Source organism: Salmo salar, chromosome ssa09, assembly GCF_905237065.1.
Source record: "Salmo salar chromosome ssa09, Ssal_v3.1, whole genome shotgun sequence".
Classification (NCBI taxonomy): domain Eukaryota; kingdom Metazoa; phylum Chordata; class Actinopteri; order Salmoniformes; family Salmonidae; genus Salmo; species Salmo salar.
Genome location: NC_059450.1, coordinates 156,368,272 through 156,440,360, shown reverse-complemented (window position 1 = coordinate 156,440,360; position 72,089 = coordinate 156,368,272). Strand labels below are relative to the sequence as shown.

The window sequence follows — 72,089 nt, the reverse complement described above, 5'->3', positions numbered from 1 at the left end:
GGCTTGGCCACGTTCATCTACACCATCCTGTTTGGTATCCTGTCTTTCATCTACAGTGTGTGTAAGGGCTTCTTCATGCTGATCTGGAGCACCCTGTTTGGAGGAGAACTGGTAGAGGGTGCCAAGAAGATCACGGTGACTGAGCTCTTGGCCAGCATGCCGGACCCAACGCAAGATGAGGTGCATGATGAACTGCCACCTGAGCCAGGTGCCGATGAGGGTCAGGAGGGGATAGACGGAGGAGAGGAAAGAGACGTGGGAGGAGGAGAGGAAGGAGAGGAGGGAGGGGATGGTGAGGAGAAGGAGGGAGGACGTATGCCTGGGTTCGACACCCCTGGGGGGCTGGGAGACTTTGGGGAGACCACAACTGTAGAGCCCCCCACTCCAGAGGGAACCCCACTGCTCAAGAGGAAGCTGGTTAGTTTACACCCATGATGTTATTATATTATTATTATTTATTTATTTATTTATTATGTTACGGTACCCTCTGTAATTATTGGAACAGTGCAGCACGTTTTCTTCTTTTGGCTCTATACTCCAAAAGTTCAGATTTGAAATCAAATTCCAAATTGACACGATACATTATTTACCATTAATTTCTATTGAGTACAAAATAATCTGAAACACAACCAAAACAAACAGCAAATGCATCCAACACGTTTATAAAGTCATAAGCTTGATGTAGTCATTATGTACTATGAATATGGGAACAAATACTACACTTTTTAATACATTAATAAACATATAAGTGAATTTGTTTGAATACTTTTGGTCCCCTAAAGTGAGGAGACTATGTACAAAAAGTGCTGTAATTTCTAAACGGTTCCCCCGATATGAATGAAAATACCCTCAAATTAAAGCTGACAGTCTGCACCTTCACCTCATACTCATGGTTTGATTTCAAACTGTTGAAGTATACAGTCAAAAGAATAATAAAACATGTAAATATCCCAATAATTACAGAGGGCACTGTATTATATACAGTTTCTATGTTTTCCTAACCACTTAAACTGATCTGGTCCGGCCACATGGTCAGGAGAAAACTCATCGCCTTAGTTATGTTATTTGTATATCATTTATACATGATAGACTGTGAGGATGTTGTGCCAGTTGTTGACAGTGTGTTGTTGCCAGTTGTTGACAGTGTGTTGTGCCAGTTGTTGACAGTGTGTTGTTCTAGTTGTTGAAAGTGTGTTGTTGCCAGTTGTTGACAGTGTGTTGTTGCCAGTTGTTGACAGTGTGTTGTGCCAGTTGTTGACAGTGTGTTGTTCCAGTTGTTGACAGTGTATTGTGCCAGATGTTGACAGTGTGTTGTTCCAGTTGTTGACAGTGTATTGTAAATGTAAATGTAATGTAAATGTATTGTGCCAGTTGCTGACAGTGTGTTGTTCCAGTTGTTGACAGTGTGTTATTCCAGTTGTTGACAGTGTGTTGACAGTGTGTTGTTCCAGTTTTTGACAGTGTGTTGACAGTGTGTTGTGCCAGTTGTTGACAGTGTGTTGACAGTGTGTTGTTCCAGTTGTTGACAGTGTGTTGTTGTCAGTTGTTGACAGTGTGTTGTTCCAGTTATTGACAGTGTGTTGTTCTAGTTGTTGACAGTGTGTTGTTCCAGTTATTGACAGTGTGTTGTTCCAGTTGTTGACAGTGTGTTGTTCCAGTTATTGACAGTGTGTTGTTCCAGTTGTTGACAGTGTGTTGTTCCAGTTGTTGACAGTGTGTTGTTCCAGTTGTTGACAGTGTATTGTGCCAGTTGTTGACAGTGTGTTGTTCCAGTTGTTGACAGTGTGTTGTTCCAGTTGTTGACAGTGTATTGTGCCAGTTGTTGACAGTGTGTTGTTCCAGTTGTTGACAGTGTGTGGTGTGTTGTAGCTGGCAGCAACATCCGGAGGAGAGGGTGAAGAAAGAGAAGAGCCAGAACCAGAGGAAGAGACACCCCCAGAGGAGGAGAAGGCTGAGTGAGTCTTCTCTTTCTTGTTTTATTATCGTGTTTACTCACTGACTCACTGACTGACTGACTGACTGACTCACTGTCTGACTGACTGACTGACTGTCTGACTGACTGTCTGACTGACTGACTGACTGACTGACTGACTGAATGAATGATTGAATGATTGACTGATTGATTGATGAATTGTCCTGCAGCAATGAGAATGGAGAGAAGGCAGAGAAGGAGGCTGAGCCCGTGGTAAAAGAGGAAGAACAGGAAGTGAAGGAGGAAACATTGAAGACCAAGGCAAAGAAGGAGAAGAAACCTGCGGAGGAGGGCTATGAGCTTTGGAATGAGCTAGAGATCCAGAGGATCAAATTCATGGTGACTATTACCAATACATTATCGGTCATGATTAATACATTACCAATACATTATCGGTCATGATTAATACATTACCAATGCATTACTGATGCATTACCAATACATTGCCGATACATTGCCAATGCATTACCAATACATTACCGATGCATTACCAATACATTACCAATACATTGCCAATGCATTACCAATACATTACCAATACATTATCAATACATTACCAATACATTACCAATGCATTACCAATACATTACCAATACATTACCAATGCATTGCCAATACATTGTCAATGCATTACCAATACATTACCAATGCATTGCCAATGCATTACCAATACATTACCAATACATTGCCAATGCATGACCAATACATGACCAATACATTACCAATGTATTACCAATGCATTACCAATACATTACCAATACATTACCAATACATTACCAATACATTACCAATACATTACCAATGCATTACCGATACATGACCAATACATGACCAATACATTACCAATGCATTGCCAATACATTACCAATGCATTACCAATACATTGCCAATGCATTACCAATACATTACCAATACATTACTAATACATTACATTACATTACCAAATGCATTACCAATACATTACCAATGCATTACCAATGCATTGCCAATGCATTGCCAATGCATTACCAATACATTGCCAATGCATTGCCAATGCATTACCAATACATTACCAATACATTGCCAATGCATGACCAATACATGACCAATACATGACCAATACATTACCAATACATTACCAATACATTACCAATACATTACCAATGCATTGCCAATACATGACCAATACATGACCAATACATTACCAATACATTACCAATGCATTACCAATACATTACCAATTTTACTGTCTCCAAGCAGAACTATCAGACCTGTAACTTCTACAACCTGTTTCTCTGTCTCCTACCAGAACTATCTGTCTCGTAACTTCTACAACCTGCGCTTCCTGGCTCTCTTCATCGCCTTTGCCCTCAACTTCATCCTGCTCTTCTACAAGGTGAAACATAAGATAGAATCATGTATAATATAATATAGAATAAAATAATATAGAATCATATAATATAGAATCATATAATATGGGGCGGCAGGTAGCCTAGTGGTTAGAGTGTTGGACTAGTATCCGGAAGGTTGCAAGATCGAATCCCCGAGCTGACAAGGTACAAATCTGTCATTCTGCCCCTAAACAAGGCAGTTAACCCACTGTTCCTAGGCCATCATTGTAAATAAAAATTTGTTCTTAACTGACTTGCCTAGTTAAATAAAAATGTAAATATAATATAATAACGTATAGAATAATATAATAACGTATAATATAGAATTATAGAATATAATATGATGTTAAATATGTGTTGTAAATGTTTATCAGCACAGCATTATGACATCATTTTCTAAACTGCAGAGGCGGTTCTTGCTATTATATAAGATATAATAAAATAATATATAATAATATGATATAATATATAATATAATATAATGTATAATAATATAATATATAATATATAATAATATGATATAATATATAATAATAGATATAGAATACTAGAATATAGTGTATAATAATATAATATAGAATAATAGAATACAGTGTATAATAATATGATATAATATATAATAATATAATATAATGTATAATAATATAATATATAATAATATGATATAATATATAATAATATAATAATATAATAATATAATGTATAATAATATAATATATAATATAATATGATATAATATAGAATAATAGAATACAGTGTATAATAATATGATATAATATATAATAATATAATATAATGTATAATAATATAATATATAATATAATATATAATAATATGATATAATATATAATAATATAATAATATAATGTATAATAATATAATATATAATATGATATAATATAGAATAATAGATATAGAATACTAGAATATAATGTATATTAATATAATACAGAATAATAGAATATAATGTATAATAATATAGTGTATAATAATAGAATATAATGTATAATAATAGAATATAATGTATAATAATATAATATCATATATAATAATATAATAATATAATAATATAATATAATGTATAATAGTATAATAATAATAATAATCATAAGGTGAATGCACCAATTTGTAAGTCGCTCTGGATAAGAGCATCTGCTAAATGACTTAAATGTAAATGTAAATGTAAATAATATAATGTATAATAATATTATAATATAATATAATGTATAATAATATAATAGAATACAGTGTATAATAATATGATATAATATATAATAATATAATATAATGTATAATAATATAATATATAATATATACTAATATGATATAATATATAATAATATAATAATATAATAATATAATGTAAAATAATATAATAATATAATATAATATAATGTAAAATAATATAATATAAGTATAATAATATAATATATAATATATACTAATATGATATAATATATAATAATATAATAATATAATAATATAATGTAAAATAATATAATAATATAATATAATATAATGTATAATAATATAATGTAAAATAATATAATATAATGTATAATAATATAATGTATAATAATATAATATATAATATATACTAATATGATATAATATATAATAATATAATATAATATAATGTATAATAATATAATGTAAAATAATATAATATAATGTGTAATAATATAATGTAAAATAATATAATATAATGTATAATAATATAATATATAATATAATATAAAGTATAATAATATAATGTAAAATAATATAATATAATGTATAATAATATAATAATATAATATAATATAAAGTATAATAATATAATGTAAAATAATATAATAATATAATATAATATAAAGTATAATAATATAATATATAATATATACTAATATGATATAATATATAATAATATAATAATATAATAATATAATGTAAAATAATATAATAATATAATATAATATAATGTATAATAATATAATATATAATATATACTAATATGATATAATATATAATAATATAATAATATAATAATATAATATAAAGTATAATAATATAATAATATAATGTAAAATAATATAATAATATAATATAAAGTATAATAATATAATATATATTAACATGATATTATACTCACCTAATCTTCCTGTTTTACAAGGTTGGATATGATGTAGAGGAGGAGTCAGAGGACATTGAAGGCTCCGCCATGTTCGAGGGCTCCGCCCTATTCGAGGGCTCCGCCCTGTTCGAGGGCTCCGCCGCGTTCGAGGGTTCCGGGTTGTTCGAGGGTTCCGGAGCTGTGGACGAGGGTGGTTCTGGAATTGATCCATTTGACGATGGTGGTGATGATGATGGTGGTGATGATGATGATGAGGAGGAAGGACCATTTTTTTTCTACTTGGAGGAGAGTACGGGCTACATGCAGCCCTGTTTGTCCATGCTGGCCATCATACACACTGTCATCGCTTTCCTCTGTATCATCGGATACAACTGCCTCAAGGTACAGGGTTCTACACACACACACACACACACACACACACACACACACACACACACACACACACACACACACACACACACACACACACACACACACACACACACACACACACACACACACACACCTACACCCCCATGGGAGAAGCAGTCACTGATGGTGTGTGTCTTCCTTCAGGTTCCTCTGGTCATCTTTAAGAGGGAGAAGGAGCTGGCTAGGAAGCTGGAGTTTGACGGTCTCTATGTCACCGAGCAACCAGAAGACGATGACATTAAGGGACAGTGGGACCGACTGGTGCTCAACACCCCGTAAGACTCTTCTTGACCCCTGACCTTTGACCTCTAAACCCTAACCCTGAATCTGATTTAAATCCTAACCCTTGGATCAGTTATCTAGTCAGGTGAAAAACACTGAGTATGTTTACATGCACACCAATAATTCGATATTAAACTGATTATGGCAGTAGGTCGAGTATGGCATTAGTCATGTAAACACATTACTCTGCTTATCCTAATCGGTGTGTAAGGTCATAGTTGAAGTAAGCATCCGAAAAAATTCAAACACCTTGTTTTTTCTGAGAAATCTTTTGAATTATTAATAACATGTTTAATCAGGTTCATCAGAATTCCAGCAGTGTATTTGATCTACGCATTAGCAAGCATCAGCAGTGCAACCCTCCATCTTATGTGCGAATGAAGATGAGTTCAGAAAAAGTACAGTATGCATCTTAGAATTAGTTTTCACATACAAATGTTATATATCTGAACCCAGAAGCAAATAGGCTTCCCAAAAATAACATGGAACATTTTTTAATTTTTATTGCTGATTTTCTGCATTTATCAAAGTCCCATCACGTAGTGTGATTTTAGATGTATCCATGTAAACAGTATTGTTAGGGAAATCATTCTTCCTGTAAAGGATGTAAAGATTTAAATCTAACTATTATATGTCTCTGACTATTCACAATAATTGTATTATTGTGTGCATGTAACCGTACTCATTGTTACATCAGTTAGTGATTTAAGGTGGAACCAGACAGGGCTGTCCTCTAATACCTCTTTTATTTGTGATTGTAAAAAAACAAAAAACACCACCATTCTCTTTTAGATTCAATGAGAATATAAAAAGGAATAAACAGATAGCATTGATACACCCATCTTCCAACCCTGACCCTTCTCTCAAAGTATGTTTATTTTCCACACAGGTCATTCCCTAACAACTACTGGGACAAGTTTGTGAAGACAAAGGTGCTGGCTAAGTACGGCGACATATACGGTAGGGAGAGGATCGCAGAGCTGCTTGGGATGGACCTGGCCTCTCTGGACGTCAGCGCCATGACACAAGAGAAGAAACCCGAACCAGAGAGTGGCATGTTAAGCTGGTATGTAAACACACCCCCGCTGATCTGCAGAAAGCATACAGTACATTATACAAATTCACTAGTAAATAATTTGCACAACAAACAAGCAATGTACAAGCACATACAACTGGTACAACTTGTAAGATGGCACAATCTGAAGTCAACATTGAGACAGCTTTGTGAGGTAGTTATGTAGTAGTTGTGTGTTTGCTGGGAAGTAAACGTGTTGTTTTCTCCATAGGATTATCTCCATTGACATCAAATACCAGATTTGGAAGTTCGGGGTGGTCTTCACTGACAACGTAAGTCAATACTGGACCATGCTGTAGTATTCCAGTGAATGTGGAGTTTTCTAGACATTCCTGTATCTAGTGTGGTACTTGGCCATTTCTCTGTCTGTAGTATTGTTATAGTAGTATTGCTGTAGTACTGCAGTATTGCTGTAGTAGTACTGATCCTATGATACTGATTATGGTTACAAAGGGAGGGTATATTACTGGAAACATTTGAAGTTTAACAGTAAACTACCAGAATTTTGGTGGCCATTTCCGGTACTTCAGATTTGTACAGGTGTCTGTAATTATCTCTTGCCCTCTGTGTGGCCTTGTTCTCTGTGTGGCCTATGTAAAATATATGAAATAATGAAATAAGATGATTTTCAAATAAAAAATAGATTGACAAAGCTGTAAAACATTATCCTAAATTCAAACCATCAACTTAGTGAATACCATTGGTGTTTAATATGAGGGTTTCAGCATGAAATATATTTTATATGTGACCGACCGGCTTGATTCGGTCTTATGTAGCGAAATTTGAAATTGTGTTTTTTTTACATTAGATAAAAGTAGAGACTCAGAGCTAGACAATTATATATCATACACTGCATTTGAGGAACAATGGGAAAGTAATTCTGCTTTGAAAGTTGATAAACTTGTGACCTCACTTTGAGAAAATGCCCCTTGAATGTTTTGGTAAACCTACTGGATAGCTCTTCTTTGTCTAAACACATTCAGCATCGTTCACACCCTCTAAAGCCTTAGACCCACCCATCTCTTTAAGGATTCACATGTGAGGCCATGTGCTAAACAGAGTGAGTACGGTAGTGTACTAAACAACCAAAGATTTCAAGACTAAAGGCTGTTTTATACTATGGGTGTGTTCGTACATTTAATCTGGAGTGTGTGCTCAGAGTATGCTCTGGGCGTTCGTAAACTCAGAGCGTTGGCAGATTATCCATTCATAAACTCAGCATTTCGCTCTTGGAGCGTTCTGACCTAACAACAGCAGTCAAGCACTCAAGCTAACTTGCTAACGTTGGCTAGCTTGCTAGCTACTTCCAGACACAAATGAGAGAACAGCTCACTCTGACCATTTTACTCCCCCTAGCAGAGCTGGTTAGGCTGTTTTTATGTTATCCAGAGTGTTGGTGACTGCAACTGTGCTGCTCGCAACAATTTTATTACGCTTTTTTTGCCAACGTTTACCGACACCGTCCATATTCAACGGGCTTCCCTGTAGCTCAGTTGGTAGAGCATGGTGTTTGCAACACCAGGGTTGTGGGTTCAATTCCCACGGGGGGCCAGCACAGAAAAAAAAAAAAAAAAAAATGTATGATATGTATGAAATTGTATGAAATGTATGCATTCACTACTGTAAGTCGCTCTGAATAAGAGCGTCTGCTAAATGACTAAAATGTAAAATGTGTTGAGTGTTCATACATGCTTCAGTTATTCTGCGCTCTGGCACATTCAGATGAGAGTGCTCTGAAATCGGAGTAGATAGCCAAAGCGAATTTACCAGCTACGTCTATCGACAGTTGTCACAGTGACATCATGAACATTCTACTGAAATGGTTACTTGCATAGTGGAGTCTTTTTGTTTATACATGTAGCTAGCTAGCTAAACGATGAACCATAATCCCAAATCATGACGTTACTGCATGAATCAGCAGGTAGCTAACCAACCAGGTTCAATGTTAGCTAGCTAACATTAGGCTATAACTAGCAATGCAAATGGTTCTGACATACGAATAATATTACTACACAGATCATACACGTAACGTTAGCTAGCTAGCTATCAGTACACTTTAACCTCTATGGGCTAGGTGGGACGCTTGCGTCCCACCTACTCAACAGCCAGTGTAATCCCGTGGCGCGTTATTCAAATTCCTCAAAAATGCAAAAACTAAAATTTTTCAAACATATGACTATTTTACACCATTTTAAAGATAAGACTCTCATTAATCTAACCACACTGTCCGATTTCAAAAAGGCTTTACAACGAAAGCAAAACATTAGATTATGTCAGCAGAGTACCCAGCCAGAAATAATCAGACACCCATTTTTCAAGCTAGCATATAATGTCACATAAACCCAAACCACAGCTAAATGTAGCACTAACCTTTGATGATATTCATCAGATGACAACCCTAGGACATTATGTTATACAATACATGCATGTTTTGTTCAATCAAGTTCATATTTATATCAAAAACCAGCTTTTTATATTAGCATGTGACTAGCATGTGACTAGCATTCCCACCGAACACTGCCGGTGAATTTACTAAATTACTCACGATAAACGTTCACAAAAAGCATAACAATTATTTTAAGAATTATAGATACAGAACTCCTCTATGCACTCGATATATCCGATTTTAAAATAGCTTTTCGGTGAAAGCACATTTTGCAATATTCTCAGTAGATAGCCCAGCATCACAGGGCTAGCTATTTAGACACCCAGCAAGTTTAGCACTCATCAAAGTCAGATTTACTATAAGAAAAATGTTATTACCTTTGCTGTCTTCGTCAGATGTGCTCCCAGGACTTCTACTTCAATAAGAAATGTTGGTTTGATTCAAAATAATCCATAGTTATATCCAAACAGCGGCGTTTTGTTCGTGCGTTCAAGACACTATTCGAAAGGGTAAATAAGGGTGACGAGCATGGCGCAATTCGTGACAAAAAAAATCTAAATATTCCATTACCGTACTTCGAAGCATGTCAACCGCTGTTTAAAATCAATTTTTATGCCATTTTTGTCATAAAAAAGCGATAATATTCCCACCGGGAATCTGCGTTTAGGTAAACAGACGAAAGAAAATAAAGCATTCGGTCGACTCGGGCATGCGCCTAAGCCCATAGTACTCTGATCGGCCACTTGCCAAAAGCGATAATGTGTTTCAGCCAGAGCCTGCCTCGATATCGTTCAGCTTTTTCCCGGGCTCTGAGAGCCTATGGGAGCCGTAGGAAGTGTCACGTTATTGCAAAGATCCTCAGTCTTCAATAAAAAGAGCCAAGATGAAACACTACTTCTCAGACAGGCCACTTCCTGCATGGAATCTTCTCAGGTTTTTGCCTGCCATATGAGTTCTGTTATACTCACAGACACCATTCAAACAGTTTTAGAAACTTTAGGGTGTTTTCTATCCAAAGCCAATAATTATATGCATATTCTAGTTACTGGGCAGGAGTAGTAACCAGATTAAATCGGGTACGTTTTTTATCCGGCCGTGTAAATACTGCCCCCTAGCCCTAACAGGTTAACAATTGTATTTGTATTTACAGATGGCGTACATGTTTGTTACTAAGGCACATGAAAATTCACATGTTCCAGACGGCATTTCTGCCAAACAAATGCATTTTGACAAAATAAAATAGTTTACACTTATGCCGCTCCTGTGAAGTAGAGGCGTGCGACATACGCCTAGTTTTCTGAAACGAGTAACATGTAATTTTTTTACGCACTTTTATTTATTTTACTATGTAAGTATGCATTTCTTTTTGTCATTGTTTCTGCATCAAACTGGTGGCAGTTGTGAAAAAAATTCAATAGTTGGAAGAGTTGCAGAGTTAATTGAAAATATTGCCATTGTTGATTAGATGCTTTTTTCATTAATTAGCCTATTTTCTCTTGAACCATATGGTCTATCTACTAGAAACTCATGGAAAATATGAACTCTGATATAAAAAAATTAATCATTTATGAGTAATAAAAATGAGTAATTCAAGTATAATTTACCAAAGTAACTATAGATTGCCATAGATTTTCTGTTAATTACCAACATTACTGAAGATTCCAGTAACTTTGGTAAAGTACCGGTAGCTTTGCAACTCTAATACTGATATTGCCCCCCCCCTTCTAGACGTTCCTCTATCTAGTCTGGTACATGGTCATGTCTCTGCTGGGACACTTCAACAACTTCTTCTTCGCCTGTCACTTGATGGACATCGCCGTTGGTGTGAAAGATTTGCGCACCATCCTCTCCTCCGTCACACACAACGGCAAACAGGTACCGACCCAGTCAAATGTAGTTTCTCCCATCAGACCAATGAGTGTGAATAAATAAACTAGATCTAACTGTAGTGCCTCCTCTTCCCTATATCTCTCTCTCCCTCTGTAGCTTATGATGACTGTGGGTCTGCTAGCAGTGGTGGTGTATCTCTACACCGTCGTGGCTTTCAACTTCTTTAGGAAGTTCTACAACATGAGCGAGGACGAGGACGAACCGGACATGAAGTGTGACGACATGATGACCGTGAGTCAAAATCTCCTGTGGCTTAACTGATGATATTACCTGAAACTATGGTTCTCGAAAAGTGATGGGCGCCCGAGTGTGCGCAGCGGTCTAAGGCACTGTATCTCAGTGCGAGAGGCGTCACTACAGTTCCTGGTTCGAATCCAGGCTGTATCACATCCTGCAGTGATTGGGAGTTCCATAGGGGCGGCGCACAATTGGCCCAGCGTCGTCCAGGTTGTCATTGTAAATAACAATTTGTTCTTAACTGACTTGCCTAGTTAAACATATATATATTTTTTAATATGTGTGAGTTACTGACCTTCAATCACCCTCCCTCCCTACCTCTACCGCCTTCTTTCTACCTCCCACTCTCTGTCTGTCAGTGTTACCTGTTCCACATGTACGTGGGTGTGCGTGCTGGCGGGGGTATAGGAGACGAGATCGAGGACCCGGCGGGCGATGAGTACGAGCTCTACCGCGTCGTCTTTGATATCACCTTCTTCTTCTTCGTAATCGTCATCCTGCTGGCTATCATCCAAGGTATTCATCCGTTTACACTATCTCTGTCTCGAAATATAAATAAAGGGTTGCACAATTATGAAGAAAAAAAATTCCCATGGTTTTCAAGATTCCCAGTTGGAGGATTCTCAGAATAAGGAATGAGTAAACAGGGAAGGATTCTTCCAACTGGGAATCGTCTAACGGGAATTATTTTTTTTTTTAAATGTGTAACTTTGGGAAAGTATCGTACTCCGATACCGCCAGTGGACTTCATAATGTTTGGTTGCACTGTTCTGGGCTTATGTGTTTTATGTGGAGTAGTTGGGTCTGATGTGTGTGTGTGTGTGTGTGTGTGTGTGTGTGTGTGTGTGTGTGTGTGTGTGTGTGTGTGTGTGTGTGTGTGTGTTGCAGGTCTGATCATTGATGCGTTTGGCGAGCTGAGAGACCAACAGGAGCAGGTCAGAGAGAACATGGAGGTAAGATCACATGGCTGGTACTATCAGATGGCTGGTACTATCAGATGGCTGGTACTATCAGATGGCTGGTACTATCAGATGGCTGGTACTATCAGATGGCTGGTACTAACAGATGGCTGGTACTATCAGATGGCTGGTACTATCAGATGGCTGGTACTATCAGATGGCTGGTACTATCAGATGGCTGGTACTATCAGATGTTAGACCTGATGGCTGGTACTATCAGATGTTAGACAGATGGCTGGTATAATCAGATGGCTGGTACTATCAGATGGCTGGTACTATCAGATGTTAGACAGATGGCTGGTATAATCAGATGGCTGGTGCTATCAGATGGCTGGTACTATCAGATGGCTGGTACTATCAGATGGCTGGTACTATCAGATGGCTGGTACTATCAGATGTTAGACCTGATGGCTGGTACTATCAGATGGCTGGTACTATCAGATGTTAGGCCTGATGGCTGGTACTATCAGATGGCTGGTACTATCAGATGTTAGAACAGATGGCTGGTATAATCAGATGGCTGGTACTATCAGATGGCTGGTACTATCAGATGGCTGGTACTATCAGATGTTAGACCTGATGGCTGGTACTATCAGATGGCTGGTACTATCAGATGTTAGGCCTGATGGCTGGTACTATCAGATGGCTGGTACTATCAGATGTTAGAACAGATGGCTGGTACTATCAGATGGCTGGTACTATCAGATGTTAGACCTGATGGCTGGTACTATCAGATGGCTGGTACTATCAGATGGCTGGTACTATCAGATGGCTGGTACCATCAGATGGCTGGTATAATCAGATGGCTGGTACTATCAGATGTTAGACAGATGGCTGGTACTATCAGATGTTAGAACAGATGGCTGGTACTATCAGATGGCTGGTACTATCAGATGGCTGGTACTATCAGATGTTAGAACAGATGGCTGGTACTATCAGATGGCTGGTACTATCAGATGTTAGAACAGATGGCTGGTACTATCAGATGGCTGGTACTATCAGATGGCTGGTACTATCAGATGTTAGACTGATGGCTGGTACTATCAGATGGCTGGTACTATCAGATGGCTGGTACTATCAGATGGTTGGTACTATCAGATGGCTGGTACTATCAGATGGCTGGTACTATCAGATGTTAGACCTGATGGCTGGTACTATCAGATGGCTGGTACTATCAGATGGCTGGTATAATCAGATGGCTGGTACTATCAGATGGCTGGTACTATCAGATGTTAGACAGATGGCTGGTACTATCAGATGGCTGGTACTATCAGATGGCTGGTACTATCAGATGGCTGGTACTATCAGATGTTAGGCCTGATGGCTGGTACTATCAGATGGCTGGTACTATCAGATGTTAGACAGATGGCTGGTACTATCAGATGGCTGGTACTATCAGATGTTAGACAGATGGCTGGTACTATCAGATGGCTGGTACTATCAGATGTTACACCTGATGGCTGGTACTTTCAGATGGCTGGTACTATCAGATGGCTGGTACTATCAGATGTTAGACCAGATGGCTGGTACTATCAGATGGCTGGTACTATCAGATGTTAGACAGATGGCTGGTACTATCAGATGGCTGAGACTATCAGATGTTAGACCAGATGGCTGGTACTATCAGATGGTTGGTACTATCAGATGTTAGAACAGATGGCTGGTACTATCAGATGGCTGGTACTATCAGATGGCTGGTACTATCAGATGTTAGACAGATGGCTGGTACTATCAGATGGCTGAGACTATCAGATGGCTGGTGCTATCAGATGGCTGGTACTATCAGATGGCTGGTACTATCAGATGGCTGGTACTATCAGATGTTAGACAGATGGCTGGTACTATCAGATGGCTGAGACTATCAGATGGCTGGTGCTATCAGATGGCTGGTACTATCAGATGGCTGGTACTATCAGATGGCTGGTACTATCAGATGTTAGACCTGATGGCTGGTACTATCAGATGTTAGACCTGATGGCTGGACAGTGTGCTAGTACTGTAAGAGATGGGACTAATGGTTGTCAACATGAGGGGAAAACATTTAACTATTTTATTCATAATTTCTTTATTAAACCGATTCTTCCCCCCTTTTACAGACTCAGTGCTTCATCTGTGGTATCGGTAGCGACTACTTTGATACAACTCCCCATGGCTTCGAAACGCACACCTTGGAAGAGCATAACTTAGCCAACTATATGTAAGTTACAGTACCTATGTGTCGCCTATGTGTGTGTGAAGAGCCGACTCGTGTCACATTCTGACACCTCTCCTCTCCTCTCCTCTCCTCTCCTCTCCTCTCCTCTCCTCTTCTCTCCTCTCCTCTCCTCTCCTCTCCTCTCCTCTCCTCTCCTCTCCTCTCCTCTCCTCTCCTCTCCTCTCCTCTCCTCTCCTCTCCTCTCCTCTCTCTGCAGGTTCTTCCTGATGTACCTAATCAATAAAGATGAAACGGAGCACACAGGACAGGTCTGTCTGTCTGCCTGCCTGCCTGCCTGTCTGTCTGTCTGTCTGTCTGCCTGCCTGCCTGCCTGCCTGCCTGCCTGCCTTTCTGTCTGTCTGTTTATCTACAGTGTCTTCAGAAAGTGTTCATAACCCTTTGTTCCACATTTTGTTATGTGACAGCCTGAATTTAAAATTGATCAAATTAATATTTTGTGTCATTGGCCTAAACACAATAGCCCGATAATGTCAAAGTGGAATTATGTTTTTAGAAATGTGTACAAATTAATTATAAATGATGATGTCTTGAGTCAATAGGTATTCAACCCCTTTGTTGTGGTAAGGAGCCTAAATAAGTTCAGGAGTTAAAAGGTGCTTAACAAGTCACATAATAAGTTGCATGGACTCACTCTGTGTTCAATAATAGTGTTTAACATGATTTTTGAAAGACTACCTCGTCTCTGTACCCCACACATACAATTTTATCTGTAAGTTCCCTCAGTCGAGCAGTAGATTTCAAACACAGATTCAACCACAAAGACCAGGGAGGTTTTCCAATGCCTCACAAAGAAGGGCACCTATTGGTAGATGGGTAAAAAAAGCAGACATTGAACGTCGTGAAATGATTCATTGTGACCGACCGGCTCAAATCGATCTTACGTAGCAATATTTGAAATTCTGTTTTTACATTGGATAAAGTAGAGACTTGGTATATCATACACTACAGTTGAGGAACAATGAGAAAGTAATTCTGCTTTGAAAGTTCATCAACTTTTAACCCCACTTTTGAGTAAATGGCCTTTGAACATTTTGGTAGTACTGCTGGAGAGCTTTACTTTGTCTACACCCATTCTACATCGTTCACACCCTCTTAAGCTTTAGCCCCAGCCATCTCTTTAAGGTTTGAACCAGGCGTTCTGTCCTAACAGCAGTTAAGCACCCAAGCTAACTGGCTAACGTTGGCTAGCTTGCTAGCTACTTTCCAGACACATAATGAGAGAACAGCTGAACACTGACAATTTTACTCGCTCTAGCAGAGCTGGTTAGGCTGTTTTCATGTTATCCAGAGTGTTGATGATGGCAAATGTGCTGCTGGCAACAATTACATTTTTTTGCCAACGTTTTCTGACACCGGCCATATTCAACGGGTGTTGAGCGTTAGTAAATTCATCAGTTGTTTTGCGCTCTGGCACACTCAGACGAGAGCGCTCTGAAATCGGAGTAGATAGTCAGAGCGAATTTACCAGCCAAGTCTATCGACAGTGGTTACACTGACATCATTAACATTCTACTGAAATGGTTACTTGGATAGTGGAGTCTTTTTGTTTAGACATGTAGCTAGGTAGCTAGCTAACTAGCTAGCTAAACAATGAACCACAATCCCAACTCATGACGTTACTACCCTGCATGAATCTGCAGGTAGCTAATATTTTTATTTGATTTATTATTTCAGCTGGAAATGTGAAAGCTTCCAATGTTTTGAATAGAAAAGGCCATTCAAGACGGTTAAAATCCATTTTCGGCATCAACAGCCGCTATTGATAAATCTACATCATGTTTTTTTGCGTATTGTATTACACTAAAACGTGTTCTTGTATTTGTTTGTGTCTATTTGTAATAAACCTTGTTTGATTGATACACTATATATACAAAAGTATGTGGACACCCCTTCAAATTACTGGATTCGGCTATTTCAGGCACACCCATTACTGAGCACACAGCCACGCAATCTCCATAGACAAACGTTGGCAGTAGAGTGGCCTCACTGAAGAGTTCAGTGACTTTCATACAACAAGTTAGTTTCCCTGCTAAAGCTGCCCTGGTCAACTGTAAGTGCTGTTATTGTGGCTCAGCCACGAAGTGGTCAGCCACACAAGCTCACAGAACAGGACCGCCGAGTGCGGAAGCGTGTAAAAATCATCTGTCCTCGGTTGCAACACTCACTACCGAGTTCCAAACTGCCTCTGGAAGCAACGTCAGCACAAGAACTGTTAGTCGGGAGCTTCATGAAAATGGGTTTCCATGGCCGAGCAGCCGCACACAAGCCTAAGATCACCATGTGCAATGCCAAGCGTTGGCTGAAGTGGTGTAAAGCTCGCCGCCATTGGACTCTGGAGCAGTGGAAACGCGTTCTCTGGAGTGATGAATCTGGGTTTGTGGGGGGTGCCAGGAGAACGCTACCTGCCCGAATGCATAGTGCCAACTGTAAAGTTTGGTGGAGGAGGAGGAATAATGGTCTGGGCTGTTTTTCATGGTTCAGGACCCTTAGTTCAAGTGAAAGGAAATCGTAACGCTACAGCATACAATGACATTCTAGATGATTCTGTGCTTCCAACATTATGGCAACACTTTGGGAAGTGCACAAACCGAGGTCCATACAGAAATGGTTTGTCGAGATCAGTGTGGAAGAACTTGACTGGACTGCCAAGAGCCCGGACCTCAACCCCATCGAACACCTTTGGGATGAATTGGAACGCCGACTGCGAGCCAGGCCTAATCGCCCAACATCAGATACCCGACCTCACTAATGCTCTTGTGGCTGAATGAGAGCAAGTCCCCTCAGCAATGTTCCAACATCTAGTGGAAAGCCCTCCCAGAAGAGTGGAGGCTGTTATAGCAGCAAAGTGGGGACCAACTCCATATTAATGCCCATGATTTTAGAATGAGATGTTCGACGAGCAGGTGTCCACATACATTTGGTCATGTAGTGTATGTATCAAGTCTGGTAAGACTTTTACTATTCTACTAAAGTTATGGGTCTGTAGTCAGCAGGGGACTCCAGATTTTCCTGGTTTTAATATAACTTAAATAACTGTTTGATACATGGAACTAGGAAGCACTTAATTGAGTGATATTTGTGTAAATAGGGGCGCTACTTTGTCCCAGAAATGTTAAATAGAAAACCGTCCATTCCTGGTGCTTTTCTCCGCGCCCGAATGTCTTACCAGTCTCTAGTGTTGATTTCCTGTCTGTCTGTCTGTAAACACTTCCACTCTGTCTGTCTGTCTGTCTGTCTGTCTGTCTGTCTGTCTGTCTGTCTGTCTGTCTGTCTGTCTGTCTGTCTGTCTGTCTGTCTGTCTGTCTGTCTGTCTGTCTGTCTGTAAACACTTCCACTCTGTTTGTCTGGCTCTGTCTGGCTGTCTGTCTGGCTGTCTGTTTGTCTCTAAACACTTCCTGTCTCCCATTTTCATTTCTTTTCCCTCCCTGTCCTCCTCTCTCTCTCTCTCTCTCTCTCTCTCTCACTCCCTCTCTCTCCCTCTCTCCCTCACTCTCTCTCTCTCCTTTTCCCTCCCTGTCCTCCTCTCCCTCACTCCCTCTCTCTCTTTCTCTCTCTCCCTCCAACAGGAGTCGTATGTGTGGAAGATGTACCAAGAGAGATGCTGGGACTTCTTCCCTGCTGGAGACTGTTTCAGGAAGACGTATGAGGATCAGCTGGCCTAGTGATCAGCTGGCCTAGTGGGATAAATCCTGTCAGTCTGGGTGGGAGAGAGAGAGAGAGAGAGAGAGAGAGAGAGAGAGAGAGAGAGAGAGAGGGAGTGAGAGGAGGAGAAAGTTAAGAACATTTAGAAGGTAATAGGGAATAGATGTGTGTTTGAAGGTTGTTCCTGTGTCAAATTTCTCTGTGATCGCCTGTCTTGACACGCCTGCAGCAATATTCTGATAGACTGAATAAGATGCTATGATCAGAGGAGATGAAGAGTCCCAAGGGCTTTTAACCCTGTAAATACACTTCATGGCCTTTTTTTCTGTGTGAATATAGATATGCTGTCTTGACTGAATTTAAACACACACACACACACACACACACACACACACACACACACACACACACACACACACACACACACACACACACACACACACACACACACACACACACACACACACACAGCGCTGCCTCTCTGGCAGTGTGTGTTTCTGTAGAGCTGAATACAGCATAGTGCCTAACTCTCATGGTAAACAAACGTGCTTTAATGTCTTATTAAGTAGTGCTCTTTTCCTTAATATTATTATAATCGCTCTTGTTTGAGATTGTATTAATATAAATGCCATTAATGTCCTCATGTAAGAATGCCTTGATTTTTGTATGCCTTTAATTAGCTATTTCTGTAATTGTTGGTGTATTTTCCCCACTTCTTGATAATGATCAGTGGGGGAGAGCATTTCATAGCAGTGCCTCTTCTGTCCACTAGGGAGCAGTCACACACCCCAGGTCTCTCCTCTCTCTTTTTATCTCTAGAGATTTTATAACTGATGTTGATCTGGTCATTAGAACTCACTCTGGAGTAAACAGCGAGGTACATGCTGTAAGGTTAGAGGCAGGTTGTCTGATCCTACAGGACAATATGATGACTTTAGACAAACCTGTTTTTGCACTCTGAAGTCTTACGATGTGTCCCTTCCTGTCTGTGACCTGTGTGATCTGATGTAGAGATCCTATTGGCTGACACGGACGGCACAGTGTTTCTATTCGCTTCCACAGACCATAGAGTGTTCCTATTGGCTACCACAGACCACACAGTGTTCCTATTGGCTACCACAGACCACACAGTGTTCCTATTGGCTACCACAGACCACACAGTGTTCCTATTGGCTACCACAGACCACACAGTGTTCCTATTGGCTACCACAGACCACACAGTGTTCCTATTGGCTACCACAGACCACACAGGGACAATTCAACACTATGATAATGTAGACATCTCTCCTAAAGACATCTCTCCTAGACATCTCTCCTAGACATCTCTCCTAGACATCTCTCCTAGACATCTCTTCTAAAGACATCTCTCCTAGACATCTCTCCTAAAGACATCTCTCCTAAAGACATCTCTCCTAGACATCTCTCCTAAAGACATCTCTCCTAGACATCTCTCCTAGACATCTCTCCTAAAGACATCTCTCCTAAAGACATCTCTCCTAAACAACTCTCCTAGACATCTCTCCTAGACATCTCTCCTAGACATCTCTCCTAAAGACATCGCTCCTAGACATCTCTCCTAAAGACATCTCTCCTAGACATCTCTTCTAGACATCTCTCCTAAAGACATCTCTCCTAGACAACTCTCCTAGACATCTCTCCTAGACATCTCTCCTAAAGACATCTCTCCTAAAGACATCTCTCCTAGACATCTCTCCTAAAGACATCTCTCCTAAACAACTCTCCTAGACATCTCTCCTAGACATCTCTCCTAGACATCTCTCCTAAAGACATCTCTCCTAGACATCTCTCCTAAAGACATCTCTCTTAGACATCTCTCCTAAAGACATCTCTCCTAGAGACATCTCTCCTAGACATCTCTCCTAGACATCTCTCCTAAAGACATCTCTCCTAAAGACATCTCTCCTAAAGACATCTCTCCTAAAGACAACTCTCCTAAAGACATCTCTCCTAAAGACATCTCTCCTAGACATCTCTCCTAGACATCTCTCCTAAAGACATCTCTCCTAAAGACATCTCTCCTAGACATCTCTCCTAAAGACATCTATCCTAGACATCTCTCCTAAAGACATCTCTCCTAAAGACATCTCTCCTAAAGACATCTCTCCTAGACATCTCTCCTAAAGACATCTCTCCTAAAGACATCTCTCCTAGACATCTCTCCTAGACATCTCTCCTAGACATCTCTCCTAAACATCTCTCCTAGACATCTCTCCTAGACATCTCTCCTAAAGACATCTCTCCTAGACATCTCTCCTAAAGACATCTCTCCTAGACATCTCTCCTAAAGACATCTCTCCTAGACATCTCTCCTAGACATCTCTCCTAAAGACATCTCTCCTAGACATCTCTCCTAGACATCTCTCCTAGACATCTCTCCTAAATACATCTCTCCTAAAGACATCTCTCCTAAAGACATCTCTCCTAGACATCTCTCCTAGACATCTCTCCTAGACATCTCTCCTAAAGACATCTCTCCTAGACATCTCTCCTAGACATCTCTCCTAGACATCTCTCCTAAAGACATCTCTCCTAGACATCTCTCCTAGACATCTCTCCTAGACATCTCTCCTAAAGACATCTCTCCTAGACATCTCTCCTAGACATCTCTCCTAAAGACATCTCTCCTAGACATCTCTCTTAAAGACATCTCTCCTAGACATCTCTCCTAGACATCTCTCCTAGACATCTCTCCTAGACATCGCTCCTAGACATCTCTCCTAGACATCTCTCCTAAAGACATCTCTCCTAAAGACATCTCTCCTAGACATCTCTCCTAGACATCTCTCCTAAAGACATCTCTCCTAAAGACATCTCTCCTAGACATCTCTCCTAAAGACATCTCTCCTAAAGACATCTCTCCTAAAGACATCTCTCCTAAAGACATCTCTCCTAGACATCTCTCCTAGACATCTCTCCTAAAGACATCTCTCCTAGACATCTCTCCTAGACATCTCTCCTAAAGACATCTCTCCTAGACATCTCTCCTAGACATCTCTCCTAGACATCTCTCCTAAAGACATCTCTCCTAAGACATCTCTCCTAAGACATCTCTCCTAAAGACATCTCTCCTAGACATCTCTCCTAGAGACATCTCTCCTAAAGACATCTCTCCTAGACATCTCTCCTAGACATCTCTCCTAAAGACATCTCTCCTAAAGACATCTCTCCTAAGACATCTCTCCTAAAGACATCTCTCCTAAGACATCTCTCCTAGACATCTCTCCTAGACATCTCTCCTAAAGACATCTCTCCTAGACATCTCTCCTAAAGACATCTCTCCTAGACATCTCTCCTAGACATCTCTCCTAGACATCTCTCCTAGACATCTATCCTAGACATCTCTCCTAGACATCTCTCCTAAAGACATCTCTCCTAGACATCTCTCCTAAAGACATCTCTCCTAGACATCTCTCCTAAAGACATCTCTCCTAGACATCTCTCCTAGACATCTCTCCTAGACATCTCTCCTAGACATCTCTCCTAGACATCTCTCCTAGACATCTCTCCTAAAGACATCTCTCCTAGACATCTCTCCTAGACATCTCTCCTAGACATCTCTCCTAAAGACATCTCTCCTAGACATCTCTCCTAAAGACATCTCTCCTAGACATCTCTCCTAAAGACATCTCTCCTAGACATCTATCCTAGACATCTCTCCTAGACATCTCTCCTAGACATCTCTCCTAGACATCTCTCCTAGACATCTCTCCTAAAGACATCTCTCCTAGACATCTCTCCTAGACATCTCTCCTAAAGACATCTATCCTAGACATCTCTCCTAGACATCTCTCCTAGACATCTCTCCTAGACATCTCTCCTAAAGACATCTCTCCTAGACATCTCTCCTAGACATCTCTCCTAAAGACATCTCTCCTAGACATCTCTCCTAGACATCTCTCCTAGACATCTCTCCTAAAGACATCTCTCCTAAAGACATCTCTCCTAAAGACATCTCTCCTAGACATCTCTCCTAAAGACATCTCTCCTAAAGACATCTCTCCTAAAGACATCTCTCCTAAAGACATCTCTCCTAGACATCTCTCCTAGACATCTCTCCTAAAGACATCTCTCCTAGACATCTCTCCTAGACATCTCTCCTAAAGACATCTCTCCTAGACATCTCTCCTAGACATCTCTCCTAGACATCTCTCCTAAAGACATGTCTTATAGCCCCGTCGTATTGACACTGGGCGTGTGTTCTATGCCATCTTAATGCACAGGTAATAGGGCTAATACAGTGATAAGTCATTCTCGTATTTATTCATGTCTACACTACATGTTGGCCGTAGTGTGATAAGGACAACGCTACTCAGAAGGGCCGGACTAACAAATTACATATTAACATCAATAAATAACATAAATGTATGTTTTATTTAAGGCTGTCTCCGCTACTTTGTTCACAGTGAACAATATAATATTCTACGTGTACCTGTTATGATGAATAAATAAGGGTTAAAAAGATAACTGAACAGAGAAGAACAATGTAACCAGTTTGCAGTCAGAAGATAACTGAACAGAGAAGAACAATGTAACCAGTTTGCAGTCAGAAGATAACTGAACAGAGAAGAACAATGTAACCAGTTTGCAGTCAGAAGATAACTGAACAGAGAAGAACAATGTAACCAGTTTGCAGTCAGAAGATAACTGAACAGAGAAGAACAATGTAACCAGTTTGCAGTCAGAAGATAACTGAACAGCTTTCGTGTTTTTTTTTTTTTCTTCCGCAGGTTAGAATATCATAGTTATTTTTAGGAAATATGTTCATATTATTTATTTTTCTCTGGAAGAGTAAAACCTCGAGTGATGTCAGACAGGTCTAGAATAAGACACACACACACACGCAGGCTAACTCATACACACCCTCTCCATGTTGAGTAACGCCCTTACTGACTAGTACTGTGTTAGGCGTGGCTCCTGGAGTGTGTTACCACAGCGGTGTGTGTGTGTGTGTGTGTGTGTGTGTGTGTGTGTGTGTAATTCACATGCAGGTGTATAACTGTATGTGTGGTGATCCACAGAGGGCTGTGATAATGTATTAGTACTGAGATCACCTGTTGACTGATAGAATGTTGACCTGTTGACCTGTTGACAATAAGAATGTTGACCTGTTGACCTGTTGACTATAAGAATGTTGACCTGTTGACCTGTTGACTATAAGAATGTTGACCTGTTGACCTGTTGACTATAAGAATGTTGACCTGTTGACCTGTTGACTATAAGAGTGTTGACCTGTTGACCTGTTGACTATAAGAGTGTTGACCTGTTGACCTGTTGACTATAAGAGTGTTGACCTGTTGACCTGTTGACCTGTTGACTATAAGAGTGTTGACCTGTTGACTATAAGAGTGTTGACCTGTTGACCTGTTGACTATAAGAATGTTGACCTGTTGACCTGTTGACTATAAGAGTGTTGACCTGTTGACCTGTTGACTATAAGAATGTTGACCTGTTGACCTGTTGACCTGTTGACTATAAGAATGTTGACCTGTTGACCTGTTGACTATAAGAGTGTTAACCTGTTGACTATAAGAGTGTTGACCTGTTGACTGATAGAATGTTGACTATTAGAATGTTGACCTGTTGACTGTTAGAATGTTGACCTGTTGACCTGTTGACTATTAGAATGTTGACCTGTTGACTATTAGAATGTTGACCTGTTGACTATTAGAATGTTGACCTGTTGACTGCTAGAATGTTGACCTGTTGACCTGTTGACTATTAGAATGTTGACCTGTTGACTGTTAGAATGTTGACCTGTTGACTATTAGAATGTTGACCTGTTGACTATTAGAATGTTGACCTGTTGACTATTAGAATGTTGACCTGTTGACTGTTAGAATGTTGACCTGTTGACTATTAGAATGTTGACCTGTTGACTATTAGAATGTTGACATGTTGACTATTAGAATGTTGACCTGTTGACTGTTAGAATGTTGACCTGTTGACCTGTTGACTATTAGAATGTTGACCTGTTGACTGTTAGAATGTTGACCTGTTGACTATTAGAATGTTGACCTGTTGACTGTTAGAATGTTGACCTGTTGACTGTTAGAATGTTGACCTGTTGACTGATAGAATGTTGACTATTAGAATGTTGACCTGTTGACCTGTTGACTGATAGAATGTTGACCTGTTGACTGTTAGAATAGTGACTATTAGAATGTTGACCTGTTGACCTGTTGACTGTTAGAATGTTGACCTGTTGACTGTTAGAATGTTGACCTGTTGACTGTTAGAATGTTGACCTGTTGACTGATAGAATGTTGACCTGTTCACTGTTAGAATGTTGACCTGTTGACTGTTAGAATGTTGACCTGTTGACTGATAGAATGTTGACTATTAGAATGTTGACCTGTTGACCTGTTGACTGTTAGAATGTTGACCTGTTGACTGTTAGAATGTTGACCTGTTGACTGATAGAATGTTGACCTGTTGACTGATAGAATGTTGACCTGTTCACTGTTAGAATGTTGACCTGTTGACTGTTAGAATGTTGACCTGTTGACTGTTAGAATGTTGACCTGTTGACTGATAGAATGTTGACCTGTTGACTGATAGAATGTTGACTATTAGAATGTTGACCTGTTGACTGATAGAATGTTGACTATTAGAATGTTGACCTGTTGACTGTTGACATTAGAATGTTGTTGCCTGACTGAATCCTGTGTTTCAATACAAGATTAATAAATTGAACAGATTATTTTAAAATGAATTGGCTAATCCTTCCTCGTTTTGTGCGTGTGTGTTGTGTTGTGTGTGTGTGTGTGTGTGTGTGTGTGTGTGTGTGTGTGTGTGTGTGTGTGTGTGTTGTGTGCGTTGTGTGTGTGTATGAGGGGTGTGTTCTCTTTAAGAAGGGAGACATATGTTTAGGTTATATTAATGATTAACTATTATCAATCATTAATCTGTTATTCCATTCATGATTCTAATGGCTAATATCAGCACTCCCTCACCCACCCGTCTAATGAGGTTAAAGTGGAGTTTCTCCTTCTCGCTCAGAGCAGATGAGGCAGAGAAGATAAAGGAAGGGAAGATACTTACCCTGACCCAAAAGTAAATCCAATCTAGAACAGGATTGAGGTCAATTCCATTTCAATTCAGGAAGTACACTGAAATTCCAATTCTTTCCAATGTTTTTCAATGAAGAAAATGAGGAATTGGAATTTGGATACCATTCTGAATTGACGGCAACCCTGACCATGAGGCCTTGGCAATACTCCATGCTGTCACTATTACACTACACGTGACAGGGTTGAGTATTTCCTAAAATGAGGCTCAGTTAACCTCTATTATTCCTCCACCACTGTTTTGGCAGAGGTTTATCTTCATTAAATAATGCAATTACATCATGAAACAATTACAAGATCCAACAACTCATAAAACGTCAGTGCTGTAGACCACAGCCATGTTTCACTAACACAGGATAAGTACAGTATCATTATAGCCCACGCACAATACGGCAGGAAGTCTGAAATCTCTCCACAGCAGCTCTGATCCCACTGAAGTGATAGCAGGAGGTTGTGTCATTACCTTTCTATAGACCACCAGACTGTTATAGACCACCAGACTGTTGTAGACCAGACTGTTGTAGACCAGACTGTTGTAGACCAGACTGTTGTAGACCACCAGACTGTTGTAGACCAGACTGTTATAGACCACCAGACTGTTATAGACCAGACTGTTGTGGACCAGACTGTTGTAGACCAGACTGTTGTAGACCTCCAGACTGTTGTAGACCAGACTGTTGTGGACCAGACTGTTGTAGACCAGACTGTTGTAGACCAGACTGTTGTAGACCTCCAGACTGTTGTAGACCTCCAGACTGTTGTAGACCTCCAGACTGTTGTAGACCAGACTGTTGTAGACCAGACTGTTGTAGACCAGACTGTTGTAGACCAGACTGTTGTAGACCAGACTGTTGTAGACCACCAGACTGTTGTAGACCAGACTGTTATAGACCACCAGACTGTTATAGACCAGACTGTTGTAGACCAGACTGTTGTGGACCAGACTGTTGTAGACCAGACTGTTGTAGACCAGACTGTTGTAGACCTCCAGACTGTTGTAGACCTCCAGACTGTTATAGACCACCAGACTGTTATAGACCAGACTGTTGTAGACCACCAGACTGTTGTAGACCAGACTGTTGTGGACCAGACTGTTGTAGACCAGACTGTTGTAGACCAGACTGTTGTAGACCTCCAGACTGTTGTAGACCAGACTGTTGTAGACCACCAGACTGTTGTAGACCAGACTGTTGTAGACCAGACTGTTGTAGACCTCCAGACTGTTGTAGACCAGACTGTTGTAGACCAGACTGTTGTGGACCAGACTGTTATAGACCACCAGACTGTTATAGACCACCAGACTGTTGTAGACCACCAGACTGTTGTAGACCAGACTGTTGTGGACCAGACTGTTGTGGACCAGACTGTTGTGGACCAGACTGTTGTAGACCTCAAGACTGTTATAGACCACCAGACTGTTATAGACCACCAGACTGTTGTAGACCACCAGACTGTTGTAGACCCCAGACTGTTGTGGACCAGACTGTTGTGGACCAAACTGTTGTAGACCAGACTGTTGTAGACCAGACTGTTGTAGACCACCAGACTGTTATAGACCAGACTGTTGTAGACCAGACTGTTGTAGATCTCCATACTTTTGTAGACCACCAGACTGTTGTAGACCACCAGACTGTTATAGACCACCAGACTGTTATAGACCACCAGACTGTTGTAGACCAGACTGTTGTGGACCAGACTGTTGTGGACCAGACTGTTGTAGACCAGACTGTTGTGGACCAGACTGTTGTGGACCAGACTGTTGTAGACCTCAAGACTGTTGTAGACCTCCAGACTGTTATAGACCTCCAGACTGTTGTAGACCAGACTGTTGTGGACCAGACTGTTGTAGATCTCCAGACTGTTGTAGACCAGACTGTTGTAGACCAGACTGTTGTGGACCAGACTGTTGTAGATCTCCAGACTGTTGTAGACCTCAAGACTGTTGTAGACCTCCAGACTGTTGTAGATCTCCAGACTGTTGTGGACCAGACTGTTGTAGACCTCAAGACTGTTGTAGATCTCCAGACTGTTGTAGACCAGACTGTTGTAGACCTCAAGACTGTTGTAGACCAGACTGTTGTAGACCTCCAGACTGTTGTAGATCTCCAGACTGTTGTAGACCTCCAGACTGTTGTAGACCAGACTGTTGTGGACCAGACTGTTGTGGACCAGACTGTTGTGGACCAGACTGTTGTAGACCACCAGACTGTTGTAGACCAGACTGTTGTAGACCAGACTGTTGTGGACCAGACTGTTGTGGACCAGACTGTTGTAGACCTCAAGACTGTTGTAGACCAGACTGTTGTGGACCAGACTGTTGTAGACCTCAAGACTGTTGTAGACCAGACTGTTGTAGACCTCCAGACTGTTGTAGATCTCCAGACTGTTGTAGACCAGACTGTTGTGGACCAGACTGTTGTAGACCAGACTGTTGTAGACCTCCAGACTGTTGTAGACCAGACTGTTGTGGACCAGACTGTTGTAGACCAGACTGTTGTAGACCAGACTGTTGTAGACCAGACTGTTGTAGACCAGACTGTTGTAGACCAGACTGTTGTAGACCTCCAGACTGTTGTAGATCTCCAGACTGTTGTAGACCAGACTGTTGTAGACCAGACTGTTGTAGACCAGACTGTCTACAGAAAGCAAACTGTTGAGACTCCTTCGGTACACAACCGTGTCTTATCTACCATTTACTATCATTCACACACACACACACACACACACACACACACACACACACACACACACACACACACACACACACACACACACACACACACACACACACACACCATCTTTTGTCCGACTGGACCACTCCTCCTGTCCTGTGATAAGGTTGGGAAAACAATGTGAAACCGATAACACGTAGCCTGGTTTCTGGTTCCCGGCCGACATCATTAGTCAAGTAGCCTGCCCTATCTGGCCCTACCCCACTCCCAGCCCTGTCTCTAACCCTGACTCGCTCCTGGCTCCTCGCCCCTCCCCTCCCATGGTTCTGAGTCTCTATAAGACTAGCCGTCCAGCAGCGACCGTTTCCTGCTCTCTCTGACTCGCCTCTCCTCCGTCTCTCTATCTGTCTGTCTGTGGATCTCTGAGTGACAGCCATCATGTTCGTTGCTCCACCTGGCTACCAGCCCGTCTACAATCCTGTGAGTAGCATGTTTCCTTGTCTAGCGTATACAGATATCATAGATATTGTCTGAATCTACCGTTAGGGGTCAATTTCAATTTCAAGTACACTGAAATTCCAATTTCAATTCTCTTTCTGAATTGACTGAAGCCCAACCATTGGCTGTCTCTATTGCGTTTACTTCCTTTTCAAACTTTTACTCCACCTACTTAAAAAACTTCCCAGACAGCCTTGCATCTATACTTGTGTATAGTTGTTAAATGGTTATTACTTCCCAGACTGCCTTGCATCTATACTTGCGTATAGTTGTTAAATGGTTATTATTTCCCAGACTGCATTGCATCTATACTTGTGTATAGTTGTTAAATGGTTATTACTTCCCAGACTGCATTGCATCTATACTTGTGTATAGTTGTTAAACGGTTATTACTGTGTGTTCTGTGCAGAGTATCCCCTATGTGGGGCCGATCTACGGCGGGCTGAGATCAGGGATGTCTGTATACATCCAGGGAGTCATCCCTCACGAGATCACCAGGTGAGAAACACAGCCTTTGAGTAATTGGAGGTATGCTACACATGATCAGATTGTAACGTTTGGGCGACAACAAGGGAATTTGTTTACACATTCTTAAATTGTGGGATCTGTTTTCAACGACGATGTGATGGACACAAAAGACCTAGCACGACATCAATGCTTGGTGGGTTGAGTATTCCAAAACAACCAGGTGATCTTGGAGAGGAATACTTCCAGAACACTAACAGGTGCTGAGGTGTGAATCCAAGTCCAGGCACTTCCTGTGGGTTTGATAGTTAAAAAGCCTTTATTAATGTCTGGGCTACGTCACTATTAAAATGCTCCAGAACGTAACAGCTAACGCCTTCATCAGGGTGTCAGATGCAATGTGATGGAGAAACAATCATACAGCCTTGACTCACCTGTGTCAGGTGAATCACAGGTCATTAAATAGTCTTGACTCACCTGTGTCAGATGACCACAGAAAACCATTTAGGTCTGACACACCTGTGTCATGTGATCAGAGGTAATTATATAGCCTTGACACACCTGTGTCACATGATCACAGGTAATTATATAGCCTTGACACACCTGTGTCATGTGATCACAGGTAATTATATAGCCTTGACACACCTATGTCACATGATCACAGGTAATTATATAGCCTTGACACACCTGTGTCATGTGATCACAGGTAATTATATAGCCTTGACACACCTGTGTCATGTGATCACAGGTAATTATATAGCCTTGACACACCTGTGTCTCGTGATCACAGGTAATTATATAGCCTTGACACACCTGTGTCATGTGATCACAGGTAATTATATGGCCTTGACACACCTGTGTCATGTGATCACAGGTAATTATATAGCCTTGACACACCTGTGTCACGTGATTACAGGTAATTTTATAGCCTTGACACTCCTGTGTCACATGATTATAGGTAATTATATAGCCTTGACACACCTGTGTCACGTGATCACAGGTAATTATATAGCCTTGACACACCTGTGTCACATGACCACGGGGTAATTATATAGCCTTGACACACCTGTGTCACATGATCATAGGTAATTATATAGCCTTGACACACCTGTGTCACATGATCACAGGTAATTATATAGCCTTGACACACCTGTGTCATGTGATCACAGGTAATTATATAGCATTGACACACCTGTCTCACATGATCACAGGTAACTATATAGCCTTGACACACCTGTGTCATGTGATCACAGGTAATTATATAGCCTTGACACACCTGTGTCATGTGATCACAGGTAATTATATAGCCTTGACACACCTGTGTCACATGATCACAAGTAATTATATAGCCTTGACACACCTGTGTCACATGATCACAGGTAATTATATAGCCTTGACACACCTGTGTCATGTGATCACAGGTAATTATATAGCCTTGACACACCTGTCTCACATGATCACAGGTAACTATATAGCCTTGACACACCTGTGTCACATGATCACAGGTAACTATATAGCCTTGACACACCTGTGTCATGTGATCACAGGTAATTATATAGCCTTGACACACCTGTGTCATGTGATTACAGGTAATTATATAGCCTTGACACACCTGTGTCACATGATTCTAGGTAATTATATAGCTTTGACACACCTGTGTCATGTGATCACAGGTAATTATATAGCCTTGACACACCTGTGTCACATGATCACAGGTAATTATGTAGCCTTGACACACCTGTGTCACATGACCACAGGTAATTATATAGCCTTGACACACCTGTGTCATGTGATTACAGGTAATTATATAGCCTTGACACACCTGTGTCACATGATTCTAGGTAATTATATAGCTTTGACACACCTGTGTCACGTGATCACAGGTAATTATATAGCCTTGACACACCTGTGTCACATGATCACAGGTAATTATATAGCCTTGACACACCTGTGTCACATGATCACAGGTAATTATATAGCCTTGACACACCTGTGTCACATGACCACAGGTAATTATATAGCCTTGACACAACTGTGTCACATGATCACAGGTAATTATATAGCCTTGACACACCTGTGTCACATGACCACAGGTAATTATATAGCCTTGACACACCTGTGTCACATGATCACAGGTAATTATATAGCCTTGACACACCTATGTCACATGATCACAGGTAATTATATAGCCTTGACACACCTGTGTCACGTGATCACAAGTAATTATATAGCCTTGACACACCTGTGTCACATGCTCACAGGTAATTATATAGCCTTGACACACCTGTGTCACATGATTACAGGTAATTATATAGCCTTGACACACCTGTGTCACATGACCACAGGTAATTATATAGCCTTGACACACCTGTGTCACATGATCACAGGTAATTATATAGCCTTGACACACCTGTGTCACATGATCACAGGTAATTATATAGCCTTGACACACCTATGTCACATGTCCACAGGTAATTATATAGCCTTGACACACCTGTGTCACATGATCACAGGTAATTATATAGCCTTGACACACCTGTGTCATGTGATCACAGGTAATTATATAGCCTTGACACACCTGTGTCACGTGATCACAGGTAATTATATAGCCTTGACACACCTGTGTCATGTGATCACAGGTAATTATATAGCCTTGACACACCTGTGTCATGTGATTACAGGTAATTTTATAGCCTTGACACTCCTGTGTCACATGATTATAGGTAATTATATAGCCTTGACACACCTGTGTCACGTGATCACAGGTAATTATATAGCCTTGACACACCTGTGTCACATGATCACAGGTAATTATATAGCCTTGACACACCTGTGTCACATGATCATAGGTAATTATATAGCCTTGACACACCTGTGTCACATGATCACAAGTAATTATATAGCCTTGACACACCTGTGTCACATGATCACAGGTAACTATATAGCCTTGACACACCTGTGTCATGTGATCACAGGTAATTATATAGCCTTGACACACCTGTGTCATGTGATTACAGGTAATTATATAGCCTTGACACACCTGTGTCACATGATTCTAGGTAATTATATAGCTTTGACACACCTGTGTCACGTGATCACAGGTAATTATATAGCCTTGACACACCTGTGTCACATGATCACAGGTAATTATGTAGCCTTGACACACCTGTGTCACATGACCACAGGTAATTATATAGCCTTGACACAACTGTGTCACATGATCACAGGTAATTATATAGCCTTGACACACCTGTGTCACATGACCACAGGTAATTATATAGCCTTGACACACCTGTGTCACATGATCACAGGTAATTATATAGCCTTGACACACCTATGTCACATGACCACAGCTAATTATATACCCTTGACAAACTTGTGTCATGTAATCACAGGTAACTATATAGCCTTGACACACCTGTGTCACATGATCACAGGTAATTATATAGCCTTGACACACCTGTGTCACGTGATCACAGGTAATTATATAGCCTTGACATGCTCACAGGTAATTATATAGCCTTGACACACCTGTGTCACATGATTACAGGTAATTATATAGCCTTGACACACCTGTGTCACATGACCACAGGTAATTATATAGCCTTGACACACCTGTGTCACATGATTACAGGTAATTACATAGCCTTGACACACCTGTGTCACATGACCACAGGTAATTATATAGCCTTGACACACCTGTGTCACATGATCACAGGTAATTATATAGCCTTGACACACCTGTGTCACATGATCACAGGTAATTATATAGCCTTGACACACCTGTGTCATGTGATCACAGGTAATTATATAGCCTTGACAACCTTGTGTCATGTAATCACAGGTAATTATATAGCCTTGTCACACCTGTGACACATGACCACAGGTAATTATATAGCCTTGACACACCTGTGTCACATGATCACAGGTAATTATATAGCCTTGACACACCTGTGTCACATGATTACAGGTAATTATATAGCCTTGACACACCTGTGTCACATGATCACAAGTAATTATATAGCCTTGACACACCTGTGTCACATGATCACAGGTAATTATATAGCCTTGACACACCTGTGTCACATGATCACAGGTAATTATATAGCCTTGACATACCTGTGTCATGTGATTACAGGTAATTATATAGCCTTGACACCCCTGTGTCACGTGATCACAGGTAATTATATAGCCTTGACACACCTGTGTCATGTGATCACAGGTAATTATATAGCCTTGACACACCTGTGTCACATGATCACAGGTAATTATATAGCCTTGACACACCTGGGTCACATGACCACAGGTAATTATATAGCCTTGACACACCTGTGTCACATGATTACAGGTAATTATATAGCCTTGACACACCTGTGTCACATGATCACAGGTAATTATGTAGCCTTGACACACCTGTGTCATGTGATCACAGGTAATCATATAGCCTTGACACACCTGTGTCACATGACCACAGGTAATTATATAGCCTTGACACACCTATGTCACATGACCACAGGTAATTTATAGCCTTGACACAACTGTGTCACATGACCACAGGTAATTATATAGCCTTGACACACCTGTGTCATGTGATCACAGGTAATTATATAGCCTTGACACACCTGTGTCATGTGATTACAGGTAATTATATAGCCTTGACACACCTGTGTCATGTGATTACAGGTAATTATATAGCCTTGACACCCCTGTGTCACATGATCACAGGTAATTATATAGCCTTGACACACCTGTGTCATGTGATCACAGGTAATTATATAGCCTTGACACACCTGTGTCATGTGATTACAGGTAATTATATAGCCTTGACACACCTGTGTCACATGATCACAGGTAATTATATAGCCTTGACACACCTGTGTCACATGATTACAGGTAATTATATAGCCTTGACACACCTGTGTCACATGATTACAGGTAATTATATAGCCTTGACACACCTGTGTCACATGATCACAGGTAATTATATAGCCTTGACACACCTGTGTCACATGACCACAGGTAATTATATAGCCTTGACACACCTGTGTCACATGATCACAGGTAATTATATAGCCTTGACACACCTGGGTCACATGACCACAGGTAATTATATAGCCTTGACACACCTGTGTCACATGATTACAGGTAATTATATAGCCTTGACACACCTGTGTCACATGATCACAGGTAATTATGTAGCCTTGACACACCTGTGTCATGTGATCACAGGTAATCATATAGCCTTGACACACCTGTGTCACATGACCACAGGTAATTATATAGCCTTGACACACCTATGTCACATGACCACAGGTAATTTATAGCCTTGACACAACTGTGTCACATGACCACAGGTAATTATATAGCCTTGACACACCTGTGTCACATGATCACAGGTAATTATATAGCCTTGACACACCTGTGTCATGTGATTACAGGTAATTATATAGCCTTGACACCCCTGTGTCACATGATCACAGGTAATTATATAGCCTTGACACACCTGTGTCATGTGATCACGGTAATTATATAGCCTTGACACAACTGTGTCATGTGATTACAGGTAATTATATAGCCTTGACACACCTGTGTCACATGATCACAGGTAATTATATAGCCTTGACACACCTGTGTCACATGATTACAGGTAATTATATAGCCTTGACACACCTGTGTCACATGATTACAGGTAATTATATAGCCTTGACACACCTGTGTCACATGATCACAGGTAATTATATAGCCTTGACACACCTGTGTCACGTGACCACAGGTAATTATATAGCCTTGACACACCTGTGTCACGTGACCACAGGTAATTATATAGCCTTGACACACCTGTGTCACGTGACCACAGGTAATTATATAGCTTTGACACACCTGTGTCACATGAGCACAGGTACTTATATAGCCTTGACACACCTCTGTCAGGTGATTACAGCTACTTCATCTATTGGCCACTAGGCGAAATAAGAGCGGGAAATGAACTATTTACAATGCATACACCGGAAAAATACGTTTTACATTTTACACTAGTCAAAGGGTGGAATAATGGACATTCTCATTAAATTGCCCACAGAGTATAATTAGTTGTCTGGCTCTAGTAAGTTATCAGATGATCACGACTGTAGAAAACTCTCTCATTCAAATAAAATAAAATAAAATGTTATTTGTCACATGCGCTGAATACAACAGGTGTAGTAGACCTTACAGTGTAATGTTGACTTACAAGCCCTTAACCAACAATGCAGTTTCAACAAAAATAAGTGGTAAGAAAGTATTTACTAAAATAAACTGAAGTAAATAAATAAATACAAAATAAATACAAAAATACAAATAAAGAACAAAAATAGAAAAATTACAAATAAAAAATAATTAAGGAGCAAGAATAAAAGAACAGTAATGAGGCTATATACAGGGTATTACGGTACAGAGTCAATGTGGAGGCTATATACAGGGGTGTTACGGTACAGAGTCAATGTGGAGGCTATATACAGGGTATTACGGTACAGAGTCAATGTGGAGGCTATATACAGGGTGTTACGGTACAGAGTCAATGTGGAGGCTATATACAGGGTGTTACGGTACAGAGTCAATGTGGAGGCTATATACAGGGTGTTACGGTACAGAGTCAGTGTGGAGGCTATATACAGGGTATTACGGTACAGAGTCAGTGTGGAGGCTATATAGAGGGTGTTACGGTACAGAGTCAATGTGGAGGCTATATACAGGGTATTATGGTACAGAGTCAATGTGGAGGCTATATACAGGGTGTTACGGTACAGAGTCAATGTGGAGGCTATATACAGGGTGTTACGGTACAGAGTCAATGTGGAGGCTATATACAGGGTGTTACGGTACAGATTCAATGTGGAGGCTATATACAGGGTGTTACGGTACAGAGTCAATGTGGAGGCTATATACAGGGTGTTATGGTACAGAGTCATTGTGGAGACTATATACAGGGTGTTATGGTACAGAGTCAACGTGGAGGCTATATACAGGGTGTTACGGTACAGAGTCAATGTGGAGGCTATATACAGGGTGTTACGGTACAGAGCCAATGTGGAGGCTATATACAGGGGGTATCGGTACAGAGTCAATGTGGAGGATATATACAGGGTGTTACGGTACAGAGTCAATGTGGAGGCTATGTACAGGGGGTACCGGTACAGAGTCAATGTGGAGACTATTTACAGGGGGTACCGGTACAGAGTCAATGTGGAGGCTATATACAGGGGGTACCAGTACAGAGTCAATGTTGAGGCTATATACAGGGGGTACCGGTACAGAGTCAATGTTGAGGCTATATACAGGGTGTACCCATACAGAGTCAATGTGGAGGCTATATACAGGGGGTACCAGTACAGAGTCAATGTGGAGGCTATATACAGGGGGTTCTGATACAGAGTCAAAGTTGAGGATATATACAGGGGGTACCGGTACAGAGTCAATGTGCGGGGCACCGGTTAGTCGAGGTAACTGAGGTAATATGTACATGTAGGTAGAGGTAAAGTGACTATGCATAGATAATAAACAGAGAGTAGCAGCAGTGTAAAAATGAAGATGAGGGGGACAAAGCAAATAGTCCGGGTAGCCATTTGATTAGCTGTTCAGGAGTCTTATGGCTTGGGGGGAGAAGCTGTTAGGAAGCCTTTTGGACCTAGACTTTGCGCTCCAGTACCGCTTGCCATGTGGTAGCAGAAAGAACAGTCTATGACTAGGGTGGCTGGAGTCTTTGGCAATTTTTAGGGCCTTCCTCTGACACCGCCTGGTATAGAGATCCTGGATGGGAGGAAGCTTGGCCTCAGGGATGTACTGGTTCTTACGGTCGGAGCCCGAGCAGTTGCCATACCAGGCGATGATGCAATCAGTCAGGATGCTCTCGATGGTGCAGCTGTAGAAATCATTCACTTGACAGGTGTGGCATATCAAGAAGCTGATTAAACAGCATAATCATTACACAGGTGTACCTTGTGCAGGGGACAATAAAAGGCTACTCTACAGTTTTGTAACACAACACAATGCAACAGATGTCTCATGTTTTGAAGAAGTGTGCCATTGGCATGTTGACTGCAGGTATGTCCACCAGAGCTGTTGCCAGAGAAATGAATGTTCATTTCTCAACCATAAGCCACCTCCAATGTTGTTTTAGAGAATTTGGAAATACATCCAACCAGCCTCACAACCACAGACCACGTACAACCACACCAGCCCAGGACCTCCACATCTGGCTTCTTCACCTGCGGGATGGTCTGAGACCAGCCACCCGGACAGCTGATGAAACTCTGGGTTTGCACAACCGAAGAATTGCTGTACAAACTTCCAGAAATCGTCTCAGGGAAGTTCATCTCCGTGCTCGTCGTCCTCACCAGGGTTTTGACTTGACTGCAGTTCAGAGTCATAACCGATTTCAGTGTGCAAATGCTCACCTTTGATGACCACTGGCACGCTGGAGAAGTTTTCTCTTCACGGATTAATCCCAGTTTCAACTGTACCGGGCAGATGGCAGACAGCGTGTATAACGTCGTGTGGGCTAGCAGTTTGTTGACGTCAACGTTGTGAACAGAGTGCCCCATGGTGGCGATAGGGTAATGGTGTGGCCAGGCATAAGCAACGGACAATGAACATAATTGCATTTTATCAATGGCAATTTGAATGCACAGAAATACCATGACAAGATCCTGATGCCCATTGTCGTGCCATTCATCTGCCGCCATCACCTCATATCTCAGCATGATAATGCACGGCCCCATGTCGCAAGGATCTGTACTCAATTCCTGGAAGCTGAAAATGTCTCAGTTCTTCCATGGCCTCACCAGACTTATCACCCGTTGAGCATGTTTGGGATGCTCTGGATCTACTTGTTTTCGACCGCGTGTTCCATTTCCCGCCAATATCCAGCAACTTCGCACAGCCGTTGAAGAGGAGGTGGGACAACATTCCACAGGCCACAATCAACAGCCTGATCAACTTAATGCAAAGGAGATGTGTCCCGCTGCATGAGGCAAATGGTGGTCAAACCAGATACTGACTGGCTTTCTGATCCACGCCCTTACCTTTTTTTTGTGACCATGAAATTCATTGGTGCAGCTGTAGAATCCATTCACTTGACAGGTGTGGCATATCAAGAAGCTGATTAAACAGCATAATCATTACACAGGTGTACCTTGTGCAGGGGACAATAAAAGGCTACTCTACAGTTTTGTAACACAACACAATGCTGCACCAATGAATTTATTTCAATTGACTGCTTTCCTTACATGAACTGTAACTCAGTAAAATCTTTCAAATTGTTGCGTTTATATTTTTTGTTCAGTGTGGATGTAGTTTTGTTTATGATGAAAATCTGCTGCAGTTACAACGACTAATGTACGGTGAAAGAACATTCTCTGCCTCAGCCTGCTGAACCTGTTATAATAAGGAAGTTTATCCTTGTGCTGTCAGAGAGAGGGCAAAAGCATACACACGTTTATCAGAAGTGCCCCCTCCCCCCCCTCTCCCCGTCCTCTGTGTATTTTACTTGCCTTTCAGACCACAGTCAGTCATATCAGTTATGTTAGAACAGTTATTGTTTGCTCTAAGAAGCACAATGTGACCTGGACAATAAGATCCCACGGGCTTGGAGTGGTATATAATGGGGGCGTTCCATGAGAAGAGTACATTTTGCGTCCCTACGATATGTTCAGTAGATATTGTGCACCAATATTGAATTTGAACAGCTTGTTTTTCTAAACGAAGTGCTCTATAATATCGACCACATGGGAGGATTCAATACATCCCCCCCAAACATTTTTTATATGAATAAAGACTTGCTAATGTGCCAAAATTAAACATTTTGCCATTGTCCCTCCGTCAACACTGTTCCACTTTTAGGAAGATTTTAATCACAACATTTCTCCAAGTTTCCACATCATTGTAAAGCCCTAGTTATTTTGTTTCTTTGACTAAGTCATTTCTGAAGATTATTCATTATTTAATTTGATTAATGCTTTATTTGTCCCTCAACCCTGTTACGTGAAATGACCTCTACTTTTAACACAGTGAAAACATATATATTTTTAAAGTAACATTTAAATCGTAGTGTAAGAGCAGGTGAGCTGGTTCTACTCTTTTCGGGCAAATTTTCTGGTATTTTGTGGTGGATTAATTAAATGGCTCTAGAGTTTTGTCTGGCCAGCTCTAATGGTTAGGAAAAACTCCAGGCCCTGCCGGTGTTACCTGTGTTACCTCTGCCACCTGTGTTATCTGTGTTACCTGTGTTAGCTGTGTTACCTGGGTTACCTGTGTTACCTGTGTTAGCTGTGTTACCTGTGTTAGCTGAGTTACCAGTGTTATCTGTGTTAGCTGAGTTACCAGAGTTACCAGAGTTACCAGTGTTACCAGAGTTACCAGAGTTACCAGTGTTACCAGTGTTACCAGAGTTACCAGTGTTACCAGTGTTACCAGAGTTACCAGAGTTACCAGTGTTACCAGTGTTACCAGAGTTACCAGAGTTACCAGTGTTACCAGTGTTACCTCTGTTAGCTGAGTTACCAGTGTTACCATTGTTACCAGTGTTATCTGTGTTAGCTGAGTTACCAGTGTTACCAGAGTTACCAGTGTTACCTGTGTTATCTGTGTTAGCTGTGTTACCAGTGTTACCAGTGTTACCTGTGTTACCAGGATTACCTGTGTTACCTGTGTTACCAGCCTGTGTTATCTTGTTACCAGTGTTATCTGTGTTAGCTGAGTTACCTTTGTTACCAGTGTAACCTGTGTTAGCTGAGTTACAAGTGTTACCAGTGTTACCTGTGTTAGCTAAGTTACCAGTGTTACCTGTGTTACCTGTGTTAGCTGAGTTACCAGTGTTACCAGAGTTACCAGTGTTACCAGAGTTACCAGAGTTACCAGTGTTACCAGTGTTACCTGTGTTAGCTGAGTTAGCTGAGTTACCAGTGTTACCAGAGTTACCAGTGTTACCAGAGTTACCAGAGTTACCAGTGTTACCAGTGTTACCTGTGTTAGCTGAGTTACCAGTGTTACCAGAGTTACCAGTGTTACCAGTGTTACCTGTGTTAGCTGAGTTACCAGTGTTACCAGTGTTACCTGTGTTACCTGTGTTAGCTGAGTTACCAGCGTTACCAGAGTTACCAGCGTTACCAGAGTTACCAGTGTTACCTGAGTTACCAGTGTTACCTGTGTTACCAGAGTTACCAGTGTTACCAGAGTTACCAGAGTTACCAGTGTTACCTGTGTTATCTGTGTTACCAGTGTTACCAGTGTTACCAGGGTTACCTGTGTTAGCTGAGTTACCAGTGTTACCTGGGTTACCTGTGTTATCTGTGTCAGCTGAGTTACCAGTGTTACCAGAGTTACCAGTGTTACCTGAGTTACAAGTGTTACCAGTGTTACCAGTGTTACCAGGGTTACCTGTGTTATCTGTGTTAGCTGAGTTACCAGTGTTACCTGGGTTACCTGTGTTATCTGTGTTAGCTGAGTTACCAGTGTTACCAGAGTTACCAGAGTTACCAGAGTTACCAGTGTTACCTGTGTTACCAGTGTTACCTGTGTTACCTGTGTTACCTGAGTTACCAGTGTTAGAGTTACCAGTGTTACCAAAGTTACCAGTGTTACCAGTGTTACCTGAGTTACCAGTGTTACCTGAGTTACCAGTGTTACCAGTGTTACCAGTGTTACCTGTGTTAGCTGAGTTACCAGTGTTACCAGAGTTACCAGTGTTACCAGTGTTACCAGTGTTAGCTGAGTTACCAGTATTACCAGAGTTACCAGTGTTACCAGAGTTACCAGAGTTACCAGTGTTACCAGTGTTTGCTGAGTTACCAGTGTTACCTGTGTTAGCTGTGTTAGCTGAGTTACCAGTGTTACCTGTGGTACCAGTGTTACCAGAGTTACCAGTGTTACCAGTGTTACCAGAGTTACCAGTGTTACCAGTGTTACCAGTGTTACTTGTGTTAGCTGAGTTACCAGTGTTACCAGTGTTAGCTGAGATACCAGTGTTACCAGTGTTACCTGTGTTAGCTGAGTTAGCAGTGTTACCAGTGTTAGCTGAGATACCAGTGTTACCAGTGTTACCAGTGTTACTTGTGTTAGCTGAGTTACCAGTGTTACCTGTGTTAGCTGAGTTACCAGTGTTACCAGAGTTACCAGTGTTACCAGTGTTACCTGTGTTAGCTGAGTTACCAGTGTTACCAGAGTTACCAGAGTTACCAGTGTTACCTGTGTTACCAGTGTTACCTGTGTTAGCTGAGTTACCATTGTTACCAGTGTTAGCTGAGTTACCAGTGTTACCTGTGTTAGCTGTGTTAGCTGAGTTACCAGTGTTACCTGTGGTACCAGTGTTACCAGAGTTACCAGTGTTACCAGTGTTACCAGAGTTACCAGTGTTACCAGTGTTACCAGTGTTACCTGTGTTAGCTGAGTTACCAGTGTTACCTGTGTTAGCTGAGTTACCAGTGTTACCAGTGTTAGCTGAGTTACCAGTGTTACCTGTGTTAGCTGAGTTACCAGTGTTACCAGTGTTACCAGTGTTACCAGTGTTACCTGTGTTAGCTGAGTTACCAGTGTTACCAGAGTTACCAGAGTTACCAGTGTTACCAGAGTTACCAGTGTTACCAGTGTTACCAGTGTTAGCTGAGTTACCAGTGTTACCTGTGTTACCAGTGTTACCTGTGTTAGCTGAGTTACCATTGTTACCAGTGTTAGCTGAGTTACCAGTGTTACCTGTGTTACCAGTGTTACCAGTGTTACCAGTGTTAGCTGAGTTACCAGTGTTACCAGTGTTACCAGAGTTACCAGTGTTACCAGTGTTACCAGAGTTACCAGTGTTACCAGTGTTACCTGTGTTAGCTGAGATACCAGTGTTACCAGTGTTACCAGTGTTAGCTGAGTTACCAGTGTTACCTGTGTTACCAGTGTTACCAGTGTTACGTGTTACCAGTGTTAGCTGAGATACCAGTGTTACCAGTGTTACCAGTGTTAGCTGAGTTACCAGTGTTACCTGGGTTACCTGTGTTACCAGTGTTACCAGTGTTAGCTGAGTTACCAGTGTTACCTGTGTTACCAGAGTTACCAGTGTTACGTGTTACCAGTGTTAGCTGAGATACCAGTGTTACCAGTGTTACCTGTGTTAGCTGAGTTACCAGTGTTACCAGTGTTACCAGTGTTACCAGTGTTACCAGTGTTAGCTGAGTTACCAGTGTTACCAGTGTTAGCTGTGTTAGCTGAGTTACCAGTGTTACCAGTGTTACCAGTGTTACCAGTGTTACCTGTGTTAGCTGAGTTACCAGTGTTACCAGTGTTACCAGTGTTACCAGTGTTAGCTGAGTTACCAGTGTTACCAGTGTTACCAGTGTTATCTGTGTTAGCTGAGTTACCAGTGTTACCAGTGTTAGCTGAGTTACCAGTGTTACCAGAGTTACCAGAGTTACCAGTGTTACCAGAGTTACCAGTGTTACCAGTGTTAGCTGAGTTACCAGTATTACCAGAGTTACCAGAGTTACCAGTGTTACCAGAGTTACCAGTGTTACCAGTGTTAGCTGAGTTACCAGTGTTAAATGTGTTACCAGTGTTAGCTGAGTTACCAGTGTTACCAGTGTTACCTGTGTTACCAGTGTTACCAGTGTTAGCTGAGTTACCAGTGTTACCAGAGTTACCAGTGTTACCAGTGTTACCTGTGTTAGCTGAGATACCAGTGTTACCAGTGTTAGCTGAGTTACCAGTGTTACCAGTGTTACCAGTGTTAGCTGAGTTACCAGTGTTACCAGTGTTAGCTGTGTTAGCTGAGTTACCAGTGTTACCAGTGTTACCAGTGTTACCTGTGTTAGCTGAGTTAGCTGAGTTACCAGTGTTACCAGTGTTAGCTGAGTTACCAGTGTTACCAGTGTTACCAGTGTTAGCTGAGTTACCAGTGTTACCAGTGTTAGCTGAGTTACCAGTGTTACCAGTGTTACCAGTGTTAGCTGAGTTACCAGTGTTACCAGTGTTACCTGTGTTATCTGTGTTACCAGGATTACCTGTGTTACCTGTGTTACCAGGGTTACCAGTGTTACCTGTGTTACCAGGATTACCTGTGTTATCTCTGTTACCAGTGTTACCTGTGTTATCTGTGTTAGCTGAGTTACCTTTGTTACCAGTGTAACCTGTGTTAGCTGAGTTACCAGTGTTACCAGAGTTACCAGTGTTACCAGAGTTACCAGTGTTACCAGTGTTACCTGTGTTACCAGAGTTACCAGTGTTACCAGAGTTACCAGAGTTACCAGTGTTACCAGTGTTACCTGTGTTAGCTGAGTTAGCTGAGTTACCAGTGTTACCAGTGTTACCAGAGTTACCAGTGTTACCAGAGTTACCAGAGTTACCAGTGTTACCTGTGTTAGCTGAGATACCAGTGTTACCAGTGTTACCTGTGTTACCTGTGTTAGCTGAGTTACCAGTGTTACCTGTGTTACCTGTGTTAGCTGAGTTACCAGTGTTACCAGTGTTACCAGTGTTACCAGTGTTACCAGTGTTAGCTGAGTTACCAGTGTTACCTGTGTTACCTGTGTTAGCTGAGTTACCAGTGTTACCAGTGTTACCTGTGTTACCTGTGTTAGCTGAGTTACCAGTGTTACCAGTGTTACCAGTGTTACCAGTGTTAGCTGAGTTACCAGTGTTACCTGTGTTACCAGAGTTACCAGTGTTACCAGAGTTACCAGAGTTACCAGTGTTACCTGTGTTATCTGTGTTACCAGTGTTACCAGGGCTACCTGTGTTAGCTGAGTTACCAGTGTTACCTGGGTTACCTGTGTTATCTGTGTCAGCTGAGTTACCAGTGTTACCAGAGTTACCAGTGTTACCTGAGTTACAAGTGTTACCAGTGTTACCAGGGTTACCTGTGTTATCTGTGTTAGCTGAGTTACCAGTGTTACCTGGGTTACCTGTGTTATCTGTGTTAGCTGAGTTACCAGTGTTACCAGAGTTACCAGTGTTACCAGTGTTACCAGTGTTACCTGTGTTACCTGTGTTACCTGAGTTACCAGTTTTAGCTGAGTTACCAGTGTTACCAGTGTTATCTGTGTTAGCTGAGTTACCAGTGTTAGAGTTACCAGTGTTACCAAAGTTACCAGTGTTACCAGTGTTACCAGGGTTACCTGTGTTATCTGTGTTAGCTGAGTTACCAGTGTTACCTGAGTTACCAGTGTTACCAGTGTTACCAGTGTTACCAGTGTTACCAGTGTTAGCTGAGTTACCAGTGTTACCAGAGTTACCAGTGTTACCAGTGTTACCAGTGTTAGCTGAGTTACCAGTGTTACCAGAGTTACCAGTGTTACCAGAGTTACCAGAGTTACCAGTGTTACCAGTGTTAGCTGAGTTACCAGTGTTACCTGTGGTACCAGTGTTACCAGAGTTACCAGTGTTACCAGTGTTACCAGAGTTACCAGTGTTACCAGTGTTACCTGTGTTAGCTGAGATACCAGTGTTACCTGTGTTACCAGTGTTACCAGTGTTACCAGTGTTACCAGTGTTACCTGTGTTAGCTGAGTTACCAGTGTTACCTGTGTTAGCTGAGTTACCAGTGTTACCAGTGTTAACAGTGTTAGCTGAGTTACCAGTGTTACCAGTGTTACCAGTGTTAGCTGAGTTACCAGTGTTACCAGTGTTAGCTGAGTTACCAGTGTTATCTGTGTTAGCTGAGTTACCAGTGTTACCAGAGTTACCAGTGTTACCAGTGTTACCAGTGTTACCAGAGTTACCAGTGTTACCAGAGTTACCAGAGTTACCAGTGTTACCAGTGTTACCTGTGTTAGCTGAGTTACCAGTGTTACCAGTGTTACCAGAGTTACCAGTGTTACCAGTGTTACCTGTGTTAGCTGAGTTACCAGCGTTACCAGAGTTACCAGTGTTACCAGTGTTACCAGTGTTAGCTGAGTTACCAGTGTTACCTGTGTTACCAGAGTTACCAGTGTTACCAGAGTTACCAGAGTTACCAGTGTTACCTGTGTTATCTGTGTTACCAGTGTTACCAGTGTTACCAGGGTTACCTGTGTCAGCCGAGTTACCAGTGTTACCAGAGTTACCAGTGTTACCTGAGTTACAAGTGTTACCAGTGTTACCAGTGTTACCAGGGTTACCTGTGTTATCTGTGTTAGCTGAGTTACCAGTGTTACCTGGGTTACCTGTGTTATCTGTGTTACCTGAGTTACCAGTGTTAGCTGAGTTACCAGTGTTACCAGTGTTATCTGTGTTAGCTGAGTTACCAGTGTTAGAGTTACCAGTGTTACCAAAGTTACCAGTGTTACCAGTGTTACCAGTGTTACCAGAGTTACCAGTGTTACCAGAGTTACCAGTGTTACCAGAGTTACCAGTGTTACCAGAGTTACCAGAGTTACCAGTGTTACCAGTGTTAGCTGAGTTACCAGTGTTACCTGTGTTAGCTGTGTTAGCTGAGTTACCAGTGTTACCTGTGGTACCAGTGTTACCAGAGTTACCAGTGTTACCAGAGTTACCAGTGTTACCAGTGTTAGCTGAGATACCAGTGTTACCAGTGTTACCAGTGTTACCTGTGTTACCTGTGTTAGCTGAGATACCAGTGTTACCAGTGTTACCTCTGTTAGCTGAGTTACCAGTGTTACCTGTGTTAGCTGAGTTACCAGTGTTACCAGTGTTAACAGTGTTAGCTGAGTTACCAGTGTTACCAGTGTTACCAGTGTTAGCTGAGTTACCAGTGTTACCAGTGTTAGCTGAGTTACCAGTGTTATCTTTGTTAGCTGAGTTACCAGTGTTACCAGAGTTACCAGTGTTACCAGTGTTACCAGTGTTAGCTGAGTTACCAGAGTTACCAGTGTTACCAGAGTTACCAGTGTTACCAGTGTTACCAGTGTTAGCTGAGTTACCAGTGTTACCTGTGTTACCAGTGTTACCTGTGTTAGCTGAGTTACCAGTGTTACCAGTGTTAGCTGAGTTACCAGTGTTACCTGTGTTACCAGTGTTACCAGTGTTACCAGTGTTAGCTGAGTTACCAGTGTTACCAGTGTTACCAGAGTTACCAGTGTTACCAGTGTTACCAGAGTTACCAGTGTTACCAGTGTTACCAGTGTTACCTGTGTTAGCTGAGATAACAGTGTTACCAGTGTTACCAGTGTTAGCTGAGTTACCAGTGTTACCTGTGTTACCAGTGTTACCAGTGTTACCAGTGTTAGCTGAGATACCAGTGTTACCAGTGTTACCTGTGTTAGCTGAGTTACCAGTGTTACCAGTGTTACCAGTGTTACCAGTGTTACCAGTGTTAGCTGAGTTACCATTGTTACCAGTGTTAGCTGTGTTAGCTGAGTTACCAGTGTTAGCTGAGTTACCAGTGTTACCAGTGTTACCAGTGTTACCAGTGTTAGCTGAGTTACCAGTGTTACCAGTGTTAGCTGAGTTACCAGTGTTACCAGTGTTACCAGTGTTACCAGTGTTAGCTGAGTTACCAGTGTTACCAGTGTTAGCTGAGTTACCAGTGTTACCAGTGTTAGCTGAGTTACCAGTGTTACCAGTGTTAGCTGAGTTACCAGTGTTACCAGTGTTACCAGTGTTAGCTGAGTTACCAGTGTTACCAGTGTTAGCTGAGTTACCAGTGTTATCTGTGTTAGCTGAGTTACCAGTGTTACCAGAGTTACTAGTGTTACCAGTGTTACCAGTGTTAGCTGAGTTACCAGTGTTACGAGAGTTACCAGAGTTACCAGTGTTACCAGAGTTACCAGTGTTACCAGTGTTAGCTGAGTTACCAGTGTTACCTGTGTTACCAGTGTTACCTGTGTTAGCTGAGTTACCAGTGTTACCAGTGTTACCTGTGTTAGCTGAGTTACCAGTGTTACCTGTGTTACCAGTGTTACCAGTGTTACCAGTGTTAGCTGAGTTACCAGTGTTACCAGAGTTACCAGTGTTACCAGTGTTACCAGTGTTACCTGTGTTAGCTGAGATACCAGTGTTACCAGTGTTACCAGTGTTACCTGTGTTAGCTGAGTTACCAGTGTTACCAGTGTTACCAGTGTTAGCTGAGTTACCAGTGTTACCAGTGTTACCAGTGTTAGCTGAGTTACCAGTGTTACCAGTGTTAGCTGAGTTACCAGTGTTACCAGTGTTAGCTGAGTTACCAGTGTTACCAGTGTTACCAGTGTTACCAGTGTTAGCTGAGTTACCAGAGTTACCAGAGTTACCAGTGTTACCAGTGTTACCAGTGTTACCAGTGTTAGCTGAGTTACCAGTGTTACCTGTGTTAGCTGAGTTACCAGTGTTACCTGTGTTAGCTGAGTTACCTGTGTTAGCTGTGTTAGCTGAGTTACCAGTGTTACCAGTGTTACCTGTGTACGATCTGTTCATTCTATGTCCTCTCTAACACCCCCTCTAGGTTCCACATTAACCTGCAGTGTGGGGAATTTGAGGGCAGTGATATCGGCTTTCACTTCAACCCTCGTTTCGACGGATGGGACAAGGTGGTGTTCAACAGCTGCCAGGAAGGGCAATGGGGTTCAGAGGAGAAGACCCACCACATGCCTTTTAGCAAGGGAGACGCCTTCGAGATGGTTATCATCATTAACCAGGAGGGTTACCAGGTCAGTTATAGAGATACTGTATAGATATATATTTATACACACACACATATATATATATACATACATATATAAATATATATACTTTATAGATAATGTATAGATAGAGATACTGTATACATATATATATATATATATATACACACATAGATATATATATAATTTATAGATACTGTATAGATATAGATACTGTGTAGATATAGTGATAGATACTATGTAGATATAGGTTGTGTATAGATATAGATTGTATATAGATATAGGTATAGATACTGTATAGATATAGACACTGTGTAAATGTAGATATACGTACTGTATAGATATAGATACTGTATAGATATAGATACAGATACTGTATAGATAGAGATACTGTGAAAGATATAGTAATAGATACTATGTAGATATAGATTGTGTATAGATATAGATTGTATATAGATATAGGTATAGATACTGTATAGATATAGACACTGTGTAAATGTATATATACGTACTGTATAGATATAGATATAGCGATAGATACTGTATAAATATAGATATAGATACTGTATAGATACATAGATACTGTATAAATATAAAAATACTGTATAGATATAGATACTGTATAGATATAGATGCTGTGTATAAATATACAAATACTGTATAGATATAGATACTGTATAGATATAGATACTGTATAGATATAGATGCTGTATAGATATAGATAATGTATAGATATAGATAATGTATAGATGTAGATATAGATACTGTATAGATATAGATGCTGTATAGATATAGATACTGTATAAATATACAAATACTGTATAGATATAGAAACTATATAGATATAGATAATGTATAGATATAGATACTGTATAGATACATAGATACTGTATAGATATAGATACTGTATAAATATACAAATACTCTGTATAAATATACAAATACTGTATAGATATAGATACTGTATAGATATAGATACTGTATAGATATAGGCATAGATATAGGTACAGCGATACCGTGTAGTTATATATACAGGTAACTGCCAAAATAATGGAAACGCTTGAATAAGTGAAATTTTACAGAGTATATTGAAAGCATGTTCCTGAGTTAATTAAGCAATTAACATCTCATCATGCTTAGGTTGATGTATAAACATGCTGGGCAGGCCATTATTATTGGCTACCATAGCTATGCCCCCATAGGATAACAATGCCCCCGTCCACAGGGCACGAGTGGTCACTGAATGGTTTGATGAGTAAGGAAAACGACGTGAACCATATGCCCTGGGCCGTCTCAGTCACCAGATCTCAACCTAATTGAACACTTTACGGGAGATTCCAGAGTGGTGACTGAGACAGCGTTTTTCACCACCATCAACAAAGCACCAAATTATGGAATTTCTTGTAGAAGAATGGTGTCGCATCCCTCCAATAGAGGTGTGGTGGCCCAACGCCCTATTGAGTTGTCTATGGGTTAGACCACAGTTGTGTATGGGTTAGGGTTAGACCATAGTTGTGTATGGGTTAGGGTTAGACCATAGTTGTGTATGGGTTAGGGTTAGACCACAGTTGTGTATGGGTTAGGGTTAGACCATAGTTGTGTATGGGTTAGGGTTAGACCATAGTTGTGTATGGGTTAGGGTTAGACCATAGTTGTGTATGGGTTAGGGTTAGACCATAGTTGTGTATGGGTTAGGGTTAGACCATAGTTGTGTATGGGTTAGGGTTAGACCATAGTTGTGTACGGTCAGATGAGCTAATGTGTGTTTTTCTGTCGTAGGTGACAGTGAACGGTCGAGACTTTCACATGTTCAAACATCGCATTCCAGTGGAGAGAGTCAACGCCCTGCAGATAGGAGGCGACGTTTCCATCCAGACCATCAACGTCATCGGGGTGAGACTGGAGCAGGGGGTGGGGTCTGGAGCAGGGGGGTGGGGTCTGGGGAAGGGGGGGGGGGCAGGGGAAGGGCGGTGGGGACTGGGGGGTGGGGGCTGGGGCAGGGGGTGGGGACTGGGTTAGGGGAAGGGGGTGGGGCAGGGGGTGGGGACTGGAGCAGGGGGTGGGGCAGGGGGGTGGGGACTGGGGGATGGGGGCTGGGGAAGGGGGGTGGTGGTAGGTTCAGAGAGCAGTATTTTAACAGGCTTAAAGGTAGAAGTTGCCCTCTGTTGCCAACAAATCTAGGGTCAGCGTACCCTTCCCAAATCCTACAGGAAAGATAATTGCTCCATCATCTGTCATTTTTATGTTAATTCAATGGTTCAAAGCTTTCGGGCAGCAGTTACAAGCAATACATGGGATGAGAGAACAGGAGAGAATTTTAAATAGTGGATTTAATGAATAATCCATTTCTCAATAGTCTTTGCTTTTGCCCTTCTGTGTGCCAGGACACACACACACACACACACACACACACACACACACACACACACACACACACACACACACACACACACACACACACCGGTTCACACACCCACAGGCATACTATGATTACCATTGCTTTGCTCAATTAAGTGCTCAATGGTCGTTGCTTTTGCGCAAGGGCACTACAGTAGGAGGCAATAGATACCCAGGTGGAATGGGAGTGAGTATGGACTGGCTACACAACACATTACACACACAAACACACACATATGGCAGAACGGATGTAGCTGGAATAAGCTGTGTATTCTTCAGGGAGGAGGAGGAATGGGAGGTGGATATCCTACAGGTGGAATGGGAGGAGGCAACATGGCGGTACGTATATATATATATATTTATATCGTATATGTATTGAACCCACTATATTGGCGTTGTGTCATGATCTACCAACTAAGCCATACAAGACCACTGGAGGGCTTAGCACTGAATGTTGTGGGGTGACTACATAGCGATATATCCTCATGAATGTTGTGGGGTGACTGTACATAGAGATATATCCTCATGAATGTTGTAGGGTGACTGTACATAGCGATATATCCTCATGAATGTTGTGGGGTGACTGTACATAGCGATATATCCTCATGAATGTTGTGGGGTGACTGTACATAGAGATATATCCTCATGAATGTTGTGGGGTGACTGTACATAGCGATATATCCTCATGAATGTTGTGGGGTGACTGTACATAGAGATATATCCTCATGAATGTTGTGGGGTGACTACATAGCGATATATCCTCATGAATGTTGTGGGGTGACTGTACATAGCGATATATCCTCATGAATGTTGTGGGGTGAATGTACATAGAGATATATCCTCATGAATATTGTGGGGTGACTGTACATAGCGATATATCCTCATGAATGTTGTTGGGTGACAGTACATAGCAACATATCCTTATGAATGTTGTTGGGTGACTGTACATAGCGATATATCCTCAAGAATGTTGTGGGGTGGCTGTGCATAGCGATATATCCTCATGAATGTTGTGGGGTGACTGTACATAGCGATATATCCTCATGAATGTTGTGGGGTGACTGTACATAGCGATATATCCTCATGAATGTTGTGGGGTGACTGTACATAGCGATATATCCTCATGAATGTTGTGGGGTGACTGTACATAGTGATATATCCTCATGAATGTTGTGGGGTGACTGTACATAGAGATATATCCTCATGAATGTTGTGGGGTGACTACATAGCGATATATCCTCATGAATGTTGTGGGGTGACTGTACATAGCGATATATCCTCATGAATGTTGTGGGGTGAATGTACATAGAGATATATCCTCATGAATATTGTGGGGTGACTGTACATAGCGATATATCCTCATGAATGTTGTTGGGTGACAGTACATAGCAACATATCCTTATGAATGTTGTTGGGTGACTGTACATAGCGATATATCCTCAAGAATGTTGTGGGGTGGCTGTACATAGCGATATATCCTCATGAATGTTGTGGGGTGACTGTACATAGAGATATATCCTCATGAATGTTGTGGGGTGACTGTACATAGCGATATATCCTCATGAATGTTGTGGGGTGACTGTACATAGCGATATATCCTCATGAATGTTGTGGGGTGACTGCATAGTGATATATCCTCATGAATGTTGTGGGGTGACTACATAGCGATATATCCTCATGAATGTTGTGGGGTGACTACATAGCGATATATCCTCATGAATGTTGTGGGGTGACAGTACATAGCAACATATCCTCATGAATGTTGTGGGGTGACTGTACATAGCGATATATCCTCAAGAATGTTGTGGGGTGGCTGTACATAGAGATATATCCTCATGAATGTTGTGGGGTGACTGTACATAGAGATATATCCTCATGAATGTTGTGGGGTGACTGTACATAGAGATATATCCTCATGAATGGTGTGGGGTGACTGTACATAGAGATATATCCTCATGAATGTTGTGGGGTGACTGCATAGCGATATATCCTCATGAATGTTGTGGGGTGACTACATAGTGATATATCCTCATGAATGGTGTGGGGTGACTGTACATAGAGATATATCCTCATGAATGTTGTGGGGTAACTGTACATAGCGATATATCCTCATGAATGGTGTGGGGTGACTGTACATAGAGATATATCCTCATGAATGTTGTGGGGTGACTGTACATAGCGATATATCCTCATGAATGTTGTGGGGTGACTGTACATAGCGATATATCCTCATGAATGGTGTGGGGTGACTGTACATAGAGATATATCCTCATGAATGTTGTGGGGTGACTGTACATAGAGATATATCCTCATGAATGTTGGTAACTGTACATAGCGATATATCCTCATGAATGTGTTTCTTAGCGTGTCGTAAACTCTGGATGACATTTGATATGTTTCCCACCGTCAACAGGGAGGATATCCTGCTGGAGGATACCCAGGTGATCAAATGGGGGTGAGTTGGTACCACACTTGGTGACGTTCATGTGTCTGTGTCATCAAATACCATTACATATATTTATACTGTATGTCTGTCGATGCTTATCAGGGTGGAGGATACCCACAGGGTGGAGGATACCCACAGGGTGGAGGATACCCACAGGGTGGAGGATACCCAGGTGACATGGGGGTCAGTACTGTCACCTGTTATAACAGTGGGTCTTAATGCTTTGAATGTGGGATAATTTTCTTCAGTAGATAGTTCTGCATCAGTTAGTAAATACATGACTTAACGTAACACTTATGGCTGACAGCTGTATTCTGGTGTGTGTGATGTGTTGTCTGTGTGTGTGTGTGTGTGTGTGTGTGTGTGTGTGTGTGTGTGTGTGATGTCTGTGTGTGTGTGTGTGTGTGTGTGTGTGTGTGATGTCTGTGTGTGTGTGTGTGTGATGTCTGTGTGTATGTGTGTGTGTGTGTGTGTGTGTGTGTGTGTGTGTGTGTGTGTGTGTGTGTGTGTGTGTGTGTGTGTGTGTGTGTGTGTGTGTGTGTGTGTGTGTGTGTGTGTGTGTGTGTGTGTGTGTGATAACATCCCTGTTTGTGGTCAGGGAGGGTATCCTGGTGGAAACCTGCCGGTCATGTGTGGACAGCCAATATACAACCCTGTAAGTAACATCTGTGTGTGAGTCAGGATAGATTTGTTTGGTCCTAAGTATACATACATACAGTATACCCTACATGGTGTCAGTGGACTGACTCCTGTCCTATGTGTATCAGCCTGTCCCGTACTCCAGCATGATTCCAGGAGGGATGTCTCCGAAGAAGACTATCGTCATCAGAGGCATGGTGCCTCTAGGAGCTAACAGGTCTGTAGTACCCTAACCCCTATCCCTCCCCTAACCCATCAGAGGCATGGTGCCTCTAGGACAGGCAGGTCTGTAGTATCCTAACCCCTATCCCCTAAACCCTATCCCCTAACCCCTATCCCCTATCCCCTAACCCATCAGAGGCATGGTGCCTCTAGGAGCTAACAGGTCTGTAGTACCCTAACCCCTATCCCCTAACCCTATCCCCTAACCTCTATCCCCTAACCCATCAGAGGCATGGTGCCTCTAGGAGTTAACAGGTCTGTAGTATCCTAACCCCATAACCCCTATACCCTATCCCCTAACCCCTATCCCCTAAACCCTATACCCATGGTGCCTCTAGGACAGGCAGGTCACCAGTGATACAAGTCAGTATTCTATGTCCATCCATGTCTGAGGACATCAGGAGATGATGTGGAAACTGGCCACTAGGGGGCAACAGTTTGTCTGCCTCTGATTCCAGTGGTAGAACGTTTTTTTTAAATATCTTTGTTTACACCAAACCTCTGATTCCAAATGTTGTATATTCAAATCCAGTGATTGAATGTTGTTTTTGTTTTTGATTTTAAGTCTATACCAAACCTTACCTTAACCATTCAGAGTTAATGCCTAACCTTAACCATTCAGAGTTAATGCCTAACCTTAACCATTCAGAGTTAATGCCTAACCTGAACCATTCAGAGTTAATGCCTAACCTGAACCATTCAGAGTTAATACCTGACCTTAACCATTCAGAGATAATGCCTAACCTTAACCATTCAGAGATAATGCCTAACCTTAACCATTCAGAGATAATGCCTGACCTTAACCTTAAACACTTTGAAATGTGACTTTTAAAACAACTTTGACATTTAACGTTTGAGAAACATGGATGAACGTCTGATTCTGACGTGAGACTGTGAGAGCTGGTTGAGGATCTACCAGGTCTGTAGGTGCTCATTTTAGTCTTAGCCCTTCCCCCAGCTATAGAAATATTGCAGTTTTATTTTCCCCAGAAATGTTCCTGGTCTGATCAGGTTACATAGTCAATAAACACTCCTACAGTTGAAGTCGGAAGTTTACATTCACTCAGGATGGAGTCATTAAAACTCGTTTTTCAACCACTCCTCAAATTTCTTGTTAACAAACTATAGTTTTGGCAAGTCGGTTAGGACATCTACTTTGTGCATGACACAAGTCATTTTTCCAACAATTGTTTACAGACAGATAAGTTAAGTTGACTGTGCCTTTAAACAGCTTGGAAAATTCAAGAAAATGATGTCATGGCTTTAGAAGCTTCTGATAGGCTAATTTACATAATTTCAGACAATTGGAGGTGTACCTGTGAATGTGTTTCAAGGCCAACCTTCAAACTCAGTGTCACTTTGCTTGGCATCATGGGAAAATCAAAAGAAATCAGCCAAGACCTCATAAAAAAAAATGGTAGACCTCCACAAGTCTGGTTCATCCTTGGGAGCAATTTCCAAACACCTGAAGGTACCACGTTCACCTGTACCAACAATATTACGCAAGTATAAACACCATGGGACCACGCAGCAGTCATACCGCTCAGGAAGGAGACGCATTCTGTCTCCTAGAGATGAACGTACTTTGGTGCGAAAAGTGCAAATCAATCCCAGAACAACAGTAAAGGACCTTGTGAAGATGCTGGAGGAAACAGGTACAAAAGTATCTATATCCACAGTAAAACGAGTCCTATATCGACATAACCTGAAAGGCAGCTCAGCAAGGAAGAAGCCACTGCTCCAAAACTGCCATAAAAAAGCCAGACTACGGTTTGCAACTGCACATGGGTACAAAGATCGTACTTTTTGGAGAAATGTCCTCTGGTCTGATGAAACAAAAATAGAACTGGTTGGCCATAATGACCATCGTTATGTTTGGAGGAAAAAGGGGGAGGCTTGCAAGCCGAAGAACACCATCCCAACCGTGAAGCACGGGGGTGGCAGCATCATGTTGTGGGGGTGCTTTGCTGCAGGAGGGACTGGTGCACTTCACAAAATAGATGGCATCAAGAGGATGGAAAATGATGTGGCTATATTGAAGCATCATCTCAAGACATCATTCAGGAAGTTAAAGCTTGGTCGAAAATGGGTCTTCCAAATGGACAATGACCCCAAGCATACTTCCAACGCTGTGACAAAATGGCTTAAGGACAACAAAGTCAAGGTATTGGACTGGCCATCACAAAGCCCTGACCTCAATCCTGTAGAACATTTGTGGGCAGAACTGAAAAAGCGTGTGTGAGCAGGAGGCCTACAAACCTGACTCAGTTACACCAGCTCTGTCACGAGGAATTCACCCAACTTATTGTGGGAAGCTTGTGGAAGGCTACCTGAAACGTTTGACCCAAGTTAAACAATTTAAAGGCAATGCTAACAAATACTAATTGAGTGTATGTAAACTTCTGACCCACTGGGAATGTGATGAAAGAAATAAAAGCTGAAATAAATAATTCTCTCTACTATTATTCTGACATTTCACATTCTTACAATAAAGTGGTGAGCCTAACTGACCTAAGACAGGGAATTTTTACTAGGATTAAATGTCAGGAATTGTGGGAAAACTGAGTTTAAATGTATTTGGCGAAGGTGTATGTAAACTTCCGACTTCAACTGTATGCTTACCGGTGGGCCTGTTGTGTTGTAGGTTCTCTATAAACTTCATTGTGGGCGGCTCGCGGGACATAGCGTTCCACATGAACCCTCGTCTACAGGAGAGAGTGGTCGTGAGAAACAGTATGATTGGTGGAAGCTGGGGCATGGAGGAGAAAGAGATCAGCATTAACCCCTTCCGGGAGGGAGAGTACTTTGACGTGAGTACACACAGCACACACAGAATCTCACTTTGTCAAGGTTCACGGGTATGAGATCTACGGACATTGTGTAAAATTAGAATTGAAGTTGTCCAAGATGACAACATTCTAACTCGTTCCTCAGTTACTCTACGGTCTGGTTGCATGGGTATTCAGTGCCATTTTGGCTATCTATGTCAAGTTCGGTTTTTTTCCCTTCTCTCTCTCTCTCTCTCTTAGATGTCTATCCGTTGTGGGAACCAGCGGTTCAAGGTGTTTGTGAATGGGCAGCACATGTGTGACTTCTTCCACCGCTTCCAGAACTACAACCAGATAGACACGGTGGAGCTGGAGGGAGACGTACAGATCTCATACGTACACTTCTGAGCCAATACACACACACACACACACACACACACACACAATACTACACACACACATGCAAACAGTCTGGATGTTCCACCATGATTCAGCATTGTACCTCTGTAAGCAGGTTGTTATTAGATGTTAAGTGGATCCTAAGAGAGAGAATCAAAGTAATCAAACTACTTTTAATAAAATAATTATCATAACCAAAGACTGGTACTCCTCATTTCATGTAGCACATAGCAGTAATATCACATACAGACATATAGTCCATACAGCGGTGTAAAGAATACACATTTATTTCTAACAAAATAAGTATAGAAATCTGGTTTAAAAATCAACAATGAGTACATTTACACACACACTAATAATTCGATATTAAACTGATTATGGCAGTAGGCCGAGTTTGGCATTAGTCATGTAAACACATTACTCTGCTTATCTTAATCGGCTTGTAAGGTCATAACTGAAGTAAGAATACGCCAATTAAAACACTTGAGGAAGCGTTTGAATTATTAGGAAATGTAAACAGATGAATCGACGTTCCAGTGGTGTGTTTGATCTCTGCATGTGCCAGCACCTGGTAGTACAAGCTTCCCTCTTTTACGCTAGTGATGTGAGTTCCTAAAAACTGATCTTACAAATCGTTTTCGCATACAAACTTTATATGTCCGAACTCAGAATCAAATAGTCTTCGCAAAAAAAATAGCATGGGAGTCTGTTGGATAACTGGTGTGGTGTAGTTATTGAGTGGCTTCACTGTGTAAGTATATTGTATGTTTTGGATATTAAAAAAAATATACAATTTTAACATTTTTAAAAAGAAAGACACATTGTTTGAACTCTATGATAATGGCTGGTTTATACTTCTATCGTCTATCGACATGTCTGTAGACATTATTAGAATGCGTCAAGTGTCGCTGGTCAAAACTCCATTTAATTTATACTCATGCCGACTTTCGGGTGGTTTCCTTGTTGCGCAAGGATCAAAGATATTAAGTTTTGACCCCTGTCGCAGCGTCCGTTTTCTTGGGTACGTGGGATGGCTGTGTGCAGGCTATGTCTCCAGCCACTGTAGCTACGTAGTGTAATGAGTAAGATGGGAGACAGACAGCTGGTTTCAAGCTCAGGGTGCAGCAGGTGTTTATTAGTAAAGGACCACAGGAGGAGGCAGGCAGCTGGGTCCAGGGGCAGGCAGAAGGTCATACACAGGAGGAGGCAGGTAGCTGGGTCCAGGGGCAGGCAGAAGGTCCTACACAGGAGGAGGCAGGTAGCTGGGTCCAGGGGCAGGCAGAAGGTCATACACAGGAGGAGGCAGGCAGCTGGGTCCAGGGGCAGGCAGAAGGTCCTACACGGGAGGAGGCAGGTAGCTGGGTCCAGGGGCAGGCAGAAGGTCATACACAAGAGGAGGCAGGCAGCTGGGTCCAGGGGCAGGCAGAAGGTCCTACACAGGAGGAGGCAGGTAGCTGGGTCCAGGGGCAGGCAGAAGGTCATACACAGGAGGAGGCAGGTAGCTGGGTCCAGGGGCAGGCAGAAGGTCCTACACAGGAGGAGGCAGGTAGCTGGGTCCAGGGGCAGGCAGAAGGTCCTACACAGGAGGAGGCAGGTAGCTGGGTCCAGGGGCAGGCAGAAGGTCATACACAGGAGGAGGCAGGTAGCTGGGTCCAGGGGCAGGCTAGCTGGGTCCAGGGGCAGGCAGAAGGTCATACACAGGAGGAGGCAGGTAGCTGGGTCCAGGGGCAGGTAGATGGGTCATACACAGGAGGAGGCAGGTAGCTGGGTCCAGGGGCAGGCAGAAGGTCATACACAGGAGGAGGCAGGTAGCTGGGTCCAGGGGCAGGCAGAAGGTCAAACACAAGGGACTCCAAAAAGGTAACAGTACAGGCAGGCAAAAGGCTAATAACATAGTCCGGGAGATCAGGCAAGAGGTTGATGACAGGAAATCTGATAGGCAAAAGAAGGCTAAAGAAGGCAAAAAGGCGTCGTTAATGACGATGGCCAAAAACTATGATACACGGGAGGACTCATACAGAAATAAACAGACAGCCGACTAGACGTGTATCATAACAAACAATACCTCACAATGATGGGGTGAAAAGAACTGTTCTAAATAGTGTGCGTAAACGACGTACAGGTGTGTGAACAGGTGATCAGAATTCAGGTGATTGGGATATGGAGAATGAGCTGCGTTCAGGGGGATCTATGTGTTTGAGAGTGTGAGCTGGAAGCAGACGTTACACATAGCCATGACAACGAATCTCACTTGTCAATCAAACACCTGATTGAAAGTTAGCCAGTTAACGTTAGCGTACAGGATATGATACCTTCAGTGCCTTCCACTAATATTGGCACCGTTGGTAAATATGAGCAAAAAGAGCTGTTTATCCTCTTGGTCTTTCACTCAAAATATTCACAAAAATCGAACCTTTAATTGAAGTAAATGATTGGAGAAAAAAAAAAAAAGTGAAATAAATGAAATACATATTTTTCTCGCTGAAACATGTGCCACAATTATTTGCACCCCTAGAAATTCTTATGAGTAGAATCTAACTGAAGTACTGTATATTCCAATTCATATTTTACGTTTTTAAGTTCACCTGAGTGATTAGGAACACTTAAGTGGTAAGCCATGACTTCCTGTTTCACTGGGGTATAAATATGAGGTGACACACAGGTCAAGTTCCCATAGTCATCCATCCCTATGGGAAAGACCCGAGAATACAGTAATGATTTGTGACAAACAGTTGTTGAGCTGCACAAGGAAAATCAGGAAATGGCTATAAGAAAATAGCTCAAAGGTTACTATCAGGGCAATAATTAATAAGTTTAAAGCAACTGGAGATATTAACAATCAGCCTGGATGAGGACGTATGTCTATATATTCTTATTTTATTTCTCTCTCCTTTATTTAACCAGGTTGGCCAGTTGAGAACAAGTCCTTTATTTAACCAGGTTGGCCAGTTGAGAACAAGTCCTTTATTTAACCAGGTTGGCCAGTTGAGAACAAGTCCTTTATTTAACCAGGTAGGCCAGTTGAGAACAAGTCCTTTATTTAACCAGGTAGGCCAGTTGAGAACAAGTCCTTTATTTAACCAGGTTGGCCAGTTGAGAACAAGTCCTTTATTTAACCAGGTTGGCCAGTTGAGAACAAGTCCGTTATTTAACCAGGTAGGCCAGTTGAGAACAAGTCCTTTATTTAACCAGGTAGGCCAGTTGAGAACAAGTCCTTTATTTAACCAGGTTAGCCAGTTGAGAACAAGTCCTTTATTTAACCAGGTAGGCCAGTTGAGAACAAGTCCTTTATTTAACCAGGTAGGCCAGTTGAGAACAAGTCCTTTATTTAACCTGTTTGGCAAGTTGAGAACAAGTTCTCATTTATAACTGCGACCTGGACAAGATAAAGCAAAGCACTGTGACACAAACAACAACGCAGAGTTACACATGTGATAAACAAACATACAGTCAGTAATACAATAGAAAAGTCTATATACAGTGTGTGCAAATGTAGTACGATTAGGGAGGTAAGGCAGTAAATAGGCCATAGTGGCGAAAAAAATTACAATTTAACAATTAAACACTGGAGTGATAGATGTGCAGAAGATGAATGTGCAAGTAGAGATACTGGGGTGCAAAGGAGCAAAAAATAAAAATAACAATATGGGGATGAGGTAGTTGGGTGGGCTATTTATAGATGGGCTGTGTACAGGTGCAGTGATCGGTAAGCTGCTCTGACAGTTGATGCTTAAATTAGTGAGGAAGATATAAGTCTCCAGCTTCAGTGATTTTTGAAATTCATTCCAGTCATTGGCAGCAGAGAACTGGAAGGAAAGGCAGCCAAAGGAAGTGTTGGCTTTGAGGATGACCAGTGAAATATACCTGCTGGAGCGTGTGCTACGGGTGGATGCTGCTTTGGTGACCAGTGAGATGAGATAAAGCGGGGCTTTACCTAGCAAATACTTATAGATGACCTGGAGCCAGTGGGTTTGGTGACAAATATGAAGCGAGTGCCAGCCAACGAGAGCATACAGGTCGCAGTGGTGGGTAGTATATAGGGCTTTGGTGACAAAACGGATGGCACTGTGATAGACTACATCCAATTTTCTGAGTAGAGTGTTGGAGGCTATTTTGTAAATGACAGCGCCGAAGTCAAGGATCGGTAGGATTGTCAGTTTTACGAGGGTATGTTTGGCAGCATGAGTGAAGGATGCTTTGTTGCGAAATAGGAAGCCGATTCTAGATTTAATTTTGGATTGGAGATGCTTAATGTGAGTCTGGAAGGAGAGTTTACAGTCTAACCAGACACCTAGGTATTTGTAGTTGTCCCCGTATTCTAAGTCAGAACTGTCCAGAGTAGTGATGCTAGTCAGGCGGGTGCGGGCAGCGATCGGTTGAAGAGCATGCATTTAGTTTTACTTGCATTTAAGAGCAGTTGGAGGCCACGGAAGGAGTGTTGTATGGCATTGAAGCTCGTCTGGAGGTTTGTTAACACAGTGTCCAAAGAAGGGCCAGAAGTATACAGAATGGTGTTGTCTGCGTAGAGGTGGATCAGAGAATCACCAGCAGCAAGAGCAACATCATTGATGTACATACAGACAATAGTCGGCACGAGAATTGAACCCTGTGGCACCCCCATAGAGACTGCTAGAGGTCTCGACAACAGGCCCTCCAATTTGACACACTGTCCTCTATCTGAGTAGTTAGTGAACCAGGCGAGGCAGTCATTTGAGAATCCAAGGCTGTTGAGTCTGCCGATAAGAATGCGGTGATTGACAGAGTCGAAAGCCTTGGCCAGGTCGATGAATATGGCTGCACAGTATTGTATTTTATTGATGCCGGTTAGGATATCGTTTAGGACCTTCAGCATGGCTGAGGTGCACCCATGACCAGCTCGGAAACCAGATTGCATAGGGGAGAAGGTACGGTGGGATTCGAAATGGTCGGTGATCTGTTTGTTAACTTGGCTTTCCAAGACTTTAGAAAGGAAGGGTAGGATAGATATAGGTCTGTAACAGTTTGGGTCTAGAGTGTCACCCCCTGTGAAGAGGGGTATGACCGCGGCAGCTTTCCAATCTTTAGGGATCTCAGACGATACGAAAGAGAGGTTGAACATGCTAGTAATAGGGGTTGCAACAATTGCGGCGGATCATTTTAGAAAGAGAGGGTCCAGATTGTCTAACCCAGCTAATTTGTAGGGGTCCAGATTTTGCAGCTCTTTCAGAACATCAGCTATCTGGATTTGGGTGAAGGAGAAATGGAGGAGGCTTGGGCAAGTTGCTGTTGACCGGGGTAGGGGTAGTCAGGTGGAAAGCATAGCTAGCCGTAGAAAAATGCTTATTGAAATTCTCGATTATCGTAGATTTATCGCTGGTGACAGTGTTTCCTAGCCTCAGTGCAGTTGGGCAGCTGGGAGGAGGTGCTCTTATTCTCCATGGACTTTACAGTGTCCCAGAACTTTTTGGAGTTTGTGCTACAGGATGCAAATTTCTGTTTGAAAAAGCTAGCATTTGCTTTCCTAACTGCCTGTGTATATTGGTTCCTAACTTCACTGAAAAGTTGCATATCGCTGGGGCAATTTTATGCTAATGTAGTACGCCACAGGATGTTTTTGTGCTGGTCAAGGGCAGTCAGATCCGGAGTGAACCAAGGGCTAGATCTGTTCTTAGTTCTACATTTTTTGAATGGGGCATGCTTATTTAAGATGGTGAGGAAAGCACTTTTGAAGAGCAACCAGGCATCCTCTACTGACTGAATGAGGCCAATATCCTTCCAGGACACCCGGGCCAGGTCGATTAGAAAGGCCTGCTCACTGAAGTGTTTTAGGGAGTGTTTGACAGTGATGAGGGGTGGTCGTTTGACCGCAGACCCAGTACGGACGCAGGCAATGAGGAAGTGATCGCTGAGATCCTGGTTGAAGACAGCAGAGGTGTATTTAGAGGGCAGGTTGGTCTGGACGATATCTATGAGGGTGCCCATGTTTACGGATTTAGGGTTGTACCTGGTAGGTTCCATGATAATTTGTGTGAGATTGAGGGCATCTAGCTTAGATTGTAGGACGGCCGGGGTATTAATCATATCCCAGTATAGGTCACCTAACAGTACAAACTCTGAACATAAATAGGGGGCAATTAATTCACATATGGTTTCCAGGGCACAGCTGGGGGCTGAGGGGGGTCTATAACAAGCGGCAACAGTGAGAGACTTATTTCTGGAAAGGTGGATTATTAAAAGTAGAAGCTCGAACTGTTTGGGCACAGACCTGGATAGCATGAGATAACTCTGCAGGCTATCTCTGCAGTAAATTGCAACTGCACGCCCTTTGGCAGTTCTATCTTGGCAGAAAATTTTAAAGTTGGGGATGGAAATTTCAGAGTTTTTGGTGGCCTTCCTAAGCCAGGATTCAGACACGGCAAGGACATCAGGGTTGGCAGAATGTGCTAAAGCAGTGAGTAAAACAAAGTTAGGGAGGAGGCTTCTGATGTTAACATGCATGAAACCAAGGCTTTTACAGTTACAGAAGTCAACAAATGATTGCGCCTCAGGAATAGGAGTGGAACTGGGGGCTACAGGGCTTGGATTAACCTCTACATCACCAGAGGAACAGAGGAGGAGTAGGATAAGGGTACGGCTAAAGGCTATAAGTACTGGTCGTCTAGTGCGTTGCGGACAGAGAATAAAAGGAGCAGGTTTCTGGGCGTGGTAGAATAGATTCAAGGCATAATGTACAGCCGTGGTTGGATCTTCCAGCAGGACAATGATCCAAAGCACACCTCAAAATCAACACAAAAATGGTTCACTGACCACAGAATCAAGGTTTAGCCATGGCCATCCCATTCCCCTGACATAAACCCCATAGAAAACCTGTGGGATGAGCTGAAGAGGAGAGTCCACAAGCGTGGACCTCAGAATCTGAAGGATCTGGAGAGATTAAGTATGGAGGAATGGTCTCAGATCACTTGTCATGTGTTCTCCAACCACATTATAAGAGAAGATCCAGAGCTGTTATCTTGGCAAAGGGAGGTTTCACAAAGTATTGAATGAAGGGGTGTGGCACACATATATTTAAGAAAGATATGTGTTTTATGATAAGAATGATTTTCTTTCTTTCAATTATTTTACTTTAATTAAAGGTTTGATTTTTTTGTGAATATTTTGAATGAAAGACCAAGAGGATAAACAAAAAATGAAAGACATTCACAGCCCGTTTTGCTCATATTTACTAAGGGTGCCAATATTAGCGGAGGGCACTGTAATATGCATAATATACATCTAACATTAGAGATGAGCGTATTTTTGTAGAACATCTGTTAAGCTCAGTTATTGTCACGACTTCCACCGAAGGTGGCTCCTCTCCCTGTTCGGGCGGCGCTCGGCGGTCGTCGTCGCCGGCATACTAGCCGCCACCGATCCTCTTTTCCTTTTCATTTAGTGCTGTCTGGTTTTCCACACCTGTGTCTTGTTTTCTCTGATTTAGGTGGGTATAATTTTCCCCGCAGCAGGTTAGGCTGTGTGCGGGATTGTTTGCCTTAGGGCACATGTAAGGGGTGCGTGCCTGCACCACGGGTGTTGTTTGTATTAGTACGGTATGTGTTTACCGTGGACATATTTGCTTGTGGCTAGCAGAGTTGAGGTTTCTCCCCTGTGTGTATCGTTGTGCTTTTGGAACCACCAAAATAAACTATGCATTTTCCTGGAACTCTTCCCTCCATCGAGAGGCATTGTTACAGTTATGGAGCCTCCGTATCTCTTCGCCGTTGAGAGGGAAGACGACAAAGGAGCTAGCCAGTTCCTGGTTAGAAATAACTCAACTTAACTCAACCCATAAGTAAACTGACATTAGCCGAGATACTGTAGCTAGCTAAGCGAGCTGATTCTAGACGAGTTAATCTATGAGAAATCAAACAGACAATTCATTCAAACAAAGAAATTAATAAATGTTTTAATCAAATGTATATCTTTAGCCATTCACATCCAAGGGCGAAGGATGTACCCCCCCGTGTACTTACCACAGACGCCTCATTTGTACCTCCACTACTCTATGTGGTATGATGATTAGCACATTATACATGATCCCAATTCTAGCTCCAAGATGGCGGAAATGTAAATAAAACAACAAAAGTAGATCGTGCTGATTTATAGGTACATTGAACCATGTTGCGTGCCGTAGTTTACAAACTCAGTGGATAGAGCGCAAACAATGACCTCATGTCTGAATTCCTCCATCTTTATACACCTTCAATTTAAAAAATGTTTTAACTAGGCAAGTCCGTTAAGAACAAATTCTTATTTACGGTGACGGCCTACTCTGGCCAAACACGGACAACGCTGGGCCAATTGTGCACCGCCCTATGGGACTCCCAATCACGGCTGGACATGATGCAGCCTGGATTCAAACTAGGGACAGCAGTGACACTTCTTGCACTGAGATGCAGTGCCTTAGATCGCTGCGCCACTCTGTAGCACTTGATTACATTGATTATTTTCAGCCGAAAATGTGCAGAAGAAGTTCTTTAGGCAACATAAAAGATACAGGAGGGTCAAGGAGGACAAAAATAAACCACAGTGATTGATATTCTAATCAATATTGAGGAGCGACAAGGTCGATCACCAATCAGGATATTAACTTTTTTTTTTTTTTAAACGTATCGATAAGGGGGCTGGTCACAATACCCACACGAAGGTAAATATAGTGAGAGCCCACTGAGTGGAGTGGACCTCTGGGTTATATACAGCCTCAGGATAGGTCAGGATAGGTCAGGATAGGTGCAACCTCAGAGATGACATACAATGGTTCCAACCCCCCCCCCCCACATCCTGTGCCAGCACATGGCCTCCAGTACAAAGAACTTGTTGTTTTGTTCAGTAGTAAGAACATAAAAGGACGTATTTCGTTACTTTTGTCTCCACCCTGAGAAGGGGACCAAAAGGGAAACTCAACCCCCATCGGGCTAGGGGGGGAGGGGTGCTGACACACAGACACTGTGAAGGCTAGGGGGGGAGGGGTGCTGACACACAGACACTGTGAAGGCTAGGGGGGGAGGGTGCCCACTCCTTTTATAGTGTGCCCACTCCTTTTATATATTTTTATAGCGTTCATTTTGTTGTCATAACAACAGTAGTAGCAACGTGAAAATCGTTGTGGTCAACTACAAAACCCACAATGCAATGGGTTTTTAGAAAATGTTAAGTGTTATTACATACAGCCGGGAAGAACTATTGGATATAAGAGCAACGTCAACTTACCAATATTACAACCAGGAATACGACTTTCTCGACTTTCTTCGTGCGTTGCGCCGACAGAAATAAACATCTCTCTGGGAAGAAGAAGGGCAGGGGTGTATGCTTCATGATTAACAATGCATGGTGTTGGAACTACTCAAGTCCTTTTGTTCACCTGACCAAGAATTCTGTACAATCAAATGTTGACTACATTATCTCCCAAGAGAATTATCTTCGATTATAGTCACAGTCGTGTATATCCCCCCCCAAGCAAATACCACGACGACCCTCAATGAACTTCACTGGACTCTATGTAAACTGGAAACCATATATCCTGAGGCTGCATTTATTATAGCTGGGGATTTTAACAAGGCTAATTTAAGAACAAGGCTACCTAAATTCTATCAGCACATTGACTGTAGCACGCTGCAGTCAATGTATACAAGGCCCTCCCCCGCCCTCCCTTCGGGAAAATCCATCCACGACTCGATTTTTCTCCTAAAGTCCTACAGGCAGGAACTCAAACAGGATGTACCCGTGACTAGAACCATTCAATGCTGGCCTGACCAATCAGAATCTACGCTTTAAGATTGTTTTGATTACGCGGACTGGGAAATGTTCGGGGTAGCATCAGAGAATAACATTGATTTATACGCTGACTCAGTGAGTGAGTATAAAAGAAAGTGCATTGGAGATGTTGTACCCACTGTGACTATTAATACCTACCCTAACCAGAAACCGTGGATAGATGGTCGGCATTCGTGCAAAACTGAAAGCGCGAACCACCATGGAAAGGTGAGTAGGAATATGGCAGAATATAAACAGTGTAGTTATTCCCTCCGAAAGGCAATCAAACAAACAAAATGTCAGTATAGGGACAAAGTGGAGTCGCAATTCAATGGCTCAGACACGAGACATATGTGGCAGGGTCTACAGGAAATTACGGACTACAAAAAGAAAACCAGCCACATCACGGACACCCGACGTCTTGCTTCCTAAACACCTTCTTTGTCTGCTTTGAGGATAAAACTGTGCCACCGACGAGGCCCGCTACCAAGGACTGCGGGTCCCCCCTCTCCTTCTCCGTGGCCGACGTGAGTAAGATATTTAAACGTGTTAATCTTCGCATGGCTGCTGGCCCAGATGGTATCCCTGCCCTCTTCACGACTGTCTTGGTGTGTTTGGACCATTCTAGTTTGACATCATTGAACTTGAAGCTCTCAACCTGCTCCACTACAGCCCCGTCGATGAGAACGGGAGCGTGCTCGGTCCTCCTTTTCCTGTAGTCCACAATCATCTCCTTTGTCTTGATCACGTTGAGGGAGGGATTGTTATCCTGGCACCACACGGCCAGGTCTCTGACCTCATCCCTATAGGCTGTCTCATCATTGTCAGTGATCAGGCCTACCACTGTTGTGTCGTCAGCAAACTTAATGATGGTGTTGGAGTCATGCCTGGCCGTGCAGTATTGGGTGAACAGGGAGTACAGGAGGGGACTAAGCATGCACCCCTGAGGGGCTCCAGTGTTGAGGATCAGCGTGGCAGATGTGTTGTTACCCTCACCACCTGGAGGCGGCCCGTCAGGAAGTCCAGGATCCAGTTGCAGAGGGAGGTGTTTACTCCCAGGATCCTTAGCTTAGTAATGAGCTTTGAGGGCACTATGGTGTTGAACGCTGAGCTGTAGTCAATGAATAGCATTCTTACGTAAGTGATCCTTTTATCCTTTTGTCCATGTGGGAAAGGGCAGTGTGGAGTGCAATAGAGATTGCAACATCTGTGGACCTGTTTTAGCGGTATGCAAATTGGAGTGGATCTAGGGTTTCTGGGATAATGGTGTTAATGTGAGCCATTACCTGCCTTTCAAAGCACTTCATGGCTACAGACGTGAGTGCTACGGGTCTGTAGTCATTTAGGAAGGTTACCTTAGTGTTCTTGGGCACAGGGACTATGGTGGTCTATCCACATCAACGGGACAGTAGTGGAGAAGGTGGAAAGTTAAGTTCCTCGGCGTACACATCACGGACAGACTGAAATGGTCCACCTACACAGACAGTGTGGTGAAAACGGCGCAACAGCGCCTCTTCAACCTTAGGAGGCTGGAGAAATTTGGCTTGTCACCTAAAACCCTCACAAACTTTTATAGATGCACAATTGAGAGCATTGAGAGGATCCTGTTGGGCTGTATCAAATCAAAACAAATGTTATTTGTCACATAGACATGGTTAGCAGATGTTAATGTGAGTGTAGCGAAATGCTTGTGCTTCTAGTTCCGACAGTGCAATAATATCTAACAGGTAATCTAACAATCCCCAACAACGACCCAATACACACAAATCTAAAGGGGTGAATGAGAATATGTACATGTAAGTATATGGATGTGTGATGGCCGAGCGGCATAGGCAAGGTGCAATAGATGGTATAAAATACAGTATATACATGTGATATGAGTAAGGTAAGATATATAAACATTATTTAAGGGGCATTATTTAGAGTGGCATTGTATGAAGTGACTAGTGATCCATTTATTAAAGTGGGCAGTGATTGGGTCTCAATGTAGGCAGCAGCCTCTCTGAGTTAGTGATGGCTGTTTAACAGTCTGATGGCCTTGAGAAAGAAGCTGTTTTTCAGTCTCTCGGTCCCAGCTTTGATGCACCTGTACTGACCTCTCCTTCTGGATGGTAGCGGTGTGAACAGGCAGTGGCTCGGGTGGTTGATGTCCTTCATCACCATCATTAAGTTTGCTGACGACACAACACAAAACGATGAGACAGCCTATAGGGAGGAGGTCAGAAACCTGGCAGTGTGGTGCCAGGACAACAACCTCTCCCTCAACATGTGAGCAAGACAAAGGATCTGATCGTGGACTACAGGAAAAGGAGGGCCGAACAGGCCCCCATTCACATCAACAGGGCTGAAGTGGAGCGGGGAGAGATTTTCAAGTTCCTTGATGTCCACATCACCAACAAACTATCATGGTCCAAACACACCAAGACAGTTATGAACACACCTTTTCCACCTCAGGAGACTGAAAAGATTTGGCATGGGTCCTCAGATCCTCAATAAGTTCTACAGCTGCACCATCGAGAGCATCCTGACTGGTTGCATCACCGCCTGGTATGGCAGCTGCTCGGCATCCGACCGTAAGGAGCTACAGAGGGTAGTGCGTACGGCCCAGTACATCACTGGAGCAGGGCTTCCTGACATCCAGGACCTATATCCTAGGCGGTGTCAGAGGAAAGCCCCAAAAAATTGTCAAAGACTTCAGTCACTCAAGTCATGGACTGTTCTCTCTGCTACCACACAGCAAGATTAACAGCTTCTACCCCCAAGCCATAAGACTGTTGAGCAACATTTGTTTTTACACTGCTGCTACTCACTGTTTATTATCTTTGCATAGTCACTTTAACCCTACCCTGCACATTGACTCGGTACCGGTACCCCCTGTATATATCCTTGATATTGTTATTTTATTGTGTTACTTAAAAAAATTTAAAAAATTAACATTTTTGTTTATTTGGTGAGTATTTTATTAACTCTATTTCTTGAACTGCATTGTTGGTTAAGGGCTTGTAAGTAAGCATTTCACGATAAGGTCTTCACCTGTTGTATTCGCCACATGTGACTAATAAAGTTTGATTTGATACAGTGAACTTAGGTGCATACAGTACACTCTGGTAGATTGTATGAACAAAAACCGATGTTGCAATTTGCATTACAAATGTTGCTATTTGCATTACAAATGTTGCTATTTGCATTTAAAAAGGAAAAAGGAGTCACACACTCTAGGAGCTTCGATGCTATTTCCTTTTAGCAACACATTAAATCCTTTTGAAGTAATACATTATTTAATGTTGCATTTAAAAAATATATATATTTGTTGTAATTTTCCTCGGCTGAAATGTGAAGTTATGAAATATTTTCCACAGAGCCTTTTCAGTACAGTTCTAAAGTGACATGACATTTCCATTTCATTTCCATGCTCCAGGCAAGAATACCACCTAGACCAGGTAAGGTTCAATCAATCAATCCAATTTATTTATATAGCCCTTCTTACATCAGCTGATGTCACAAAGTGCTGTACAGAAACCCAGCCTAAAACCCCAAACAGCAAGCAATGCAGGTGTAGAAGCACGGTGGCTAGGAAAAGCTCCCTAGAAAGGCCAGAACCTAGGAAGAAACCTAGAGAGGAACCAGGCTATGAGGGGTGGCCAGTCCTCTTCTGGCTGTGCCGGGTGGAGATTATAACAGAACATGTCCAAGATGTTCAAATGTTCATAAATGACCAGCAGGGTTAAATAATAATAATCACAGTGGTTGTAGAGGGTGCAACAAGTCAGCACCTCAGGAGTAAATGTCAGTTGCCTTTTCATAGCTTTTGAAGTACATCACATTACAAGTGTGATAGCTCCACGTATTCTAGGCCAGGTATGAAAATATGGGTCCAGCCCATTCCCCATTCCCAGCTCTGTCTCTTACCGTGTATAACCTGTTTAACCAGCCCCTCTAACGAGCCCCTCCCATGGTTCTGAGTCTCTATAAGACTAGCCGTCCAGCAGCGACCGTTTCCTGCTCTCTCTGACTCGCCTCTCCTCCGTCTCTCTATCTGTCTGTCTGTGGATCTCTGAGTGACAGCCATCATGTTCGTTGCTCCACCTGGCTACCAGCCCGTCTACAATCCTGTGAGTAGCATGTCTCCTTGTCTAGCGTATACAGATATCATAGATATTGTCTGAATCTACCATTCTTCATTTACTTCACTTTTAAACTTTTACTCTACGTACCCTGTTGGGATATAAACTCCCTTAATGTGGGGAATAGTGGTTCTGGTACCGGGTTCCAATTAACATTTTAGCTTATATATATCAATCTGTGGACCCCCGTACATCGAAATGGATTGCATTTAGAGATAGCCCTAGTTCTCATGACCTCGGGAGTATGGGGGTGCATTCAAGACAACTGGGAACTTGGAGATAAACGAGGTCAAATCATGACGTCAGTGATCTTCAGGTCGGAAAGTCGGAGCTCTAGAAAGATGCTCGAGTTTCCGATTTGGAATTCCGAGTTGGATGAAAGTTTTTTTCTCTCCATAGTTTCCAGTTGTCTTGAATGCGTCATATATCGCTTTCGCCTGTGTGACTATGGCTGTGAAATCTGACTCTGGGATGTCCCACCTACCATTTAATTCACTCGTCCTGCTCTCTATCAGCTCCCTGGCTGAACGCTACGTCATAGCCATCGATAAAAGCACGACCCTTGTGATTAGGGAGGAAGAGGCAAAATGAGAGGGTTTACTCCGCCACAAAATCTATCCCCGTTAAGCAGATCATTATCAAATTATTAAACAAGTGAGGAGTCTTTTTTTGTACGGCAGAACAATGAGAGAGTGTCGAATTTAGTCAAAGATAAAAAAAAAAATAATGAATTGCTATATTGATATGTGAGGCGTTATTTGATCCTAATTGAAGTTTGGTAATGCTTAGGTTGTTAGGAGTTTACCATCTAGTAGTTAAATAGATAAATGAACCCTCACAAAAGGCATTCTCTCCTTAACACTCATACACCGTACACACACACAGACACTACACACACGCACACACAAACACACACACTCTCTTCTGACAGCAATAAGAGGAAGTGTCACCACAAATATAGAGAGAGGGAGAGAAACAACCTCACAGCAGATTAAAACATGCATAAATAATGATTTATCTGGACAGTGTGTGTGTCCTATTATTCTCCACCTGATATAAGTGTGATGCACATGACATCCTGGCAACTTTGAGAAGAAAAAACTAAAATATATATATATTAGAATTGTCACTGTTGAAATTCGAGACGTCGATGCATATTCATGAGGCTGGCATAGAATCCATCTCTTCATTGGATACAGGCCATTGACATCAACATTGCTCATCAAATATTTAAAAAATTAAATTAAAATTAAAAAAGTCTTAAAATAGCGAGATGTATCCATCAATCCAAAGAGAGGAACAGGCGGGAGCTTGACAGCCCGCCGTTCCGCTCTGTCGACAACGAATCCCATTGTTACTGTCACGACCGTCGTATGAATAATTGGACCATGGCGCAGCGTGAGTAGACTTCAACATTTTAATGATAGTGAAACTTCCCAAAACAACAAAGATATAACGATCGTGAAATACGTAGCGCACATAGGCACTCATACAAAAACAATA

General features: G+C 42.0%; 3 protein-coding genes and 1 long non-coding RNA gene across 10 annotated transcripts in view; 3 read left to right on the top strand and 1 right to left on the bottom strand.

Moving 5' to 3' along the window:
- ryr1b (ryanodine receptor 1b (skeletal)) overlaps positions 1–19,191 on the top strand; it is a 305,047-nt gene extending 285,856 nt beyond the window's left edge. For all 5 annotated transcript variants that reach the window (XM_045724892.1, XM_045724889.1, XM_045724890.1 and 2 more), the window contains 15 exons: positions 1–417; positions 1,870–1,955; positions 2,143–2,311; positions 3,261–3,347; positions 5,495–5,836; positions 6,011–6,141; positions 7,038–7,214; positions 7,435–7,495; positions 11,338–11,484; positions 11,596–11,730; positions 12,096–12,252; positions 12,625–12,689; positions 14,792–14,892; positions 15,107–15,158; positions 18,477–19,191. The exon at positions 1–417 is cut by the window's left edge and continues 705 nt beyond it. In XM_045724892.1, coding sequence (XP_045580848.1) covers positions 1–417; positions 1,870–1,955; positions 2,143–2,311; positions 3,261–3,347; positions 5,495–5,836; positions 6,011–6,141; positions 7,038–7,214; positions 7,435–7,495; positions 11,338–11,484; positions 11,596–11,730; positions 12,096–12,252; positions 12,625–12,689; positions 14,792–14,892; positions 15,107–15,158; positions 18,477–18,572 — 2,223 coding nt within the window. In that variant the 3' untranslated portion in view covers positions 18,573–19,191. The remainder of the gene's footprint in view (positions 418–1,869; positions 1,956–2,142; positions 2,312–3,260; positions 3,348–5,494; positions 5,837–6,010; positions 6,142–7,037; positions 7,215–7,434; positions 7,496–11,337; positions 11,485–11,595; positions 11,731–12,095; positions 12,253–12,624; positions 12,690–14,791; positions 14,893–15,106; positions 15,159–18,476) is intronic.
- Positions 19,192–23,276: 4,085 nt separating this feature from the next.
- Positions 23,277–25,208, bottom strand: LOC123744769 (uncharacterized). The gene is made up of 2 exons (XR_006771252.1): positions 25,156–25,208; positions 23,277–24,112 (listed from the first exon to the last, which is right to left on the bottom strand). It is a non-coding gene; the product is annotated as an uncharacterized lncRNA (long non-coding RNA).
- Positions 25,209–28,562: 3,354 nt separating this feature from the next.
- LOC106613332 (galectin-6) lies at positions 28,563–56,890 on the top strand. Of its 2 annotated transcripts, XM_045724886.1 has the most exons (11): positions 28,563–28,792; positions 29,220–29,308; positions 47,643–47,847; positions 49,600–49,713; positions 50,497–50,556; positions 52,631–52,672; positions 52,766–52,846; positions 53,262–53,318; positions 53,431–53,519; positions 56,169–56,334; positions 56,554–56,890. In XM_045724886.1, exons 1-11 carry the CDS (start codon positions 28,751–28,753, stop codon positions 56,698–56,700), a joined length of 1,092 nt encoding a protein of 363 aa, XP_045580842.1. In that variant the 5' UTR covers positions 28,563–28,750; the 3' UTR covers positions 56,701–56,890. The 2 variants fall into 2 exon arrangements, with proteins under 2 accessions (XP_045580842.1, XP_045580843.1); XM_045724887.1 differs by lacking the exon at positions 50,497–50,556.
- Positions 56,891–70,410: 13,520 nt separating this feature from the next.
- leg4 (Galectin-4) overlaps positions 70,411–72,089 on the top strand; it is a 33,701-nt gene continuing 32,022 nt past the window's right edge. The window contains exon 1 of one of the 2 annotated variants that reach the window (XM_045723304.1): positions 70,411–70,574. In XM_045723304.1, the coding sequence (XP_045579260.1) occupies positions 70,533–70,574 (42 nt within the window). In that variant the 5' untranslated portion in view covers positions 70,411–70,532. 2 annotated transcript variants of the gene reach the window in all.

Bases quoted from the DNA above. Each gene is read 5' to 3' on its own strand.
- LOC106613332 (XM_045724886.1), top strand. From the start codon at position 28,751: ATGTTCGTTGCTCCACCTGGCTACCAGCCCGTCTACAATCCT. The intron at 28,793-29,219 runs GTGAGTAGCATG...TGTTCTGTGCAG, and splicing joins ACCAGCCCGTCTACAATCCT to AGTATCCCCTATGTGGGGCC. The intron at 50,557-52,630 runs GTACGTATATAT...CACCGTCAACAG, and splicing joins TGGGAGGAGGCAACATGGCG to GGAGGATATCCTGCTGGAGG.